Raw genomic sequence first — 72089 nt, 5'->3', positions numbered from 1 at the left:
ACTAATGTCATTTAATTTAAATTATTTTACTAGAGTCCTTTAAAATTTACTAGTCTCTGTGTATATAATTAAGAATAAAGAAACGAAAGAAATAATTACTAACATTATTTTCATCATTTGTTCGTAAATCTTTCAGAACTTTTCTTGTGCGAGGACTTGCCATATTGAATGATATATAATTACAATATATTTGTTGGTTTTTTTTTTTTTTAAATGTGTCCAAGTTATTTCTTAGTGTTAGTCTTATTTGGATTCTAATTTCTTGTGTGACAGTTACTTGTACTTCAACTTTGGACTTCACAAAATCATAAGCTCTTCTATGATATGACAAAACAAACAGAAGACAAAAAAGGAAAAAGATCTTTTTTATTTCAAGTCAGTTCTGGTTGTCTAGTTAATAATTTAATATTGATTTAAATTAAATTAATGTTAAGTTAGTGTTTCTATTGAAGTAGTAAGTTAGTTAGTAGAATAAAAAATTAAAAATAATGATCTTCCACTTTAACTTTATTAACTTAAAAAGTCTCAGAAAAAAAATGGCACTCTCCACCTCACTGGACAAGATGGAGTTCGTCTGATCGACTGGCTCGATCACTCGATTGACAGGAGACAGCTGATGACACGAAGAAAAAAAACAAAAAGGCAACAGTATGTTTCCTTGTCGGTTTGCTATGTAAGAAGGTAAGGATCGACAAAAAATTGAGCAATATTTTAACGCCTAACATTAAAAAGTAACAAAGACAGGAAAATGAACAATCTCAATTTGTAGAGGAGGATGGGAACTTGCAGCAAGAGAAATGATGGTGACGACGAGACACGACCGGCCATTCAATTCAACTCAGAACGAGTCCATGCATTGTATACACTTGGTGTAAAATGAATCGGAGACGTGGTTGTTTATTGAAATTTAGTAAGTAAGATGCTTTGAATTTTAACTGATTTTTAGACAGAAACCCTAAGCCAGAAATGTACACTAAGAATTGGTATAGAATAAAGATCTGTCTGGAATAGGTCTAGAAAACATGCAGAAATTACACAATAAAATGGTTAAAAATAATGAAAATTCATAATCCTTCACCCGGATGTTTGACTTATTTTATTCGTTTCTCAATTTAGGAATTGAAATCAAGTTGACCTGAACGTTGATTCAGAAATAACTGTTGAAGTACCAATAAATTTTAGAACTGCCGTTGCGTAAAATTGGTAAAAAAAAGTTTAAGAATATTACAGTTTTAGAAAGTTGAAAAAATTCTGTAGTAGCCTTAGCCTTACTTATATAGAACGTTTTAATATAACCACTAGGTACAGGGTCGATCCTGGTGTGGAGGGAGGCGAAATAATGCACCGCACATGAAAAAAGTCACAATTGGAATTGGAACACTTAATTTTCAACTTTATAAATTTGACAATTTAAATGCTAACCATGGATATATCCATGATACTAACGCCTGTGACGCGATTATCAAAAGCATTTACTGTTAATTTAGATTTTTAATTGCGGCATTAAATATATTTATTTAGGGAATTAATTGATACAAATTTCAGTTTAAAGGCCTTTTTTATATCAGGCACTTTTGTAGAAATAATCATCTTCAATCAATCAATTAGCTTGTAAAGCGCTATTCCCGCTATGTTCAACGGCGCTCCACAATGAATTTTACAAACATATGGGTCTTGAGATCCGCTACTTCTAAGATGTTCCCATTGAATTATATAATTCCATGGATGTTCCCTTCTCATTATTATTATTATTAACATTTTTTTTCTTTTGACGATCGATTAGGAACTAAATGCCTTTTCGAACTAATACGTTTTCATTATTTGAAAAAACTGACAATACTATCCATTCATATATATAATATATATTCAAATATATATATATATCCATTCATATATATATATATATATACATATATATAAAATCCAATATATTTGAAACTGCAGTCTATGTAAAAACTACAAATAAAAGAATTTGCCTTAATGGAAAAAGTGAATGCATTGAGCAATTTAAAATTAGGACAACAAGAGCATTTATCAACCGCGCCTTCACCAATTCATCATCAACCGAAAAACGTGATGCGGAATTGAAAAGAATTACGAAACTCTTAGTAAACAATGGATACTGCACAGTAATGTTTGAGGATATAATTGAAAATAAATTACAACAACTCAGCAACCCACAATATAATAATCCATACACTGACATCATCTTTTAATATAGGAATTATATGAACACCAACTGCAAAACGAACAAATCCGTCTTAAAAACAAATCATCTATAAAAATGTCAAACCAACTAACCCTTTTGACAAAATTAAACTACGAATTTGTTATAGGAATGCAAAGACATCAAACCTTGTCATGAACAACAGCTGCAATCCTCAGTGAGCTATAAACTTTTGTACTTCACATGAGATAATTTTTAATCAAAATCCATTCTATCAAAGTTTTACCGTTTTTATATTTTTTTTACAAATATTTTTTCCTGTTTTTTTTTGATAAACCTAAACTCTTAAAAACCAGCCCCTTTTCAATATCTGCTCTATATAATGAGTAAACCAAATGCCAACGATGTAAGTTTTGTGGTGGTGATTTGAGCATCAAAAATGAAAAACTCACAAAGTGTTGTTTAATAATCTAAACGTAATTTAAATTCAACTTTAATGCTTCCACGCGACCTACTTAATTTTGAAAATAGTCAATGTTTATAAGTATTGAATACATTCTTCCGTGGACACTCATTAACACGCGACAACGATTCTATCTTTACAATTTCACATCATAAGCAATACATGTCACTAATTTGACGATAAAGACAGGCACGAAACACCTGCTGAGTTTCATTTAAAAGTGGATCGTGTTCAATTGTGGTGATATAATCCCAACAAACATTATGTATCATATCATATTTAATCCCAACAGACATGATATATGATAACCAATTACACCTATCATATATAATTAAACATTTTGTTTCATCATATCAAAGAAAACAGACTCTATGAAATGAAATGATCTGGAAACCAAAAGTAATTGTTTTTGTGGCGTTCAGCAGTCCCTTTTAAAAACCACATCTTCATATAACACCAAACAACATTTTCAATCTAATAGATTTATAATGAACTTAAAAACCTGTTATGTATAATAATATAATCAATTCAACAGATATCATACATGACACATATTTGATACCAAATTATGAAAATCTACATGCTGGATACCAAACAACGAAAGACTTCATATATGATAGAATGGATCGTGTTCAAATGTGATTTTATTTAGGTCTTAAAACGACAATAGAGATCAATGGCATCTATTGTTTTTGCCGATTTTCACAATTCTTAGCACTAACTTAGGCCATCTCTTAAAAATCCAACGTTTCCAACTCAGTCTGTGATGCCATCCATTAAAGCCTTGGCTTGTTTATCCAATTCTATATACCAGGAGTGGGCCAACTGCAGCCCGCGAAGCTATTTTATGTGACCCGCGAAGCCTTGTTTGCCAAACGTTAGGAACAAAAAAAAAACCACAAATCTGAAATCTTAAAAAAATTCTCCCCAGGGTTGAAAAAAATTTGCTATTTAAGTACATAATCATATCAAGGGTAAAATAGTTCCCAATGCAGCCCTTACAGCAAAAAGTTTGCCAAAAGTTTCAAGCACTTTATTTATGTAAATTCAACCCACATACACTTTTCATCGTTTGTTGCTTGATGATGTTACACCGATTTTAATTTATTATCAATATTCTTTTTAATCGTGTAATAAATCTTTGCATCGTTATATTAACATAAATAATATCGCTCTTCTAAAGCGCTTAATTCATATATATATATATATATATATATAAATATATATATATATATATATATATATATATATATATATATATATACGTAAGAGCAGGTTTCCGTGAAGATGTGCGTTATTGAAAAATATCACGAGAGATGTTAAATAAATCATTGCTCATTATTCTTACATTAGCTTATTTATGTGTATGCTTATATATATATATATATATACATATATATACATACATATATATATACACACAAAATAATTATATACATACATATACAATAATTGTCCTGTATATATGCATATATGTGTGTATATATAATGAGTAAGCGTGTGAACGAAGGCATTTTAGAAAGCGTGCGGCGAGAGTTGCCCGAGTAAGCGACGATAATTAACTGTACAGAGGGGGTTGATTGGTCACACGGCTCTTCCCCGCCTCAACAAATACGATGCAGTTTTGTTTCTGGCAATTTTGTTTATTAGTAATTTCTGCTGAAATCATGTTTGGAAGTGGTTATAATAACAGCAATAGTAATAAAAATACTACTACTACTAATAAAAATAATAATGTATCACTCTTCAATTTGGCGTTTTCGTCGTCATCATCAGCTCTTAACAACATCTCATTCACGTCAGAAATTTCTGAGGTTGCTCCTCTCAAAACAAGTTTCTTTCAGACAAAAACTGGTGAGTACCGTACCATATCATTTGTATTGCCTTGTAACTTCTGTGTATTGTTTCATCAATTTTTTTAATCGTATTGTATGCGAATGAACCAATGCAATAATTTCATAACACCAAGCCATATTTAAGAGCTTTCAAAATAATATTACAACTTGCATCAAAAATTTAAAATGTCTATTCAAAGTTTCAATATTAATGCAATGTTTATTAACGTGTAAATTATGAACATTAATCATTCCTCTTCATCTTTGTCCCGTCTGTTGCACATTGAACTATCAATTGTCATTAACAAGTCAAACAACAACACTGTCCATTGAACCACCTGTTCGATCAGTTCAGTACGGACGACGAACGAACACATTGTTCTTGCGACGTTCACGTTTCATAATCGTGAGAAAGATTGGGCACAACGAAATTCGGTATACGGTCGCACTGTGTTTTTGCATTGTGTTTCACAGAGTAACATTTTATTCATGTTGTCGAATTGTGTTGCACAACCTTATGGTACTTTTCAAAGATGCACGCTGTACTACCTACAAATGAATAGAGACGATTGTCAATGTTCATTGGATCATATAGAATAAATTTTTGAAAATTAAACAGAAATGTGCGCGTAAACACATTTGAGTGCACTTCACTGGTCTGTCTGCATACATTAAAATAATAACTTGCAGTCGGCAACGTTGAGAACATTCGAATGAAAGTCATACTTTAAACGTAACATCGAATAAAAAACATTAACAAATATTTTCATTTCCTATTCATTTATGTTATTTGATTGCTTTTAAAAATTTCAACGTGAAATATGAGGATTACTTTGCATAAAATATTTTTCTGGTTGCCATTAATGTATTCTTGTGTATATGTGAGTGTGTGTGTAAGTGTGTGCGTGCACGCGTGTTTGTATGGTTGTACGAACTGGTTTTATTGATGTTAGTTGTGCGTGCGAATGGGATTGTGTTTGTTAATGGTCTTTCTGTGAAATGGGATAGCGCCTAACATTACGAATTGTTTTAATTCAACGGAAATTAACAAGGTTTATTTACAAGTTAGTTTTATGTAATGTTTTTATATGAAAATAGTACCTGATTTGTAGTCCTTTTGTGATGTTACATTTAGTCGTTCCAAAATATTGCAATATTGCATGCAATACAACCACACCCACACATAAATTAAATAATGAAAGCTTTCAAGTTTTTGAATAATTAAATCATTTTGGGTTAAATTGAAGATTGGACACGAGTGACAGGCTTGTAGCTTATTTTTAAACGACATTCACAACTATTTTTTTGAACATTTAATTGAAACACAACCATCATTGCAATGATGCTAAAAGTTTTGGACATATTTTGGACTTAGGGCATATGCATTCAACACCCAGAACAGACCTCCGTCTTAGTCATCATCCTATTTGCGCCAAGTTCATCATCACGCTTCTTGTCATGTTTAATAATGGTAGATGCTTGTTAACGCAACAGTTTCAGTATGATGAATGTCTTACATTACATGGCTGCATCTGTCTGAATCGTTGTATTGCCACCATTTGTTAAGAGCTCCAACGTCACATTGTTCTCGCTGCAAATGTTACAATAAATGTTCAGTTTTGATTGACGCGCATTGTTGCTATTGAAAATAAATCATTCGATTCACATTTGATCAGTTCGTTCAATTGCTTTTAACAAAAGCAACAAAAACAATGACAAAGATAGTTGTGATAAGAACGATAGCCTTTGTAGTTATAATCTACTTATTTATATCAATAGCCACAGAATGATACATATCTATCGCCACGTGCGATGAGCCGACGCTGGGTATATCTGATACATTACATTAACTCTAACACGAACGATCATCTTCATTATCTTGCAATAAATCATGGGCCTTCTTCAGAAGACAATTTCGAGTTGACACTTCCTTCTTGAGATTCATTGAAGTTTCAATTGTGCTGAAGTTGTGATTGAAGATTGCGAAGGAGTGAGTGAGCGAGTAAGAGTGAGTGAGTAAAATGAGTGATTGAGTGAATGAATGAGTGAGTGAGTGAGTCAAATGAGTGAGTGAGTGAGTTAGTGAGTGTGTGAGTGAGTGAGTAAGTGAGTGAGTGAGTGAGTGAGTGAGTGAGTGAGTGGGTGAGTGATTACTTGAATAAGATTGTTTTTGTTGTTTTATGTCTGGTTTATTAAACTTATCCATTACAAAATTGTTGAATAAAACGAATTTATAAATTAAATTTATTTTAATTTGAAAAAAACGAAATGAGAATCTTAATACATCTGTCTTGCCAACTGGTTGAACTGACGACGATGAAATATGATGACGAGTCATGAAATTGTCTAGTTAGATCAATTCAATGTTTTTAAACAATGAGCGAGTTTCAATGAGCGGCAGTTTTAATGAGCTGTTAAATTTTGAGCTTGAGAAGTAAATTATGTCTATGTTGGTTTAGTCATTTCTATATAATGTTTAATAATGGAGCCGGTTGCAAGGTTTGCTAATAAACCCTCAATTCATGGAATAACAATAAGAATGATATTGTCGTTTTGTATAGCGTGTGAGATGCATTATTATTAATACAACAAACACACAGTGTATGTAGACATGTGTGAATCAACACATTACACACTTTTGCATGTGATAGGCAGGGATCACTCCATATTTGAACCCGCACAATGCATCAACACTGCCGGGCACCTAAACCATTCCACCACCACGCCCCACTTCACTGTGTTTAAACTCTTATTATTCTTGCTGTAGTCTTATAACGTTATTTGTCAGCTAATACACAAATCGATTTTATAATTTGGTTTCACTGTTGTTTATTCGTTGAAAGTCTTATTAATTAATTAATTAATTAATTTGTTTATTAATTCAAATGTATCTTTACTGCATTAGACTGATGTAGTTATTTATTATAACTCATAATCATATTTCTGTTTTCGTCTTGCTATTTTGTTCCATTTTCATAGCTCCAAATAAGCATCGTATTATCTCCAAAACAACATGAATTAATAACAAATGGTTCAATAAATGTTCGAAGATTTTACATATGTTAAATAATCAACTAATTTAAGTATTTATTTATTAATTTATTTATTTACTTGTTTGTATGAAAAAATCAAATATAAATATTTTGACAAATGATGATGAATGCGAGCGTATGCTAAGCAGGGGATGTCAACGGTGCGTTTAATGATATTCTGTGCACGACGATGCAATGACGATGTACGTTCAATGATATTCAACTTAATTTGAATTTAAAATAAAAATGAAATCAGCTTGAAGATTGGAAAAGTTTGACGATGATAACAACAGTAATTATTTTTATTTCCCAAGCGATAAATCAATGATCAAAACTACAAATAATCCAAAATAGAAACTATTCAGCCATTCGAAGCAATTGCCATTTATTGTTTGTTGAATAAAACTAAATTTATTTTGTCCTATACGCCCAGGTCCTATACTAGTTTCACTTTTGTTTTTAAGCGATTTTACGATGATCAATGAGCACATTTCTGTTTGTTCCGATATATTGTTAATTCTATGGGATTTTAATATCTGTGTTGAAAGGCTGAATGACAAAAACGCTGTTGTTTTAGTGGATGTTTGTGAAGCATTTCAAGTTTGTAATCGAGTCGTTGGTGCCACTCCTATTTCTAGTGGTACACTTGATCTTGTTGTTTGGTCAGCTGATATCCAATTCAGTGAATGCACGGTTTTCCTTAGAGGTGAGGACTCCGATTACAGTTTCATTACAATTATTCTCCCGTTACTTATTGTGTTCTACAAATTTATAAACGAATGGATGGTAAACTGTTTGCTCATCTTTCCTCCCAATCATGTATCAGCGGCCCGTTCACAGAAAGTGATCCTGATGCTGTTTTGGATCTGTTCGTTAAGAATTTGCAATCAATAATCGATGTCGTGGCCCCGTTGCACTTTCTTAATTCTAACAGTTCACATGCCGACCTCTTGTTTGACAACGAACGCGGGAATATGAAAAGGCTCTGTCGTAAACTGGAGAGAGTGTATCGACATAGTACTAGAGAAACGGATAAAATTACTTGGAAGAAAGCTCTTTTGTGCAAAAGCTCTCTTTTCATTGAAAAAAAAGAAACTGTATTGGGAAAATCATATTCACACTAATAAGTTTCGACCAAAAATGACCAAACTATTTAGAAAACATTTAGCTGATGATTCTTTATGTAGCTCAACTGATTTCACGTCGTCAAAACTTGCATCATTCTTTAAAGACAAAATAAAAAAGTTCAGACTACTAGTCTTACATTTTCTCATTGTAGATCAGGTCTTGAAGAATTTTGCGAGTATTTTATGCTCAAGTGATTAGGTTAAAAAAATTGTTCTTGGTTCGCATACAAAATCGTTTTCACACGTTCTTGTTCAAACAATAATTTTTAAGCTGTATGTTGGTTTATTCATCCGTTCCTGAAATTTTTTTAATAATTTGTGTTTGAGCACTGTTCGTTTTCCTAAGCCATTAAAGTATGCCGTTATAATTCCGTTGTTAAAAAAACCATTCCTTGACTTATTATCGTCCAATTTCCAATGTTTTGTTTTTATCAAAAATAATTGTACGTGTTGGCTCCAAGCAATATTTAAATAATTTAGTTAAGTTCGATTTATTGCCAGTTTATCAGTCTGGATACAGACAATATCATTCCACGGAGACTGCTCTGATTTGCGGAACATCTGAACAATTTGCAACTCTGGATGCTCCGAGCGTCTCACCGTTTGCGCTATTGCACATCTTTCAACTGCGTCAATCAGTCCTTGCTGATTGAAAAGTTAAAGGGTCGTTTTCGTGTTTCTGGAGTGGTTGCGACGTGGTTTGAATTGTATTTGCTTGGTAGAACACAACAGAATCTCTGAACGGTACATTGTCTGATGTCAAGGTGGTTTCATCCGGTGTTCTTCAATGCTCTGTTTTGGAGCTTTGTTGTTTTTGCTCTACACAGCTGGTATGTTAAATATCTTTTAAAAATATGAATTTAAATACCACGCTTTTGCTGACGATGTTCAATTCAAAACATTAAAAAATTTTGTCAACAGATGTGTCTGCTGTGTTGAAGATTTTAATAAATAGATGAAAAACAACAGACTTAAGCTAAATGAGAATAGCTTCTGTTTTTCGAAACCTGGCAACAATTGCAAAGGATTAGTGTCAACTCTATTGATATATCTAGATCAGCTATCGAGTTTTGTTCATTTGTCAATAATTTGGGAATCAAGTTTGATCAAAATATGTCTTTGGATCATCAAGTCAAAAAGTTGAATAAGGAATGTTTGTTTCAAACTCAGACGGATCAGAAATTTTCTTGATGAGGATACATAAAATGTCTAGTTCATGCGTTCATTCATTTTAAGCTAGACTACTTACTAGACAATTCGGAACTTTCAACAAAATAATATGCCAACTACAGTCAATTCAAAATTGAGCAGCTAAAATAGTTACTGTTGACTGTATTAGTCATAGTCTATTGAACCTGCATTGGCTGACTGTTCGGCAAAGAATCAAATTCAAAATTGCATTGCCATCATGGTATTCAAATGTTTGAACGGTCTCAGTCCGAGTTAACTGTCTGACAAGTGTTTGTTCAAGATTGAACCTGTTCAACGTTCTCAGTTACGCTCAGATTGTCAGGATCTTCTTATGATGCCAAGAACTAAAGTGGTTGTAGGAAAGAGGAATTTTTCTTTCGCTGGTCCAACAGTTTGAAATAATTTACTACGCCACTTTAACTCTTCAACAATTTCGTAAAGTACTAAAACCTCATCTTTTTACGAATTATACTACATGACCTTAGCAGCGTCTTTGAGAAGTTTTAAATGGCAAAAGAATTATAAATTCTCTAATAATATTGTGTTGTTACCATTAATAGCTATTATGTTAATTCTGTTTATTTTAGGGTTTATTTCTGTTCATCTGTTTGTTTAGTTAAAACACTTTAACAAGTATTTATATACTTTTTGTGCTAATAAAAGAAACTTATGTATACACACACACGCATCGATATAATATTAAGAGAAACAAAGTCCACAATTGTGAGCCATCCGACAAGCGCTTCTTTCTTTCCAGTGCCAATGATGTTGATCGTGTTGTTATAATTTGATCATTGTAGTATTTCAAAAGATCTCCAACATGCTGCCAACAATTTTGTTCAGTGTAAAGTAACGAAAGATTGAACATGTCTGTTGCCAGCAAACATTTTGCCATGTGTGTTTTAAAAAGTGTACAAATAAGGAGAGATTAAAGGTTTCAACAAGTAATGTCTTGCAGCAGGTTTACTATTGAATACCTAGCTTTAGTGACAGTGTCTAACATGTTTCTATGATAAATTTAATGGGCTGTTTTAGGGGGTACTAGTTCGCACTGGGAACAGTCATCTGATCTGATTAGAATTGTTACTTGCAGCGTGCTATAACCTATGAAACGTTTGTTTTACGTTTGACCCTTTTCTATCACAATTATTCATTTTTTGTATTTAACTTATTGTTCAATTAACGGTATAATTTTATTAACTATTTTAATATAATGCGTTTTGTTTAATACAATAAATATATATAAAATATACAAAATTCAGATTTAAATTAGCAGCAAAACCTAACATTTTTATACACCGCCGCAAATTTTTAGACATAAATGAATTTACCTCAGAAAAAATAAATACCCTGCATATGTGGGAAAGAAATTCAAATTAGTATTATGTACTTAACTATCTGCATGCATGCGAGCGTCTGTTGACACAACAATGACAATGATAATAATTCATTTACTTGCAGAGAATTTGCATTCACTTGCCTAACTATGTATGATTAAACGAAGCGGTTAGATGGTGATCACATTTTGTAGATCGTTTAGCGTGCTTTACTCAAACTTTATGAGATGGTGTCACGGAATTGTTTTTATTGCTTTCATTGTTATGTTCTAATTAAACATATGCTGCCACTTCATCAGACATAAAAATGTTTTCATTCAACTAAGCACCTCTATTTCTTTTCATTAGATTTTAGCGTTTGTATAATGTTGTTTGAAAAACTCTAAACATGCTGTAATTATCCCGCTTGCTCTTGAATATGGTTTTAATTTCATGAGTTTTTCATAAAACCCCGTCACAAATTTCTTTCATAAGTTTTTAAATAGTGAAAAGAATTAATTAAACGTTTCGTCCTTCTTCACGTTAAGTTCTTTACGAATGCAATTGGTTCACGAACCGCTTAACAAATTAATTTTTGAAAAAAAAAATACATTATATTAAAATTGACAATAAATATGAAAACAACCGAATGAAATAAAATTCAATAAAACTGGTCTAACTCTTTGTGAAACCCTTTTCTCAAAAAAGGTTTTTTTAGAAAAAAAGCAGTCACTTTTTCACTCACTCACTCACTCACTCACTCACTCACTCACTCACTCACTCACTCACTCACTCACTCACTCACTCACTCACTCACTCACTCACTCACTTCACTATGATTTCATGTAACGTTTTTTTTAATTGCCGGCAATCGTGATTTTCATAAGTTTTAAACATTTCTACTCGTTGACAAAATAAATGTTTCATTAAAATTAATTGAAATCTAATCATTTGAGATTCTTTGATATCAGTCATTGCTAACTCGTTCAGTTTGCAGAGGAAGCAGTTTTGGTTTGGCCCACCCAGAGAAGACAGTGGACAGATACGAGCAGTACAAACTCATGTACTCCAACTGCACGCACGTCGATGGAAATTTGGAGATTGTCTTCCTGGACAGCGAGGAAGCGTACGATTTGGAATTTTTAAAGGTCGTTCAAGAAGTCAGTGGATACGTCCTGATTGTCGGAAACTATGCCGATTACATGCCACTAAGAAATTTGAAGGTTATTAGAGGTCGAACCTTGTTCGAGCATGAAAACAGTTTCTATGCTTTGTATGTGGCCCTCAATTACGATCCTGATGAAAAGAGTGCAGGTTTGAAAGAGCTCCAGCTGGCTTCTCTGCAAGGTATTCAAGATTTCTTAAATTTTTCAAATCCACTTTTTTAGCGATATTTTGCTGAATTTTCAGAAATTTTGAAGGGAAATGTTTTCATATTCCACAACAACCAACTGTGCTACGAAGACACGATCGACTGGTCTGATGTCTTCATGGATGCCACGCAGAAAGTTCATTTAGAAAGAAGAGATAATGGCCATCCACAGAGAATATGTTTGTTATTTTTTTTGACTTAAAATCTATTTTGCTATTTTTAAAATGCTTGATTGTCGGAAACAAAAAAATTTTTTTCAGATGAATACCAAATTGGATTTTTAGAAATAATTATTTATACTTTAAAAGTAATTACAGACTGAAATTAAAGCAGTAAAATTTTTAAAATCTTCATTTTTTGAAAGTTAACTGCGGTTTCGTCAATTGCTGATAATAAATCGAACTGTCAGAGTTGTAACTTTAATGAAATAAATTTTCTGAAAGTTGTTATTAATTATTTCCAAACAATGTTTGCGTAGGCGAGAAGTGTCATGCTAACTGCGTGTACGGAAATAGAAGTTACTGCTGGGGCGAGGGACCTGACATGTGCCAAAAATGTTTGTAGTTGTTATTCTGGTGAATCGTCATTTATTTGAAATTAACATGAGTTTTAAAAATTGTGAAATAAACATTGAAGTGCGGAAGCAAATGTGCAGCCCACAGTGCGAAGAGAGATGTTTTGGAATTCTCGCCAACGAGTGCTGCCACAGTGAATGTTCTGGCGGGTGTACCGGACCAACGAGACGAGACTGCTGGGTAGGTAACTCTTTGACGATCATAAAATAATTATTTTGATAGCATTTTGTTGAAATGCTATTGACGTTTGTAAAATTTATTTCAAATTCTGTGATTTTAAAGTTTTCTTTGTTAATAAAATATATTTGATGGTTAAGTCTTCGAATCCGTTATATTCAAAAGTGATTGAATATGTTGTACAATTTTTATAATGAAAGGCTTACATATATGATAATTGTCGAGTGTTTTTCACATAAATTTTTTTCTCCAAAAATGTCATAAATATACTTCTTAATTGAAGTTTACAACAAATGTCAATTAATCAAAAACCATCCAGTCGTGCAAGAACTTCGAGAACGATAGATCGTGTGAAAGTCACTGCCCAGCCGAGCACATTTACAGCCTATCTCAGTTCAAACAAGTTCCAAATCCCAACGCCAAATATGCTCTAGGAAATATTTGCGTCGCAAGATGTCCCTGTATGTTGCTTCCTTCGCCCGCATGTCAATGTGTTTGCGATAGTGCTAAATCAACTAAAAGATTTCATGTATATGCTTCGGGAATGGGCGAGCGATTTAATTGAAGAATGAATGAATGGAAAAACTAAATTAATGAAAATGAATAACATAGTATCGTTTCAAAAAAAATTTCAAAGCACATCTCATGGTCGACGAGGGCTCATGCGTGAAGGAGTGCAGTCCTGGCAAGCATGCTGGCAAGCACGGCAGATGCATGGATTGTGATGGGCCATGCCCCAAAAGTGAGTCCTTGATGTGCACGGCATAATATACATGACCTATCATTCGGGGGATTAAATGTTGTTAAATTTAATTTTTGTTAGCTATAATTTAGAAATTTATTTATTTTAATCTTTTTAAAAATATCCAAATTAGCTTGCAAAGTGGATTTGGAGAATGATTTTGTGCATTCAGGCAATATAAAAATGTTTGAAAGTTGTACTGTCGTTCAAGGGAGAATTAAAATTCTGGACTCTACGTTTCTGGGGTTAGTGAAGAACAGACCTCATAGAAATAAAAATGTTATTGTATTAATAGATTTTGTTTAACTGTGTAACATTTCCATTTGATTTAGTAATAAATTTACTAAATAATAAAACCCTCTGGACATAAATTAAACCCGCTCGAAACATTTTAGCGACTCTTATAATGACATTGGGCCGCTATCAGTAGACCAACTGTCTGTTTTTGAAACCGTTCGAGAAGTGACAGAATTCGTTCAGGTGCAGGCAAACAATCAGCAGTTCAAAACTTTGAAATTTTTGAAAAATTTAAAAATTATTCACGGAAGGAGATTAGACAGGTTTATTTGTTTTTTTTATTGCCATCTTATCAAATAACTTGGTCCTTCATGAAATCGTTGCAGAGGCAAAGCATCGTTGCAAATCTGGCAAACTAGTCTAGAGTCATTAGGTTTGATATCATATAATTGTGATTTACATATGCAATTTAATTTGTGGCTTAAAAAATTATAATTTAGAAAAATGGATGTAAAATTATTTATTTCATAAGGCTTAACTTCTCTGAAGCACGTTAGAAATGGGCATATTTTCATCAGCAACAATTCCAAGTTGTGTCTCGCGGATGGTCTCAACTGGACTCGTCTTCTCTCTCATCCGTCCCAGCAGCATGTTATCGTCACGAACAACGCAGCCCAGCAGTTATGTGGTTAGACTGACTCGCAACAGTGTTGCGCTTTATTATTGTTATTTTTAAATCAATAAAAATATTCATGAAATCTAATTTGTTTTATTTTATTTGTTTTAAAACTTCTAAAAAAAACTTCAAAGTGAATTTCATAAAATTTTGAATTGTTATTAGTTCATTCCCAACCATCATTATTGTTGTTAATTATTCGAACGCGTTAAAACTAACATACACATCAAACTGAAGATCTGAATGGGCACGTGTGCAGCAAGAAATGCAGCGACGATGGCTGCTGGGACGCCGGCGATCATCAATGCCTCTCCTGCAGGTTCGTGTCGCTGAACCACAGGCGATGTTTGACGTCGTGTCAGCAGGAACCTCTTTTGTACCAGTCTGCGCCACAACTCTGCAACAGATGCCATCTTCAGTGCAAGGACGGTTGCAGCGGATCGGTTCGTTTATTTTTTATTGCTTCCGTTGAAAAATGCAATTTGGAACATTTGCAACTTGCTGATTTGCATTTATGGTATTTTTTGCAATAATTTTTCATTGAATATGATCAAGTACAAGTTTGTATAAAGCGTTAATTCTGTTAATAATATTTAACTAATTGATCAATGTGATGGGAAAATGAACTGATTGATGGAATTTGTAATATTGAATGAAAAATAACTTGAAAACATCACGCAGTCGAATGATGAATGCACGAGTTGTCTGTCGTTTAAAGACGGACCGTACTGTGTTGCGTCCTGCCCTCCCTCCAAATATCCAGATGTCAGGGGAGTTTGTCAGCGCTGCCACCAAAACTGCGACATCGAATTCGGATGCATGGGTTAGTCAAGATATGACAATTAGGGGAAACATTTGACGTGATCGCATTGCAGAGAGCTAGCAAAGAGATAAAAATAACTCAGTGCTTTTATTTACTTTTAAATATCCAATTGTTTTCAAAGTCCTCACGTTAATATATTGCACTGCGTCTTTTGAAGGTCCGACAAGTTCTATGAGTGGAGAGGGGTGCAACTTATGTCAGCAGATTTTGGCTGACAACCATGACGACATCAACCGTAGAAACATTTACACAAAAACATCTCCCTTGAAGAGGTAGGAGCTACGGTTCTGTAAATTTTTTAGTTTATTCATAATTTTTAAAATAAGACAAAAATAAAATTATTTAATAAATTGTTCAAGTCGTATAATTTCCATCATCATGCCATTGACAGAGCCAGCAGCTACACATGCATGTCACTCGATTCTCAATGCCCGTCAGGATACTTCAAAACATTCATCCACGTCAGTCCTTCCAATCATTCCAGCAATCCTGATAGAAGTTTCAAGTCAAAAGCATCGTCGCATTTGTCGCTGCCTGTTGGTTTTTTAAATTTCATTTTATGACCTCACACCTCACCATGTCTTTAATTTTCAAATCAATCTTACCTATAATTGTTTTTTAAATAAATCTTTCATATATATGTAAATTTTACACAAATTTTATGTATTTATTATGTTAGTATAAATTTATGTATTAATGTTTGTGTTTGTGTAGGTGTATGTATGTGTGTTATAATTATATAGTTTTATATAATTTTATAAAAACGTTTTCACGATTTTATTTGGTTGGCAAGCTACAAGCGACCTGAGCATGTGGGCTGAATTTTTAAATTTAATCCTTTCATGTTCGTAATCGTTTTGAAATATTTATTAATGTTTTTTTAAAACAATCACTCAGCAAAAATTAAAATGTTTTAATATACGTGGTCCCAATGAAAACATCAGGCCTGCGTGAAATGCCATCCGATGTGTATCGAATGTTCAGGACCAGGTGCCTCCATGTGCACTGAATGCAGACATTACGTGCAAGACGGAAAATGTGTGGCGCTATGTTCACAAGATTATTTCATTGAACCATCGTCTCCTACGAAAACATCTGTTTTGGCGCCAACTACGACCGAATTAAAAAATGCTTTAGAGTCCAATTCGTATTCAACATCATTTAACGAGCTGATTAAATCCGCACTCAAGTGTACGAAATGCGAATCTAAATGTCTTGAATGCTATGGAAGTTCTGACAATTGCACGAGATGCAAGCACTACAAGTTAATGCTCAATGGAGAAGATGACGAGGATTTCGATGGACCAGTTAGTTCCAGTTCTGCTCGTTTACTCTGCCAGCATAATTAAACGAATGTTGTTCTGTTGTTATGAGGAAATGGCATCATATTAATCAACTAATAATTTATCATTAATGAAAAATTTGTTAAAAATAATCCTGCAAACATAATTTTAAATGTCGTAGTTCACGTGCGTCGAGGACTGTCCTTTCTGGAGTCCACACAAAACCACAAGAAGAGTAGGAAGCAACGAAAATAACGAATTCAACAAAAGTCGTGACAGAGACAAAACGATTGTGGAGATGAACGATGACGTTTTGGAAGCAGTCTGCTCCAAATACATCCACCTGGATTCACATACGTTCAGGTTTTTCAAAATTTTAAAACATTTTCATCTACCAAATAGATTCATTTCGATTTGTCTGCATTCAAACTATTCTGTTCTGCAGTTGGAGAGAAAAGTGTCTGACGGCAATTGTGTTCATATTGCTTCTGTCTGTTATGATGGTCATAGCGATGATGGTTATAAGGCAGAGAACAAAAATGAAAAAATTACAAAAGGAACAGATTGGGAAATGCGCAATTGAGATGGTGGTGGGTCGCTCTTTTATTCCATTTTTAACATCGTGTTCACAAAAGTAACCTTAGATTTCACATTTTAAAACTGCCAAATAAAAAATATAATCAAAATATTGCGCGGTAACAACTTTCATAAATTAAATTGGACCAGCCCTTGGCTCCGTCTCACATTCAACCAGACATGTCCACAGTCAGGTTCATCAGACAATCCGAACTAAGTATTGGTGGTGTTATTGGTTCTGGAGCATTTGGAACAGTTTATCAGGTCTTTAAATTGAAATTAATTTTTGCTTTTCAAGATATGTAATTACAATACATGAATAAATATAAGAGGAGCTTTCTATTTTAACCAATTTTAGGGTGTATGGTCTCCAGAAAACTATAATGTTAAGATTCCAGTCGCTATAAAAGTATTGATTGAGCACCACGTTAGAAGCGGTGGCAAGGAGTTGTTGGACGAAGCTCGCATCATGGCTTCAGTCAAGAACGAATATTGCATGCACATTTTGTGCGTCTGTTTGTCACCCCACATCATGCTCGTCACGGATCTAGTCAGGTACGGCTGCATGTTAGACTTCGTCAGGAAGCACAAGGATTGCATTGGGTCTGCCGATCTCATCCTGTGGTCCCTGCAAATAGCAACGGTTCATTTTGTTATAAAAATTGGAAATTGTTTTTATCGTTAGACCATTTCTGTTAAATTAAATTTTTTTTAACTTACATCTGCTCAACTATTTTTCAAATTAGTGCTTCCAAAATCACCATAGGAATTGCAAGTTTATCTTTTGCAACGTGCTCTGTGACATTTATGAAAAATGTTACAAATGGAAAGCAGGTTCAATTATGGCTCCATAAATTTAATAGTCCCAAGCAAGTCAAAGCAATTTCTTTGTTTCATATTTTTATTTTAAGAGTGTCACATTTCTTCACTACATTCTCTTTGGTTTGAATAAATAGAAACATCATTCATTCACTCCAGTGTCAGTCCACGTTCATAGATGTGAAAAATATTTTCATAATCACAAATGCAATAATTAGAGCAAGAAGTTAAAGTACCTTATATAGCTCATGACGACCTATTTTAAAAACATCGCAAAAGTAATATCAATAACATGTGGCATTGTACAAGTAAAAAATAACATGAGTTGTAATTATTGTAAATTTGTTAATCGAATATCAAAAGAATTTTAAAGAATTTTATGTAAATGTTGAGAAAAACTTTGCAAGTTTAGACATTACAAAAAATAAAATTTTGACCAAAGCGTAAATTTGAAAAAAAAACTTTCATATAAAATGATTGAAAAAAATGCAAATTTGTCTTAGTTTGTTATGCAAATAAGCAATCTCAAGCATGAATATTGTTGAGTATTTAGGGAGTGCAGTAAAATATAACATGGTGTTTAAAAAACCCTATTCGTTTGATGGTTAACTTAATTTTATGGGTTATTTTTCTTGTTCATTGTGCAGCTTTTGCAAACGCTACTAAGCGTTTCGGCTAAAAATGTTACGAATCCACACTTAAAAATCTATTCTTTGTGTGATCTCCATGAAATACTCACAAGAAGTAATGTAGACTTTGAGAGGCCACATCTGCCTAATGTGCAATAACCACGACATAAAACGTGGAACTGCAACCATCATCAATTACTTTAAAATTAGTTTGTCTTTCTCAGGCACAAATTGCTCTTCATGAATTTTTATCATACCCAGTGGCGGATCTAGACAACTTTTGACGGGGGGGGAATTTCGAAAATGTTTTAATTTTGACGGGACCAAAATTTGTGATGGTGTTGCTGACGACCTTTTTTTGTTTTTTTTGGTAGATTTTATACATTAAACGATCTTATTTCTGACTTTTATTAAAAAAAACTTACATAACGGTCGGCAGTGTTCTCCCGGCCCTTCCTAAATCCGCCACATCATTCTTTTTTACATTATAAAACCATTTTTTTAGAATTTTTCTTTAGCACTGTTTCTGCCAAGTCCCGCTGACTAGCAGCGTTATCCAAATTTTATTTTTCATTTATTCTAATTCCTAAAAAACTCAATTTTGTCAATATCCAAGTTTGAGCAAGTTCTTTTTTCAGATAACCTAGAATAGAATACTTTCTTGAAATTGAATTGTTAATCAAATGTTTCCAGGATAAGTTTTTATTTTGTTAACAAAATTTATTTTAAATTGTAATTGCTAAGCTATTATGGGCAACAAACTATTTTTTGTTAAATAGGGAATGTTGTATTTGTCAGAAAAAGGTATTGTTCACAGAGATCTGGCCGCCAGGAACGTACTAGGTAAAAGATTATTCGTCTGAATATTGTTTGAAAACTATGACTGACGTGTAAATACCTTGGAAATTTTTTTAATCGTGACAACTTTTTCTGCAAACTATATATTTTAATTAATTTTTGTTATTAATTATAATTCACGTTATAAATTAATTTGAGATAATTTATAGTATTAGTTAATTTATGATTTTAATTAATTAAGTTTTATATTTGTAGATGATTTTTATTCTGTTCTTAATAATCTTCTAAAAATTTATAAAAATTTATAAACAATTTACTTCCAGTTTTTAAAACAAAATTTGGCAAAGAAATGATTTACTTACATTTTTAAACAACTTTGTCATGCGACTCAACAAATTTTTACAAATTTCTGTAGTTCAGTCGATGAAACTAGTGAAGATAACAGATTTTGGATTGGCTAAACTAATGGATGATTTGAACAAAACGTCTCATCAACAGTTAAAAAGTCATATAAAAGTATGGTGATTTTTCAAAATTTATTATTTTGGCAGTCTGATATTAGTATCATTTCAACTAATAACTGCAAAAAGAGCTTTAAATCAAAGCCAACTCCAAAAAATCCATTCAAAAACAACTCCGAGTTAGCTTAGTCACATTTACGTGTACACATTTTTCACGCCCCAAAAGCTCAACGCAATTTTTTGTTGCCTTTTATGACGTCTTCAAGTTGAAAAAATATTTTTATTTTATTTTTTATTTTTTCAAGAAATAAAAATCAAGAGAGCTTTAACTCTAGCTCTTAGTGGAGAATTCAAAGCCATTTTGTCTTTTTCGCATGCCTTATTTTACCGAAACTGACTTGATCATTTGAAGAAAATGATCAGGAAAGCCATGAAGATAAAGTTGGAATATATAAAAACGTAGTTTAAAAATTGGAAAAAAGATTTTAAAAGGTTTTCTCTGCTAAAACTGCTGATGCGTCTATTTACAAGATATTTTAACATATTGATATGTTTTTTGTCTTGTTATTTTGTCTATTTGTAATTTTTCATTAGATTGGTAACTTTTGGTGCTCAACTTTTGATTTTTAAAGTTTGGTAAATAGATGAAAAATCGATTTACAATAGATGCAATTGTATTAGTCAGGTATAATTCAATGCAGTCACTCCAAATTTGGAGAACATTTTTTTGTAGACGAAATTGAAATAACGTCCAGGAAGAGTAATTTATTGTTATTGATTTTTAGAAGTTAATTTTATTTTAGAAATTATTTAAGTTTCTAGCAATTGATCACAATACCACAACTGTCGTACGCAAAGTGGTTTTATGGTGGGTTTTTCTGAATCTTTCAGATGTTCTGCATGCAAATTCACAAACACGCCTAATGAAGAGCACGCAGTACTATTTGCCAGCCAGTACGTTGTCTGTTGGGTTGTACAACCTGTTCTCTAGACTGTACAATTGCTTGTGCAGAAAATACTTCACCTAATTATTCACATACACAAATCAACTTTTAAAACTTTACATGATAGATTATAATTTATTAAAAATCTAGATTAAATGGTAGCAAAACTCTCTATAAATGTTTGTTATAGCTCTATAACATTCAAACAGAAAAAAATTAATTTAATCTTAATTCTAATTTAGTCACATTCACATAATGGTTTAACCATCAAAAATATTGGTCTACTTAAAATAAATTACGCAGATGCCGATCAAATGGCTTGCCTTCGAAAGCATATCGCTACAGAAATTTACCCACCAAAGTGACGTTTGGAGTTATGGTCAGTTTCTGAGTTTTAACAATTTTATTTGATATCCACCAATCAGGCAAGTAGTTTTTGTAACCAATATTTGACATGTACGCAGGAGTAACAATCTGGGAACTGTTGACATTTGGCGAACGTCCGTACGACAACATTAACGTCAACGACTTGTTTTCAGCGCTTATGAAAGGTGAAAGATTGAAGAAACCCGATGTTTGTGGGATTCAGTTGTATTTGCTTCTACTGACATGTTAGTGGCTACAATGTTTTAATTTCTGATCACACGCATAAGACGCTAAATTAAATAAATTGGTATTACCTACATTATTTTAAGTTGATTCTGTTAAAATTAAAACAAGGCTGGTTAATAGACCCGTCTGAACGACCAACATTTTTGACGTTGCGGCAGCGATTGAGTGAGATGCATCAGAATCCACAAGAATATATTTCATTGCCGGTTGGTCTTTAGCAAATATTTTTTAGAAAATTGATATTTCTTGAATGTTTCGAGTTATTTATATTTATTGTAATATATTTATAAAATAATTAATTTGAAACTTCAACAAGCCGGAAGGGAACCTTCAGGAACTCGTGAATCTTGATGAGGGCTACAGATCAATGAAACCGAGCACGCAGGAGGAGGATGACGATGATGTTCCTGTTCGCGGCAATCATCCAGATCACCAACACGAGCAGGAACAACAAAATGAACTACGCCAGGTTATAATCAAACAGCCAAATTTCCGAATTCAACTTCGCTCACACGAGTATTCAAACACAAAGTTCAACTTCAAGTCTTCGATAAATTTAAGTTCAAGTTACACATCCACATCTGCCCATAATCTACAACACAGTTCCAGTTTTCCATATTACAACACTGATGTTTTTGATGATCCTATCAATGGGGTTCAAAATAAAATGTGCGCTAATCATGTTGATGGAAAATGTCATAGTGAAGTTGGTTATGAATCATTAAACTCAATTTTTTCTTCCTCTGAATGGTCGAAGGTCTGCACAAAAGTAGTAGAATCTCATCAGCACGACGACGAATGTTTCATTGCTGACGATCAAATAAACAATGCTGCCCGTGCTCATCGCACGGTACATAGCATGCAGTACGATGGCAACATTGAAATCAGAAACTCGATGACAGCGGAATATAACACATGGATAAGAAAATATGAAACTGTTTATTACAATGACGTTTCGACGATATATAACAGAGACTTTCTGAAGGAATCGTGCCTTACCGAAACAACAGTTTGACCTATCTTTTGCAAATTTATTGCAATTATTGTAATATTTGAGATTTTAAACTTTAGCGAAAGAGCGAATGAAGTTTGTTTGCCTTGAATATAATTACTAGCTCGGTTTTTTTTATTGCGCATCTGTTTAAATATGATTGACCTCCTTTATAGTTGTTTCTATAGATTTCACGTTTCTTTCTTAGCATTAATACATTTTTTCTATAAGGTGTGTTTGAAATGTTTTGCGCGGTAGATTGGTGAAGCGCTTTTACTGATATGTTCTTCAGAGGCGCTTATTAAATACTTGCTTTGTGCTCAGTATTCTATGTATCAGTCACGTGTGTTCACATGTTTATCTTCTTATAAACTTTTTTAAGAAAGGGCAAACCAATTTTTATTTTTTATGTATTATATCCTAATTTTTGAAAAAATTATGTATGTATGTATATATATATATATATATATGTGTGTGTGTGTGTGTGTGTGTGTGTGTGTGTGTGTGTGTGTGTGTGTGTGTGTGTGTGTGTGTGTGTGTGTGTGTGTGTATTGTGCAATTTTTTGATTGCAGTCAGGGCAGCAAATGTTTCTAGTACAAAATGAATAATCTGTTCATCCATTTTACATGTTAAACTTTTTCATCATGCTCATGTTGGATATTGATATATAATATTGGATTTAAAACGATTGACGTATTTTTAAGGTGCTCAATTCAACTGAAGATTTTATAAATCGTGAACTGGTACGACTCATAGTAGAGAAAATATGCTTCGACGGCTTAATAATGGGAGTTTTCACACTAAATGTAAATTTAAATTAAATTTGTTTTAGAGATAATGATTTAGCAGTTGACATTATGTAAACAAGTTAAAAATATCATACATTAAAAAGTTAAAAACTATCAATTCAATGAAAACAAATTCGCAAACACCAGAAAACTCGTTTGAAATGTATTGAAATGTTTTAAATTTAGTGCGAAACATGGCGGCTAAGAAGCATCAGACTGATCAAGTTTTTAAAAAACATTTCTGCAATTTGCAGATTTGTCAGAGCAAAAATACCACGCATAAATTGGATATATCGAACGTATGCACTCTACAAAGCTAGCTTTTTGGTGTGCTTCTTTGTGCTTAAGAACATGTTACATGATCAACATGATCAACAAGAGTTACATATCAATAAGAGTTACTACTCATCAAGCAGTTACTGGCAACAAACTGCCTGCATGTTGATTTCATTTTTTCAAGTAAATAAATAAGCGTAAGCAAAATTCCGACAGATATTATCTGTAGTTTTCGTTTATGCCGAAACGTACAACCAAAAAGCAATGCTGAAGAGTTGATGAAGCTGATGAAAATAACTTTTTTTGAGTGACGTATTTAGACTTCTAAGCGACATAAAACTTGAAAACTCTATTTAAAAAAACTGAATGTGATCAGACTCATTTCAATGATCATTCGTTGGATGTAAATCAAACATATCAGAGATCAGTGTTTCCAAATGTTTTTGCCATGCTCCCAAACCACTTGAAAACATTTCTATCCTATCTTACAAATTTATGTAACATGTAACATGTGTATTTTATTTTTTTACTTTTCTGATTTTTATTGCAAGTAAAATGGAAATTGTAAGAAAAATTTCTTGTTTGAACCTGCTTCTCTTATTGAGAATTAACATGATCAAGTATTATGTGAATTATTAGTTTTTATTGTACCAACATTTTCATTTAGTTATCAATTGCATGTATTTAAATCTCAAAAAACAGTTATTTTTTAATAACACAGCAGTTCAGTTCATTTTAAAATTTGTATTCAACATTTTTTATTGACATCATAAGCAATCAAGAAGTTTATAAAAAAACTTTTGCTGATTACCTTAACTAAATGCAAAAGTTCAATAATTTGTCAATATTAGCAATAAACAAATATGCAATTTATAAACAGAATAACAGCTTATACAAATAAAATTAAAACTGCTTTTTAATTAAAAAAATCAAATCAAAATTCAAATTTAAACTAATAAAAAAAGTTCAAAGTCAAAGGCACCTAATACCAAAATTCAGTCAAACTCGACAATATTTTTAAGCATACTTTCTTTAACAAAATTTTTAAAAGAATTAATTGGCATATCTCTGACTTCAACACTGACAATTTTATCCCACAGCTTAATTCATCTAGCTAACCAATTCCTATCATTTGTCACAGTCCGACTTTAAACAGGGCAGAGCATACCTTTCTGTTTTGTTGATGAGGTTAAATATTCAACAGTTGATCTCCAAAATAAGTTGCCATATATAAAGTAAGGGTAAAAAAGGCTGTACTTTTGCAGTATTATTGTGTTTGAAGTTAATTTGTCGCGTAGTTTTTACATAATGCCAATAACTGCCAAGAATTTATTAACTATCGTATGTATATGTAGTGTAGTGTCCAATTTAAGTTACTCAGGATAACAATTCCAAGAAATTTCGTTGACCTAACGCTAACCCGAGGCAAAATGGTGTCACCAATTATCAGAGGTAAATTTATAAATGCTTTATTTATAGTTTTTATTTTATGGCCAAATATTATATAATAAGATTTTTTTAGATTTAAAACCAATTTATTTATTTTAAGTAATCATAATATTTAATAAGATGTTCGTTCATTTCGCAAAACAAAGCCACCGGATCATTACCGGATGATAACAATATATCGGTGTTACCAGCAAAAATGTACCGTTATACAACGATCAGTCAGCAAAAAAAATATCATTCACGAACTGTATAAACAACAATGGACCTAAAATCGACACTTGTGGAAAATCCAGTTTTGATAACGGACAATGACGATTCAACACTTTCAACAGATACAAATAATATAGTCCAAACTATTCCAAAGAAATGCCCATGAATCCGTAATTAGGCAATTTTGATACCAGGATTTCATGGTAAATAACATCAAAAGCCTTTTTTAAGTCAACAAAAATTCTTAACGTAAACAGTTTGGACTAAAATTTGTTTAGCAGTCATCGATACAAATCTGCAATTGCTCTTTCTGGTGATGTTTTAGGTATAAAACCATATTGACTTTCATTTAATTAAAAACTTCCACATTCTTATTAACATGAGTTTTTCTAAATTTTGAAAATATATGTAATAAGGAAATGGGTCTATAATTTTCAAAGAATTTCGGGTCACCACTTTTGAAGATGGATAAGACTTTGGCTGTTTTAACTTTATTGGGAAAGGTTCCAATTCTTATAGATTTATTGAATAATGTAGAGAGCGGTAAGGCAGTATAATAGTGTTACGACCTGCACCTCTAATTCGTATGCTATCGTATCGCGCGAGTTCACAATTTCTAAGAGACCTTTTTAGAACGGGAACAGCTTTTATTGTACAATGAACAACAGTAATCAGACGTTAATTTTTCTTGTTCTCTTTGCAATCGATGACAAATCTTCTCTATACGCTATATCAACCTTTGACACTGTAGATCGATTCTTTGAAGGAATGGTAGAATATCGGATAAGAGCTATCACTGAAATCGGAGAAGTCGTCGAATCGCCTTGTCTAATTCCGAGAGCCAATTTCTTGTTCGTACAGGAATCTGAATACCTGTCCAAATATTAATTAATTTACGAGCGCAAATAATTTATAAACTGATAAACAATGCCTGGATATCGTCGACCTATTTTTTTTCTTTGCTCTATTGTTTGCTGTATTGTCTTTGTTTTATTATTTTCCGGTCTTTCGTCCGCCATCTTAATTTACCAACTTTAATGTCGACCCCAGGCACTTTGCTCGGATTATCACATTATCCTCCCCTTAAACTGTTTGGTCCCCAAACAGGTCGTTCCTATACGTGATAATCTTTTTATTCTGCTGTTTCTGGGTCGCCTTGTAAGGAGCCAACCGATTCAGGTGTACGATTTTCAGCTTTGCTCGAGGTTTACCGTGTTCTTAGATTCGGTACACCACATCGTTGATTTTGGTGATGATCCTGTACGGTCCTTCCCAATACTTCTGAAACTTCGGACAGCGCCCCTTTTTGCGTTTCGGGTTGTATAGCCATACCAAGTTGTCACTTTGGAATCCGGCTTTCTCCCCTTTGACGTTGTACCTCTCCAAAACCTTTTCCGTATTTTGCTTTATCTTAGTCTATGCATTCCTGTGGATGTAATCCATCTGTTTGCAGTGTTCTTCCACGTACTTGGTTACTGGCAGCGGGTCTAGAGGGAAATACTGTACTTGATGTCTGCAGGTGTCCGTATGGTGTCCCCGAATAGAATCTTTGAGAGTCTCGTTGGTCGTGGCGTGAACGACACTTCGGTATGCCATTAGAAACAAGGGGGTGTGCTTGTCCCAATCCCGTTGGTTGTCGTCGACTACTTTGGCTAAATGCTGTATGATGGTCTGGTTGAACCGTTCAACCATCCCGTCAGATTGTGGGTGAAGTGGTGTCGTTCTTGTTTTGTTAAATTCAAGGATCCGGCACATTTCTCCCACTATCTGGAATTCAAAGTTCCTACCTTGGTCCGAATGTAGTTCTAAATGAACCCCGAATTGAGTAACCCAGTTAGCTATGATTTCTTTCGCTATCGTCTGGGCCTCCTAGTTGGGTATCGGATAGACTGCTGGCCACTTGCTGAAATAATCTGCTATGACGAGCGTATATCGGTTACCATTCTCTGATACTGGGTAGAGGCCTGCAATGTCCACTGCAATCCGTTCAAATAGTGCTCCCACGTTGTAAACTTGGAACGGGCTTCTGGCTTTGTTTTTGGGTCCTTTAACCGCAGCACAGGTGGTGCAATGCCTGCACCATGCTTTCACGTCTTGTCGTGCGCGAACCCAATAGAACTTTGTCCCTATCGGTCCAAGGTTTTAATGATTCCCAGATGTCCTCCAGTCAGCCCTTTATGCATTTTTTTAATAACGTCGTCTGTCTTGCTTCGGGGTATTATTGTCTGCATCGTATATTTTGTTCCGTCGGCCGTGGTTGTTTCCTTTGCGGTGCAGCCTTCTTACGGTGATTATTCTGTTTTTGAGGACTTGTGTTTTTATAGCCAGTCTGTGCTCCGCAAGGCCGGCTCCTCTAGTTTTTCGACGTTTTGGCCGTCGGCGCTTTATCGGCTGGTTCATTTTTGCTTTTGCTTCCTTTATTGCCTCCAAAATTGCCCTTTTTCTGTAGTTGTTGACAATATCTTCGAATGTGCCATTTTTTCCACAGTTCCAACACTTCAGAGTGGAGCAGGTACCCGGGGCCGTTTCCATCTTTTGACAATCCACTTCCTCATGAATTTGCCTTATTCATTGAGTCCTTTCTCAGCATCATTTTTGCCGATTTCAGCGTCGTATATCTTTTAAAGGTACCTTGTAGGGTCTCCTCTTTTGAGATCGCCAACTCGTATTTGATCTCTGGGTTCCGTATTGCTTGGATGAATGCTTTGGCCGCTAGCTTGTCCCTGAATTCTGGGGTTTCGGTCGGGTAAGCTAACAGCGTCAACCTTTCTACGTCCTGGGCCAGTTGTTGTGCAGTCTCCCCGGATTTCTGAACTCGGTGCTCTAGTTGCGTCGAAAAAAAATCTTCTGTGTAGCTATTGCCAAAACGTCGTGTCAGTGCAGCTGTTAACGACTCGAAATTGTCCTTGTCCTTGGCTGGTATTGCTTGCAGCACCTCCAGTGCCGATCCTCGAAGTGTTAGTACCAATGCGGTGGCCCGTTCTTTGTCGTCTCATGAATAACTAAGTGCCGCTGCCTCAAACTGGGTTCGATAGCTTTCCCAAGGGATTATGCCATCGAATGTCGGCGCTTTCAGCGTTTTTGCAGATACGTGATTGGGTGTCCCGTTTTTGTTTTTATCTGCCAGCTCTTGAGATATTTTGTCTAATTCTTGTTTGTGTCTTCTTTCCAGTTCGTCGACTCTTTCGTTTAGCGTTGTTGTCTGTAACTCGATTCTGTCGAGTTCCTTTTTTATTTCTTCTGTCTTCCGTGACTGCTGTTCTATTTTATTGTTAATTTCCTCAAATTATTCAGGCCATCGGACGTCGGCAACCATCCGATTAGCCATTTCCAGATTAATTTGTTTAGTTAAGTCTGGTTCATATGAAGGGACGTTTATTAGATATCGACTCGTTTCTTAACGGCATACAAACAAAAATAGGCAAATGATCAGCTTTTTCTTCGCAGATGATGCCTTTTAAAAAATTATTATAGTCATTTGAGAAAATGTTGTCAATGACAGAAGAACACGTACCTGTGTTTCTAGTAGGTCTATTGATTAAACATTAAAGGATGTAAATCAAAGCCTGCCACGCGTGGCGGAATTGTTTATAGCTATGTTAATATTAAAGTCACCGATTATATATCGTTTATTTCAAAGGTGATTGAGAGAATTGTTGCCAAGGAGCTGTTGACACCCGACAAAATGGCGCCGTCAAAACCGCACCGAAAAAATCGCGCACGACAAAATAACGTAAAAAACAAAAAACCGACGAAAGAGCGCAACATAGCATTGTTGGTGAAATTTTGAAGAAAAGATTATTTTTTTATGAATAGGTTTGCAAAACGTAAATCTTAACAAGTTCATTTGATATTAGCTAGTTTTTTGAAATAAATTAAAAAAAAAACAAGAATAAAACATAGCAAAACCAAATGATTAACGCTTTTATTTTATTAAACTAATTCGTAAGATATTTTAAAAAGTCAAACTATATGCAATGTGACGTAAATATTCCATTCGTGATATGGAGTAATAAGTTGGCAATATTGTTGTTAGACGTTTGTCCAGTTTGCGATCGCGAACATTCCTAAATGTCAGTGGAAATCACTTAGCTCTTCAAATGTTGCGATGACTTGACGCAACAGTAGAACAAAGGAAAGAGCTAGCAATATGTTATAGCTATACGTTTGTCCAGTTTGCGATCGCGAACATTCCTAAATGTCAGTGGAAATCACTTAGCTCTTCAAATGTTGCGATGACTTGACGCAACAGTAGAACAAAGGAAAGAGCTAGCAACATGTTATAGCTATACGTTTGTCCAGTTTGCGATCGCGAACATTCCTAAATGTCAGTGGAAATCATGGTGTCACTTGGCGATTTTGTTTTTCATGACCCCGACCAGTACATTTATCTTCCAAGTATTCGTACACTTTTTAACAACTTCTGGACAAGCTTCACTTAGCTCTTCAAATGTTGCGATGACTTGACGCAACAGTAGAACAAAGGAAAGAGCTAGCAATATTTTTACAAATAAACAAATAATTGTATGTTTTCATGTTGCAGTAGTGAGATTTCTTCTTGCACTTTACGCCCGAGGCATTGACCAAGGTAGAATAAACAACCATATAATTTAAGGGCTGGAGATACGGTGCTTATTGCATTCTCACTAACACTAACCTTTTCAAAATCCCAAAATCCATTATAACATATCCACTATAATCAATAGATTAGGTTAATGGTTTTTGAAATGCCATTTTTACGATTATGTTCCAAAGTTTAAAAAATAATAATTAACAACAATTAATCTAATGATTTTGTTTCAGTGCATTTAAATATAACAATTTAAAATATAAAATTGACATTTGATAAGTGATGATTTTTGAATTTGTTTTAATGCACAATTTTGTCGTTCGTTATTATGTCGGCGATATTTTGTTACCGCTATTTTGTCCGGAAATTTTGGCGCCGTTTTACGTCATTTTGTTGGCGCTATTTTGACGGGTCCTCTCCCAAACCTACCTCTGACTACAATGGTGGATTTAAACGGGTGCCAAAATTTAAAATTGTTTACATTTTGAAACTTACCTTTTTTGCTTATCTCGCCAATTTATGGCCAAATTTGTTCTTAAAACGGCATTTTCCTCTCTAAAAAATTAGTTTCACTGAAATTCAATAAAAACATTGCTCACCAGTGGAAGCAATTACTCGCCCCCCCCCCTAGATTCGCCATTGTCTAATTACACCTATGATTAATATTATTCGAAATTAATATAACCATCAGATGATGAGGCTTAGGTCACCCTTGTCTGCTATATGCGAATTCTTTGGCATTTTAAATTGTCTTTTATAGAGAGTATAATGTGCCAAACCAAATCTTGTAGAGAGTTGATCTCAATTAAAGTTGTTACTTAGTTTAATTAAGTAAAGGCTCGTATTAAATGTTTGCATGGACAACGGATGAAACACACGCACATTTACACACGCACATACACACACACTCACACACACACTTTTATACAAACAACTTCTAATAGCAGTCACATTTCACATTTGAATTATGTCTACTTGAAAGTGTAGCTCTTGTCTTGATTATTATCAACTGGTGATATAATATAATTCCTAATATTATCGTTATTTTCATTATTATTGTTATTATTATTAGTGTTATTAATTTTATTATTGTAAAATTACAAATTTGTTCAGCAGAGTGAACACAATTATAAATATTGAATTCGTCTTTGTTACCCTTTAAAATCCTGAAAATGAACAAAGCCAAATCGTAAGAAGAAAAACGTCCTAATTTACTAGATAGAACGCCGAATAATTAACGTGCACGCAACGGAATCGAATGGAGAGAATAATAGTTGAACTACAAAAAGAGCGCATACACTAATTCATGTTAATAGTTTCCGTGTGGATATAAAAAAGAATAGTAAATAAATATACGCACATGTATGCAAGCACGTAAGAATGTATAAGTATATCAACTTTCACACACACGCACACACATGCACATAATATATATTCATAATATAAATAATATATATGTATATATATATAGCATACATATTTACAATACATATATATATATATATATATCAGTAAATTTCGCTAACAAATTTTCATTTAAGCATATTTCATTAAACGCAATGCTTATATTATTGTTATTTAATTTTTTATTAAGATTTTCTATTTTTCTTATTAGTTTTTTATAATTATAATTAAATTAAATTAATTAAATTTAATTAATTAATTAAATATAATTAATATATATAGTATATATATATAAATATATACTTATATATATATATATACATATATGCAAGTATACAAATAACAAATAAATTGTCGCCGGGATCGACAACACAACAATGTGTCTGCAATCGAGTTGAATACCTCCACTCAATCCTTCCATCCATCCATGTCTCGTGCACTGCTATCATGTTTAGGTTTTAACCGATATTTACATACAGAATGGCTTTTCGAAATGTTTGAATGGTTTCTTAAGATATACTGAAGCAGCAATGTTTTGGATAATTAATTTATTTGATAGTTTGATGTTGGTCGGTTGAAATTAGTTAACTATTTTTGATTATTTTTGAAATTTTGTATATAAATTATGTAATTGTAAATAAAATTTAATGAAAATTTAAAATTAATAATAATAATAACAATTTGATTAATTTAGTTTAAATATAACAAAAATGACTCAAATAAATTTAGATGAAAACTCCAACAACAATAATAAAACTAATAATAAATCAAATAACGATACAGCAGAGACACATATGCAAACAGATAGAGTAGGCAGTTGACTTATTTAATGGGCAATCAACACATCACCAGTGGGACTGTTATCAGTTAATTTAATAGCGTTGATAAGTAACAAACAAACAAACAAACAAACATGGATACACTTTCTTCTCCGTTTCACGAGACCAACGACGGATTGAAAGATTTGAAACAAAAAAGACAAAATGATCAAATGATGTTGTATATTTTCATTTTGTCAATGCTCTTGCTTTCGTTTTTCCTTGGATATTTCCAATTCTCTCTCTTCTGGATTTTCATCATTGGACTGCTGACGCTCTTTGTTTGGAACAGAAGAGCGTTGGACCTGACGGAGAGATTCATTTGGGAGCAAGAAACTCTGCTACATAGAAAGAGAGCTCTGAGGCAGAATGAAACTTGTGAATGGCTCAATTTTTTAATCAACCGATGGTAAATCATTTTTGGCTTATTTAATTAATTGTTAATTTGATAGTATATTATTATTATTATGTAAAAAATTATTTTGTTTATTCATCCTTTTTAAAGGTTTGTAAATTTTAAAATTAAAATTACTTAAAATTATTTTGTTTATTCATCCTTTTTAAAGGTTTGTTTTTGGTGTAAATAATTTTTCGGATATTGTCAAAAGAAATATTGACTCGTTCCTCATCAATGTGCAGCCTTATTTTCTGAGTGAGTTGAGAACAACCAAGTTAACAACTTTTTGCATGAACAATTAATAATAATGTTAATCATATAGTTTAACATTTTGTTAACTTTAATAAAAATATATCAACATAATTAATATTAATTAATAATATAACCGTTTGTTAATCCATCTATGTTGTATATAAATTTTTTCAATTTATTGATCACTGGAGCTGAATAGACTACTTCAAAGTATTTAAACTTTTCAGGTAGCTTGGAGTTCAAAAACTTGAAAATTGACAGCCAAACACCCAGCATCCAATCCATTCACGCTTTTGAAGTTGAAGAAGGAAAGCAGAAAACGATAAGCTGGAGCAACATAATGACGCCACCACCTGGCCTCAAGATGGTTCAGAAGCATCAGCTGGTCCTCGAGGTTCGTATGGAGATTTCAGCCGACCAGTTCATGGAGCTCACTGCTAAACTCAGTGGCAAATGGTTATTTAATTGGCATTGTCTTTTTGTTTTTAATTGGTCTAAATACCATTTAAATATGTAAAAAATAAATGTCAAAATTTTAAACATTATATTTGTATACAGTCTATGTTATTGAATGTAGCTTTCGTTAGTTATCTCTCGATTTTTCTATTTAATAATTGTTCGTACATTCTACTGTTCGTTCGGGAGGAATTTAAGGTGAGTTCCATAACGCCATAATTAATTCAGCATCATGTGCCATATGTTTTGTCAACAATATCACATTTATTAAAATTTTTCAACGGGACTTTCACTTTATGGCATCAATTATTTATTAATTTCTCTCTTAAAACTTATGCAACTTCTTTGACCGTAAACGTTGTCTTGTAATTAATGAATGTAATGTAACATTGTAAATGTTGGTCGGTGTGTTAGTGTCATTGCGCGGTGTCCTGGTTCAAATACTGCCTGTCTGAAATTCTAAGACTTATCAAGCGCTATACGCGTGTGAGGCGGTGCTTACGCGTGCACACATAGAGGTAGGTCGTCGTGTGCGGATAGTTCAGCCTCCGTGGCACGAAGGTTCAATAACTAATGAAGAATATCAAGTAAGCAGTTCTAATTTTGTCATTGCAGGATGTTAAATTAATAATCGTCGTTGTTTGTCATTACTGTTCTTTTTATTATTTTACTAAACTCAATTGCACTACAGTAACAATATAACAGTTGATAGTCGATCACAAGCTTGAAGGAGCTTTTAAATTTTTAACGAACACCAGAGTTTTAAGTGGTACTGCGTGAAAGTTTTTTTGAAGTGCTGCGTGTTGCCGAGTGAAGGTTTCTTACTGTTTCTAGCTGCATTTGAAATATTGAACTCGTTGCTATTAAGTGATCTTTAAATATAAATAGTTGTTAAATTTTGTAAAGTTTGAATAATTCAATGTTTCACTTTGTAACCCATTTGAAAATGTACATAGACAAGTAGAGCAGTCGTTTAAAAACTATCATTAGCCGTGTAAAATTAAACATTTAAACCGTTTATTCAAAAAAATGCAAAAAATTTAAAAATCTTGTTTGATGTGCCCACATTAAAAAAACTTTTTTTTTTATCTCAATTTTACTTTTCGGCCTATAGGGTAGAAAATTTTTTGTCACATTCTGATGATATTTTGTTGCTATTTCGTCGACTATTAAATATTCACATTGCTACCCTTGCGATTATTCATCACACGAATCTATAGTATATATTAAATCGAATGTTTGGTATTAATATTATTTCAATAATGTTTCATTGCCTTCAATATAAGAATGTACCCATCTGTAAAGTTCTAACTTTCATTTATTTTTCAAAACTCTTGTTTTCACTTTAAATAAATATAAACATCCACAAATAGCACAATTTATATAATTGTTATCTCTCAAAATCTCTCCGTTTTCAACGTTGCTTTCGTCATATTCACACCTCACCACCCACAATCAACAGCCAGAACACTTTACTTTCGTCGTTCCATCGTCTGGGGCGTCGTGATTTTCTGTCAATTAATAAATCTTAGCATTATCTGCAACACGAGCACCGTTGTGTTGTGTTGATGGTAGTTTTTTTTCTTAGAAACGTTGATTGCTCTCAATCGGATGAAGTCATTTGCATAATTGATCCGTTCTGATGACAACCTGAATCGATTATTCTGTTCAACATTGCGGAGATGTTTTTCATGTGTCGGTAGTTATATTTGGTTACAACGTGAAAGATTGTTGTAGTAGAAGTGACGGCAATAATAGATTAATAAGATTAATCATTGTTGTAGTGATACTTGCAGTGATAATTGTTTGCAGAGTAGTTTCGATACTTACTGCAACGTGAATAGACTTAACAAAAATATCGTCATAGATCATGACATATAACAATAGATACATCCATTTTATGATTTGAACTATCCCTGAATTTATTTGTTTACAAAACGTGCCTGCTCAAATTTTTATAAATTCGTGCAAACTCAGATTCCTAAGATGGCATGTTTCTATGATCTTGCTGCTTTGTTTATTAATTTATCAGATAGTACGTTAAATTGACATAAAACTTCTTTTCCATTTCTATTCGTTTATTTTTTCAACGAACGATGTGATTTTAATTTTATATTCATGTGCTGGTAGTTATATTTAGTTACAATTTAAATTCAATTTGTAATATCGTCACTGTCGTCTTCATTCATCATTCACATAACCACAATAAAGTCAGCAGCACTATCATTGATTTATTTCGTTGAACGACTGAAATTCAGTGGTAACATGTATTCAGTAACTGAATGCATTCCAACTATTCACTCGATCACAAAACAGGTTAGGGTTGTCATTTGATTTGTTGATAGAGAAAATGAACGTGAAGGCCCTGGTCCAGGTGAACATTCATCTGGACAGAGATGTTCCATTCCCCCACGTGGCCTCCATCACTTCATGTTTCGTCGACAAGTAGTCCCTTCATGTTATTGTTCACATTTTGTTGGGGTTTTGAAATGTTTGTTGTCATTTCAAAATTTGTTTTGGTTGGTGTTTTAATTGAGGTTTTACTAATAGTTGATATTGGAGTTACTCATATTTATTGACATTGTTGTTGTTGGCGTTGTGGTACATCCTGTTGCTGTTGGCGTTGTTGTACATCTGGTTGTTGTTGTTGTTGTTGTTGTACATCCTTTTATTGTTGTTGTTGCTATTAATGTTGTTGTCGCCGTTAGATTGCGCTCAATTGTTTTTTTGTTTTTTTTTTATGGTCGCTGTTTGATAAGCAACGAACGTTACAAAACTTCCTGCATATTTGTCACAAGTTGTATATGACCCCTACTAACAGTTGTTAAGAGTGGTTTTTGTCCGAGGAATTGTTAAGTGTAGGAGTGTAAATGTATTAAAAGCTTTTTATAGGTTGTGAGTGTTCATCCTTCCACGCCATACAAACAATATGCGCGCAGTGCATTAACAAGAGACAAGCAACCTACAAGCAAATTACAAACGATATTCAAACAATAAAATACAACAGGCCTGAAGTTTGGTTCAACATTCGCGTACTAAGGTACATTCAAATAATGGAGATCCCTCTTTTAAAACTCTGGTTACATAATTTGATCATAAACGCCCTCACTGAAGCTCTCGTTGACCCTGGCAAAGTGGAGATCACGTTCAACAATAGAGGACTGATGGGTCCCGTCCTCGATAAACAGCCTTTCAAAAAACTTGGTACTATAAATCTTCATTCACTCATTTATAACTCTTGCTGCTTGACTTGAAACATTTGAAGATTTACTTTTCGCTTGACATATTTATAGAATTAAATAGATATTTATAAAATTGGTTATTGAAATTTGGTTTTTCATTTTCACGATCCTATTAAAGCCAGGGGTCTTATAACGGTGACGATTGCAGGACAATATAAGCCCTCCACAGGTGCTCTTCTACAAATCGTTTTAATTTCTCTCAATTTTCGCACTTTTCTTAAACAATGTGTTTATTTTTATTATTTTTAAGTTCATTTGAACAGAACAGCATTTCAGTTGATTTAACTTAACAAATTACTGCTAATGGATTGGTATTCATCGTATTGTGCGGCATATATGTACATTCGGTTCAATGTTTTAACTTCCCACTATTAAATCATAATGCAGATGTGAAAAACAAGACTCCCTCCAACTCGCTAGGTTAGTGGCAATGCAATAAATCGTTAAACATTTATTATTCATATATTCGTTTATATTTATTTATTTTCTTACATTTCAGTTTTAATTTTTGAATTTGTGATCAGAACTGTTCAACGACACAAGATATTGCACGGTTGCAATTGACGACCAGCAATCGTCGTCATCCCCACTCGTGTCTGGATCATCACCATTCACTCATTCTGCCACCTTTCTTGTGTACAATCTCTCCACCGAACAGGTTGTGCAGAACTTAAAAAATATTTTCGTTGTTTCAAGTTCGTTTTTCCACTACGATTTGTATGAAGGGTTGTTACATCTACATCAGATCGGTGTTATCATTGATGTTTCATTGAAAGTTGATGTGCTTGTATAGTCATACTTTATTCATCGCAACCTCAATTCACTCAAAATTCTTTTATACGTTTCATTAACCTGTTGTTATCACAACTGCCTCAATAACTCCTCACCATTCCAGCTGAAGATCAGACTGAAGAGCAAGGTCCTGCTCACCAACCAGTCACTCGCCCACATCGTTCTGCCCCTCAACAACTACGCACTTCAACAAAAACCTGAGTACGTTGTTTCATGTTTTAGTACTTTCATATTGGAAGAACTTTTCTGGGTAGGTTAGAAATTTCGTGCTAGATTCTACAATCCTTAGATTGTGTGGATTGTTATTGTAGTGAATTACTTCTACGTTATTGTTGAGTATTTCTTTGGTGATTTTTGTGTTTTGTTTCTCTTTCAGGTGATTTTATGTTGTTCCTGACTGAACATGCATTGTAAGCTTTTTTGATAATTTAGTTGTTGTCATTCCGATGTATTTAGAGTTTTGGTGCCTTCATTTACCAATTTTGCATTTTTATGAGTACACTAGGTGACTACGGTTTATTATCGATTCCGGTTTGCTTATGCAGTTGTTTTTCATAATTTGAGATGAAGTTTTATGGTTGGTGTAATAGACTCTAAGTTTAACGGTTTCTAGGTCCATTAGTTGACTTAACAGTTTCTAATAATTCTATTCATAAGTTCCTCATCCTATTTAAACGCTGTCGACATGTAATTCTTGTAGTAATAAACTAAATATGAAATTACAATATATTAATGGAAACAAAGAGAAATTGAAATTAATAAAAAATAAAATACTATAACGATAGAATTTAATGAAAATTGTATACGTAATGGCCTTGTACCTAATTATATATATATATATATATATATATATATATATATATATTATTTATTTGTTAGAAATATTTATTCTTTTTTATATAGGATAGATATATATTTATGCACACAAGCAACTTTGAGAAAGTTATAAAATGGGCTTTACAAATAATCTAATAATTATCATCATCATCATCATCATATATCTAGAATAATATGCAGGCATGCGTGTATGAGTATGGTATATACAAATATGTATTCAGTGTGCAGCTCAGATAGTCTGGGGCTGTTGTGGTTTGGACCTCAGTTTATTTTTTCGTGATACAATTGACTTTATCGATGTTATTGATATTATTCTCATTGCTACTGACGAAAAGCTCGATACAGGTCTAATGGTACTACTTATAATTATCATGCTTGTTTTTGTGTTGCACGATTTTTTCTTGTAAATTTACATGTGCGCATTATTGTGCTGTGAACAAAGATATAAATTGGCTAACTCAATAGAAAAATGGATGAACGTAATTAATATGTTTCTTCATAGCTTATTAAAAATATTTTTCATCTACACCACATTAATTAATTATTACTTTAATGTTGACACATTTTGTTTTTATGGGCTTTTAATAACACGTGAAAAAAAATTAATTTAAAAAATTTGTTAGTTGTCAGCTATTTTATGGAGTCTTTAAATAAGTTTGAATACTTCAAGTTGTCTGAATTATCGTATAATTACTCATTTATCGCTTGTTCACTCGTTCATTCCTTAATTCACTTATTGAGTTTGCAAATCACTTTTTTAAATTTTGTTTTAAAAATTTATTGCTGAAACTTCACATTATAATTAAATTTACTTATTGATTTATTTGTTGTTTATTTAAAGTTTTAAATAGATTTTTTTAGCGTCCATTTACATTTGGTTTAATGAAATTATAACAACAAGAGCTGCATTATCTTTATAATTTAGCCAATATGATTGAAGTTTATACTAAAATAATGAACTATGGACAGAGTGGAGACGACCGTGGACGAGGTGTTGGAACGAACCGACGAAGTTCTCAAGATGAACATCAGCATGAAGTACACGGCCCTGCAAGATATCGATCAAATCATTCAGAAGGGAGCTCTCTTCATTCCAGATTCCCTCAAACTCACAAGTTAGTTTTATCTCCTGGTTAATGATTGATTTTGTTATGTGGGATTTTAGTACGTCATTGTGTTGACAGGATATAATGGGATTTTGTGCGGCGAGTTGCGTGTGATTGGGCTGATGTGTGTGACAGTTCATTGTTTGATGCTTAACTGTGGATGAACAATCTGCGGTTGTTTGTTTTGCCTCTGCTCATAAGTGAAATTACTATAAATAGACATAATTTATTTAGAACGACAAGTTGGCTTATAGGTTGGCAGAGTCATGTCTCGAGAAGTTAATACGCACAGACCTGGTTCGAATGTTGTGTAAAAATGAATGACTGTTAGGTGTTTTACGCGTGCAGAGGCAATCCTAGACCTTCGGTCGCCACGTGCAAATAAATGTATTACCACCATTCTACAGCAGCAAATTGACGATAGAAAACCATTAAATAACTTGGGAGGCAAAGGAAAATAACTTCTCGCACTGACTTCAGTTTAGGTGTTAAATTTTAGTGTATTTAAAATGAACGTTCTTGTCAACTGAATATTTCAAGACTTAAAAGATTTTCAACATTTAATCAATAAAAGTCGATTGTATTGCCAAAAATATTTACAAAATTAAAATAAAACACTCCTGAAAAAAGTGAAACAGAACATAAAAAGATAAAATAAATCGTTAGCCCATTCGCTTATAGGTTAGCTTGCATGATTTTACTAAGAGCAGGGCTGAGCCTAGCGATGGACAGCGTAACAAATTATTCACTACAGATAGGTTTATGTAAATAAACTATGAGTATGACTATGAGACAGATTATGAATATAAGAGTTTGATGATTGAGAATGATGACAAATTTACTATTTACATGTCGTTGATGATAAAAATTATAAGATGGACGATGATAAGGAAGTTAAATGACGAGTATGATGAAGAAGAAGATGGTGATGACGATGTAGTAATTTTAATAAAAGAAACAGGAGTCCTGAACATCTGCATCCATGGAGCATCTGACCTACCTGGACTGGATAGAGATGGCAAGTCCGATCCTTACTGCATGCTCTACAGCAATGGAAAAAAGGTTTGTAAACGTTTTGTGATGTGGATGATATTTGATGATGTAACAACATCAATGTCAGCAATCATATCAGTGATGATTGCAAACGTTGACAATGTAATGAAGAAAATCTTTCAATTGGCGTTTTATTGAAAATTTCAAAAATAAAAATTTGCAAGAGAGTAGTAAAATGTTAATGCAAGAAGCTGAACTGTTAATTGTTATCAATACAACTGCCGAAATATCTAGGTGTTGATAAAAATCAGCAGTTTGAAAATATTGTTGACGTTCACAAGTTCATGTTTGGTCTTTATAGGTCTATTGATTTGAATGAATACAAATTCATAAAACTTCATCGTGTTGAAAGTTGATTCAAAAAATATGTATGTATAAATATGTTATAAATGCTTTTCTAGTGCAATGATTGTTTTGAAACTGAGGGGGGCTGGTGACAGTTTCAACGGATAAGAAACTTTTTTTAACTCAATTATTAGAATTACATTTTTTGCAACCGGTATCTTTTTGTTTTAACAATTTTTTTTAAATTGTTTGATTTATCTTTGTTGTTCACGTTATCCGATTAAAAGCATTTTCAATTCCAAAAAATATCTGACAATTTTTTTCAATTCTTCCAGCTTTGTATAAATGATTGAACTAGAAAATTTAACTGTTAAAGCACATGGCTTGTTCAAAAACATTTTTCACATCTGGAGCACGCATCTAATGGATTTCCACCATTCATTTTTGACAGTATTTAAATCACTAACTCCATCGTTCGGTACACACTTATTTTTTGTTAAAAATTTCTGCGCTATACAACTCATTAAACTGTATACAAAATTCAAAAAAGTTGATTGCTATGTTGGCGTTCAATTACTTATTTACATTTAGTTGATATTAATATTCTCACCGAAATAAAATAGGAACAAAAATAAACATCAAAAAGTTATTTATTGAGTCTTAACATCTAAAATAACATTATGGTTTCTGTCATTATTTATGACGCGCATCAGACAGACAGGCAGACGCACACACAAACACACACACACATACCATACACACACACACACACACACACACACACACATACCACAAACACACATATACGAGCCAAGCTGCATCCCAATAACAAATCTGAAATTACAAGACTCTTCTGACGCTTTCTCCTACCTTCCGTAACACTTCCGTTATAAACGATTTGACCTCCCGTGTTACGTAAAAGTAATTATAAATAAAAAACACAATTTATTATTATATATTTACATTTTCTGAATTTAACAGATTTTGATTTTATTCGTCATACTAATGAGTAAGTATATTGTAATGTAACAACCAGGAAATTTTTTACCATGTCATTTTTTAATGTAAGTTTGGCAAATTGCAACTGTATCAGTCAGTCTAAGTTGTTGTTATATTTGTTATCTTCGCTATTTGTCATTGGTTGTAAACCTTTTCATGCCATAAAGGATTGTCAAAATCTACTGTAGAGGACCTGTGAATAGGGAGGTTAATGGAGAGGTTTGAAGCGAAGTCGTAAAAGTGATTTATGTAATTACTTGAATTATTTTAGTGTTTCTATAATTTGAAATAAACGTTCAACAAAGTTTGCGTTTAAAGCAATTGCGTTCATATATCGGAAATCTTGAACCTACGGAATAACGAACACTTGATGATCATTGGAAGCTACAGAATTGCTGTTAGAAATATAGAGGTCCTTGAAGTTATAACATCGGTGTTGGTAGTAACGAGCGTCAAAGTTTACAATAATGATTTTTTTCGTCGCAAGATTTATTCAGTTCTCACACACTCAGTACAATACAAAATTTCAAAGAATTTTCAAGGAAGTTTGTGTTAATTCAAAATAAGTGGAAGATAGATGAGAAATGAAGATGTATCTGAATGAATGTGGACTTACGGATTTAGAACGAATGAAATAATTTAGATGTTTGGATATTCAAGAAATTTATCGATATTATATATATATATATTTATATTTAAATGCCAAAATATATTATTAAATTATTCAGATTATTAAAACTATCAGCCAATCATTCAGTGAATTTTTACATGAAATGATATAAACAATAAACAAATGTGGGAATAATTAAGAAGAAATTCGTGACCAACACCAACACCAGATCCTCTGCACGCACTACATTCCACACACGAAGAATCCAAAATGGGAGGCTTACACGCAATTCATCGTTGAGGATATCAGCAAGGTTGAATTGTTGATTGCTTATTATTGATGTTTCGTTTGACATGTGATGCACAGCCATAACCTTGATCTTGACGATATCGTTAATTTACTTAACTGAGGTTGAGACTTATGTTTTTTTTAAGGTCGCTTTTGAAAGAGTTCATTGACAGGTTACAAACCAAATGCTGCTTCTGCTGTTTTTCTTGTTCGCTTCTCTAGAGTTTGAAATTATGCTTACAAACAAAAGCGTCTGTATGTGAAGACACATTTGTTTCGCAAAGCTTTGAAATAATGTTGTTAGATTTGTTAATAATTTTTTTATTCTGCTTCGAATTTTAAGACTTTCTTGTTCTTGCGATGGATAGATTGTTTGCATATAAAATACCAATTGTTTTTTAGACTAAACAAAAGCTTGCTACAATGATAAAACAAAATAAATTACGTGCATGTGCAGGTAGTGTTATCCTTCGTGGTTTATGACTGGGACGGACCATCGGCCCATGATGACGACTTCCTCGGCTCCACACACATCGTCATGTCACTGGTCCGTATTCATTTTCTTCTTCATAATATATTCGTTCGTGTCCATTATTATGATTTTGTTTGTGTTGGTGATGTATTGTTTCACGTAGATGATGATGTTGATGAAGTGTTGCTTCGTGTTGTCGGTGATGATAGAGATGCTTCTGAAGGTCAAATCATAAATCCAGTCTTCCAATCCATCCTACATCATTAATTAATTTCTCCGTCAAACAAACAATTCCAACCTAAACAAACATCACCTGTTTCATACACAATTTTAATTACCTCTCTCTTTCTCTCTCTCCATTTATCTCTCTCTCTCTTTCTCTCTCTCTCTCTCTATATATATATATATATATATATATTCTATAGCACGGTAATTTGTGAAAATTCTCTTTTCAAACGTCATTTGGTCAGAAAAATCTTATAAAAGTTTTGAATTGACAGTATCAAATTTAATAATATAAATATATATATATGTGTGTGTGTGTGTACTGTACATGTGTACAGTACATGCGTACATACATATCATACATAAAATGAAATGATCAAAGTTAAAGGTTAAAAAGAATAAACGTTTCTCTCTCTCTCTTTTGCGTTTGCTTCAGAAGTTTTAACGACAAACAAACATACACAGCGTATATGAATACGCGTGCAAATCACGCATCATACACATTGCATATGATAGGCGGGGATCTCTTTGTATTTGAACCCAGTCATTGCAAAAGCAAGACCAGGCGCCTTTATCCATTGAGCCATCAGGCCCCCATCACATCACACAAAGTGTTAGAATTTCGCGATTTGCTGCCGTATCATTAGTGTTTTAAGGGTAGGTTTAATTTCGTACGAGTCAGGAAACATTTTTTCGATTTTGAACGATTTTGTAGCTGAACGATTCGCTCCAAAAACATTTCATTTCATCGTTACCGCTAGATTTTAAATAGTTGCGAAGTTTTATCGATGGTGATTCCGCGTAATGTTGGAGAAAACTTACGTTCACTTCACCCAATTTGAAAAAAGCAACAAGCTTTCAGACAAACAACTGCTGATTTGTAACTACAGCCATGTTACAATCTTAATATAAATACAAGGGAAGTAATTTTACGTTTAAATGTACAAACGCTTTTCAACCTTTTCATGTTTTGCTTAAATATTTATTCATTGATATATTTGATAATAATTTTGTCGATTTAAAAAATAATTTCATAACAACTGTTTAACACTTTTTTATAAAACCTTCTTCTTAATTATCATATTAAAAATTTTGTGACTACCAAGACTCTGTGCTTGAGACCCATCTCAACTATTTTTTTCTACATGCTCATGAATATTGCAATGGGCAAACGTATCTACAAAATTGTGTGTGTAAAATTTTTATGTTATCTCAAAATTTGCTTAAAAAGATAATTGAAATGATAAATCAATCAATTAACTTATAAAGCGCTACTTCCGCGATGTTCAACAGCGCTCCTCAATGAATTTTGCTAACAGATGGGTAATTGATGGAGAAGTAGTCAGAGAAGTAGGTAGAGAGCTCTAGAGAAAAGGGCCAGAAAAAGCAAAAGCAGATTTAGCAAAAAGTGTTTAGCACGAGTTATGAAGAAGTTAGAACAAGAAGACGATCGTAAACCGGGGCGTTTAGTTTCAATTAATTTATCTGATATGTACTTAGGAAATAATTTAGATTGAGACTTATACATGAATCAATCAATCAATCAATCAATCAATCAATTAGCTTATAAAGCGCTATTTCCGCGATGTTCAACAGCGCTCCTCAATGAATTTTGAAAACAGATGGGTCTTGAGATCCGCTCTGAACTTCGCAAGTGATGGAGAAATAGTTAGAGAAGTAGGTAGAGAGTTCCAGAGAAAAGGACCAGAAAAAGCAAAAGCAGATTTGGCAAAAGAGTGTTTAACACGAGTTAAGAAAAAGCGAGAAAAAGAAGACGATCGTAAACCGGGGCGTTTAGGTTCAATTAATATATCTGATAAGTACTTAGGAAATAATTTAGATTGAGACTTATACATGAACGTGCAAATTTTAAAAATTATTCTATATTTTATAGGTAGCCAGTGCAAGAGAACAAGATATGGAGATATATGAGAAAAGAAAGGGGCACGAGCAACTAGACGAGCAGCAGAGTTAAAAGCTTTACTTAAAGGATAGAGTATAGAGTCAGGAAGACCATAGTAGAGCGAGTTACAATAATCAATCCTAGATAAGACTAACGAAGTAACAAGAAGGAGAAGAGTAGGATCATCAAGAAAAGGCAAAAGTTTTTTTATTCTACGTAGATGAAAGTAAGAACTTCTAGCAACACTATTAATCTGAGAAGAGAGAGACATAGTAGAATCAAAGATAAAACCTAGACTACGAAACTTATGAGAGACATCAAGAGTTTTAGAATCAGGTAAGATAATAGGAGGAATAGTAATTGAGTGTTTAGATTTATTAAAACAAATTAATTCAAACTTAGAAGGATTAAGTTTAAGACACATAGAATCAGACCAAGCGATAATCGAAGAAAGACATAGAGATAAATTATGAAGAACACTATTGAGATTAGATGGAGGAAAAGAAGTATAAATATAAGAATCATCAGCATATAGTTGACTAGAGAAAGAAAAGTTATTAATAATACGAGGTAGTTCAGAAGTATAGAGTATAAATAGAAGAGGGCCAAGGATAGAACCCTGAGGTACCCCGAAAGTAAGAGTAGAGGAGTTGGAAGTAGAATTATTGAGACAAACAGAAGAAAAACGATTACAGAGATAAGAAGAAAACCAAGATAGACAAGAATCAGTAATATTAAAAGAAAGATGCAGCAGTCTCAAGAGAATAGTATGGTCAACAGTATCAAAAGCTGAAGAAAAGTCAAGAGCAAGAAGAAGAGTAAGATTACTATTGTCACTAGAGAGAAGGATATCATTGTGTATTTTAAGTAAAGAAGTTTCAGTACTGTGAGCAGGTCTGAAACCAGATTGAGATACAGGTAGCAAAGAGTTAAAGTCTAAATAGGATGAGAGTTGATTAAAAACAACTTTTTCTATTATTTTAGAGATGAAAGTAATATTAGTTACAGGTCTATAATTAGATAAAGAGGTAGGATCTAGGGATGTGTTTTTAAGAATAGGAATAACAATAGAATTCTTATAAGAAGTAGGAAATTTAGAGGTGGAAAGAGATAAATTAACTAATTTGAGAATGATAGGATAAAATATTGATGAGAATTCTTTAAGTAAATTGGAAGGAAGTAGATCTAGAGAACAGGTTGTAGACGACATAGAATTAATAATTTTAGTTAGTTCTAAAAGATTTATTAGAGTAAATACAGAGAAAGATTCAGTAGTAAGTTTAGTAAAGTTATGAGAAGGAAAATTAGAATTAGATGTTCTTAAAGAAGTAATTTTATTTACAAAAAAGTCATGAAACTGTTGAGCGGAGAAAGATGAGTGAGAAGATTTTTATGTAGAAGTTTAGATAGAACAGACCACCTATTTTTAGATGTTGAAGCAGATGTTATAGAATTTCTAAGAAAAGTAGAGTGTTTAGAGAATAGTAGATATTTATAATTAATCAATTCAGATTCATAGATAGAATAAAGAGAGTTAGATGGATTTAACCTATAGGCTTTCTCCAGTCTTCTAAGACTTTTCTTGGCTACTACACAAGCATAATCAAACCAAGGAGCCTTACGAGAATAGAGCCTATAAGTAAAAGATTTAAGAGGAATAAGCTTATCAAGAATAGAAGTAATGTAGATATTAAAAGCACAGACAAAATCATCAACATCAGAAAATAAGGTGGTATCAAAAATAGGTTCAGTAAGAGATTGAAGAAAAATATCTTTATTAAGAGAAGACCAGCATCTTTTAGAAATAGACATAGATGAATTTGAAGGAAGAAAATCTAATGAAAAAACAGATTCAATAAGAAGGTGATCAGAGTAAGAAACAGAGCTAGCAGAGATATTAATAGGCTTAGAAAAAGATGAAGCTATTATAAAATCAATAGTGTTACCAGAAGTATGGGTAGGAAAAGAACAATATTGAGTTAAGTTAAAAAGAGACAAAATATCATTAAACCTACAAGTGTAAGAACATGATAAATTATTGAAGTGCAAGTTACAATCACCAGAAATGTAGAAAGGAATAGAAAAAGAGTAGAGAGATTCAGCGAGTGAGTAGAATTCATCTAAAAATAAAGTGAGAGAAGAAGAAGGAGGGCGATAGATTACAGCAATATAGAAAGATAGAAAAGAAGACTTAAGAGATACAGCAAGACATTCAAAAGAAGAAAAGTGAAAGGAAGTATTAATGGAAGCAGTAAATAGAGATTTATAAAACAGACAGATACCTCCATAAGAAGAATGAGAAGATGATAGAAGATTTTTTGGAGGTCTAGAGAGTTCAAGGAAGCTGTAACCATCAGGAGTAGCAAGAATAAGAGAGGGAGAGTTAGAGTCCTCGTGCCAAGTTTCAGTAAGAGTAAAAAAATCAGGTAAGGAGGAAGAGCGATTTTTTATTAATTGATCTTATGTTAATATTAAACAGTGAAAATGTAGAGGTAGGTTGAATATTGGTATTTTTAAATCTAGTTATATTATTTAAACTAATAGAATTAGAATTATTATTCTTATCATTAGTATTAATTACATTAGGATTAGAGTGGGATTTAATAAAATTATTATTATTCATATTATACTTGCTAATAACATTATTATTATTAATATAATTATGGTTACTAACTATATTTATTTTTTTGTTAGAGTCAGATTTATTATTTTTATTGTTATTATTAGACCTAAGATTAAAGTAAAAAATTCGCCGCCGAACTACTCTCGTCGGAGACAAAGGAGTGTTAGAAAGGCTTAAGAGAAAGTCTCTAGAATAAGACATAATAATATTTTCAAGTTAAGGAAAAGATGTTGAAAGATATAGAAAAAAATAGTCATAGTAAAAAAAAGAGAACTCACTTGTTCAGAAGCAGAAAACAAGAATCCACCCAAATTAAAAAACCACCGAGAAAACGTGCCGCCATCACGCTAAAAGTAAAAAAGTGCAAATTTTAAAAAATATTCTATAATTTATATGTAGCCAGTGCAAGAGAACAAGATGTGGAGATATATGAGAAAAGAAAGGGGCACGAGCAACTAGACGAGCAACAGAGTTAAAAGCTTTACTTAAAGTTTAGAGTGTAGAATCAGGAAGACCGTAGTAGAGGGAGTTACAGTAATCAATCCTAAATATGACTAACGAAGTAACAACAAGAAGAAGAGTAGAATCATCAAGTAAGAGTAAAAGTATTTTTATTCTACGTAGATCAAAGTAAGAACTTCTAGCAACACTATTAATCTGAGAAGAAAGAATAATACTAGAATCGAAGGTAAAGCCTAGACTACGAAACTTGTGAGAAACATCAATAGTTTTAGAATCAGGTAAGATAATAGGAGGAATAGTAATAGAGTGTTTAGATTTATTAAAACAAATTTATTCAAATTTAGAAGGATTAAGTTTAAGACACATAGAGTTAGACCAAGCGATTATTGAAGAAAGACATAAAAATAGATTCGATGGTGGAAAAGAAGTATAAATATAAGAATCATCAGCATATTGTTGACAAGTGAAAGAAAAGTTATTAATAATACAAGGTAGTTCAGAAGTTTAGAGTATAAATAAAGAGGTTCGGGGATAGAACCCTGTGGTACCCCGAAAGTAAGAATAGAGGAGTTAGAAGTAGAATTATTGAGAACAACAGAAGAAAAACGATTACAGAAATAAGAAGAAAACCAAGATAGACAAGAATCAGTAATATTAAAAAAACAGCCTCAAGAGAATGCCAGAAAGAATCGTTTTCAAACTAGCTCGTCTATTCATAGATTGTCTTGAGGTGACGCACCAACTCATCTGAGGGAACAACTAGTTAGTTTCAAAAATTGCAAATCGGAGTCGACTGAGATCCTGCGATAGTGGTGATCTTGTGCTTCCTATATTCAATTCGTCTCGTTTTGGAAGAGAAGATTTTCTGTTTCGTCTGCAAAAATCTGGAACTCACTACCTGTAAATTTGAAATAATTCAACAACATAAGCCGACATGTTTTCAAGAAACGTTTGAAACATCATTTGTTTTGACACTCTCGAGTAAAGCTAGCGCTTCTGAAGTTATTCAAGATGGGCGCTCCACAAATCCTTAGATACGTATACAGAATAGTATGATCAACAGTATCAAAAGAGGAGAAAAAGTCAAGAGAAAGAAGAAGAGTAAGATTACTATTGTCACAAGAGAGAAGGATATCGTTATGTATTTTGAGTAGAGAAGTTTCAGTGCTGTGAGCAGGTCTGAAACCAGATAGAGATACAGGTAGCCAAGATTTAGAGTTTAAATAAGATGAAAATTGATTATAAACTACTTTTTCTATTATTTTAGAGATGAAAGTAATATTAGGAACAGGTTTATAATTAGATAAAGGGGTAGGATCTAAGGATGAGTTTTCAAGAATAGGAACAATAGAACTTTTATAAGAAGTAGGAAATTTGGATGTGGAAAAAGATAAATTAATTAATTTGAGAATGATAAGATAAAATATTGAAAAAAATTTTTAAAGTAAATTAGAAAGATATAGATCTAGAGAACAGGTTGTAGACGACATAGAATTAATAATTTTAGTAAGTTCTAGAAGGTTTATTGGAGTAAATACAGAAAAAGATTCAGTAGTAAGTTATGCAAAGTTATGAGGATAAAAATGAAACTCTTGAGCAGAAAAAGATGAGTGAGAGGATTTCTTATGAAGAAGTTTAAATAGAACAGACCACCTATTATTAGATGTTGAAGCAGATGTTATAAAATTTCTAAAAAAAAGTAGAGTGTTTAGAAAATAGTAGATATTTATAATAAATTAATTCAGATTTATAGATAGAATAAAGAGAGTTAGATAGATTTAACCTATAGGCTTTCTCAAGTCTTCTAACACATTTCTTAGCTAATACACAAGCATAGTCAAACCAAGGAGCCTTCAAACAATAAATCAATCAATCAATTAGATTATGAAGCGCTATTTTCGCGATGTTCAACAGCGCTCCTCAATGAATTTTGAAAACAGATGGGTCTTGAGATCCGCTCTGAACTTCGCAAGTGATGGAGAAGTAGTCAGAGAAGTAGGTAGAGAGTTTCAGAGAAAAGGACTAGAAAAAGCAAAAGCAGATTTGGCAAAAGAGTGTTTAACACGAGTTAAGAAAAAGCGAGAAGAAGAAGACGATCGTAAACCGGGGCGTTTAGGTTCAATTAATATATCTGATAAATGCTTAGGAAATAATTTAGATTGAGACTTATACATGAACGTGCAAATTTAAAAATTATTATATATTTTATAGGTAGCCAGTGCAAGAGAACAAAATATATGAGAAAAGAATATGGGCACGAGCAACTAGACGAGCAGCAGAGTTAAAAGCTTTACTTAAAGGATAGAGTATAGAGTCAGGAAGACCATAGTAGAGGGAGTTACAGTAATCAATCCTAAATATGACTAACGAAGTAACAAGAAGAAGAAGAGTAGAATTTTATTTTATTTTTATTCTACGTAGATCAAAGTAAGAACTTCTAGCAACACTATTAATCTGAGAAGAAAGAATAATACTAGAATCGAAGGAAAAGCCTAGACTACGAAACTTGTGAGAAACATCAATAGTTTTAGAATCAGGTAAGATAATAGGAGGAATAGTAATAGAGTGTTTAGATTTATTAAAACAAATTAATTCAAACTTAGAAGGATTAAGTTTAATACACATAGAGTCAGACAAAGCGATAATTGAAGAAAGACATAGAGATAGATTACGAAGAACACTATTGAGATTAGATGGAGGAAAAGAAGTATAAATGTAAGAATCATCAGCATATAGTTGACTAGAGAAAGAAAAGTTATTAATAATACGAGGTAGTTCAGAAGTATAGAGTATAAATAGAAGAAGGCCAAAGATAGAACCCTGAGGTACTCCGAAAGTAAGAGTAAAGGAGTTAGAAGTAGAATTATTGAGGAGAACAGAAGAAAAACGATTACAGAGATAAGAAGAAAACCAAGATAGACAAGAATCAGTAATATTAAAAGAAAGATGCAGCAGTCTCAAGAGAATAGTATGGTCAACAGTACCAAAAGCCGAAAAAAAAGTCAAGAGCAAGAAGAAGAGTAAGATTACTATTGTCATTAGAGAGAAGGATATCATTGTGTATTTTGAGTAAAGAAGTTTCAGTACTATGAGCAGGTCTGAAACCAGATTGAGATACAGGTAGCAAGGAGTTAAAGTCTAAATAGGATGACAGTTGATTAAAAACTACTTTTTCTATTATTTTAGAAATGAAAGTAATATTAGTTACAGGTCTATAATTAGATAAAGAGGTAGGATCTAGGGATGAGTTTTTAAGAATAGGAATAACAATAGAATTCTTATAAGAAGTAGGAAATTTAGAGATGGAAAGAGATAAATTAACTAATTTAAGAATGATTGGATAATTTATTGAAGAAAATTCTTTAAGTAAATTAGAAGAATCTAGAAAACAGGTTGTAGACGACATAGAATTAATAATTTTAGTTAGTTCTAAAAGATTTATTGGAGTAAATACAGAAAAAGATTCAGTAGTAAGTTTAGTAGTTATGAGAAGAAAAATTAGAATTAGATGTTCTTAAAGAAGAAATTTTATTTACAAAAAATCATGAAACTGTTGAGCAGAAAAAGATGAGTGAGAGGATTTTTAGTTTAGATAGAACAGACCATCTATTTTTACATGTTGAAACAGATGTTATAGAATTTCTAAAAAAAGTAGAGTGTTTAGAGAATAGTAAATATTTATAATTAATCAATTCAGATTCATAGATAGAATAAAGAGAGTTAGATGGATTTAACCTATAGGCTTTCTCCAGTCTTCTAACACTTTTCTTGGCTACTGCACAAGCATAATCAAACCAAGGAGCCTTACGAGAATAAAGCCTATAAGTAAAAGATTTAAGAGGAATAAGCTTATCAAGAATAGAAGTAATGTAGATATTAAAAGCATAGACAAAATCATCAACATCAGAAAATAAGGTAGTATAAAAAATAGTTTCAGTAAGAGATTGAAGAAAAATATCTTCATTAAGAAAAGACCAGCATCTTTTAGAAATAGACATAGATGAATTAGAAAGAAGAAAATCTAAAAAAAAATACAGATTCAATAAGGAGGTGATCAGTATGATGAACAGAGCTAGCAGAGATATTAACAGGCTTAGAAAAAGATGAAACTATAATAAAATCAATAGTGTTACCAGAAGTATGAGTAGGAAAAGAACAATAGTGAGTTAAGTTAAAAAGAGACAAAGTATCATTAAATTTACGAGTGTAAGAACAAGACAAGTTATTGATGAGTAAGTTGAAGTCACCAGAGATATAGAAAGGAATAGAAAATTAGTATAGAGATTCAACGAGTGATTAAAATTCATCTAAAAATATAGAGAAGAAGAAGGTCGATAGATTACAGCAATATAAAAAGATAGAGAAGAAGACTTAAGAGATACAACAAGACATTCAAAAGAAGAATAATAAAAGGAAGTATTAATGGAAGCATAAATAGAAATTTATAAAATAGATAGACACTCCCATAAGAAGAATGAGAAGACGAGAGAAGATCTTTTGAAGGTCTAGAGAGTCCAAGAAAGCTGTAACCATCAGGAGTAGCAAGAATAAGAGAGGGAGAGTTAGAGTCCTCGTGCCAAGTTTCAGTAAGACTAAAAAAATCAGGTAAGGAGGAAGAGATTATTTGATGAATATAGAGCAAATTTTTATTAATTGATCTTATTTTAATATTAAATAATGAAAATGTGGAGGTAGGTTGGATATTGGTACTTTTAAATCTAGTTATATTATTTAAATTAATAAAATTATTGGAGTGGGATTTAATAAAGTTTTTATACTTGCTATTATTATTATTACTATAATTATTGTTACTAACTATATTTATTTTTTTGTTAGAGTTAGATTTCTTGTTTTTATTATTTTTATTAGCCCTATGATTAAAGTTAAAAGTTCGTCACCGAACTACTCTCGTCGGAGACAAAAGAGTATTAGAGAGGCTTAAGAGAAAGTCTCTAGAATATACATAATAATATTTACAAGTTATAGAAAAGGATATAGAAAAAGAAGAGAACTCACTTGTTCTGAAGCAAAAAACAAGAAACCACTTAAATTACAAAACAACCGAGAAAACGTGCAGCCATCACGCTAAACATAAACAATAATTATTCAAAGTCAAGCTAGACAACAACAATGTTTATAAGTTCTATATCTTTTTATTCACTCACTTCGTTAAACTTTGATCAGTCTCGTTAGCCAGCCAAACTAATATTGAACAACTTCATCCCTGTTTGTATTCCTCAAATTCTTCCACCACCGCGACCCGTTCATCATGGCCACCACATTATTCATCGTCACAACAAAATGCTAACAGACAGAAAACCTCATCATCCATCAATGTTTCCCACTTAATTCCTCACTCCTGTCCGTGCCGAAGGAAGCGTCTGTAACATCATGTGGGAAGAAAGGTTGCATCATCCTCTCAGTTGTCTTCATCCCCGTTGAAGAGGTGGCTGTGGTCGAGGAGAGGACATCTTTCTGTTAGTGCTGCTTGTGATTCAAACTGCTGTGTTGCCGCGTGGTCCATCGTTAGGTATATTATGGTAAAAGACGCCAGTTTCTGCGTTGCAGTGACTGGGTTCGAACGCCAGCAGATCCTTGATTTGAGTCTATTATCATGTGTTTTTAGTACTTCTGAAACTATTTGAGAAAGAATTAATATTATTGTAAATGATGGCAACTTGGTGGAATATCTAACGATTTTAATATTTAAAATTTTTTTGGTTGATCAATTAATGACGCATTTATATTCGCTTTGGAGGAAATATTAGTGATAAATATTTTTATTACGCAGCGGTTCAAAGCAGTCCTTCTCTGTGGGTTTGTGATTTTTTTATTATCTTCGCTTCCATTTCTTTCATCTTAACCATTTTATTTCGACAAATTCTTTTTTGAATTTCAAGGGCATTCCTTCAAAAAAATTAGTAACAGCGGGTGAATTCTTATCACGCATTACCCTAAATTTGAATCCTTTAGGGATCAATAAGCAAAGGTTTACAAATGTCGCAAGTTTCATCGAGTTACGTAAATATTAACGTAGGCCTCACTCCAAGAAATAAAGTTTACCCATCCATGAACTAGAATAGATAGATAACCTAAGCCAGCCCACCAATCATTGTTATTTATGTTTTTATTGATATCTTACTAATAAATATAATTAATAATAAAAAAAAATAATAAAACATAATTAATACTTGCTAATAATGATCTGTGAAACAAATAGGATAATAATGTTAAAGAGTATAAACAATAATAATGTTTCGTGGAGTTTTATAATTTGATTAAAATTTGCAATTCGTGTTAATAAATTGAGAATTATATGAGATCAGATATGCATTTTTGTATTAAATTGACATTGTTCGCTATGATGATTTGTTTCGTTGACATATTAACAGTTTGACAGTACTACACCATTAAAACTGGCTGCTGAAGGTTTGCTCGAGCTGAACATCATCCAGGCAACGTCACTGCTTGCCAAGGATAGGAATGGTTGTTAATGTTCCTCTTGTGTGATGCACGATGTTTCATTTATTTTCATTTCTGCTCATTGTGTTATTGCTTCTAGAAAATTTGGTAATAATGCTAATTTCTGTTGCGTTAATATATGATTATATGATGATTGTTCCATGAGTGCCAAAGGACTCCAAGCCAGCAACAAAGTGAGTCGGTGACAACAAAAAATGCCGCCCATTTCAAATATCGAACGAAATATTTACAACTTTTATATAGCGCTACATTCTAAAAGTAATTTGAAACAAATAAAATTGAGTAGCCGACATAAACATAGATATGATATATAATAATAAATTATTTAACTATTTAGTGTATATGCAAAAATTTTGGCATTTGTCACAAGAACAAAATTTGTAAGAAAAAACATCATCCGTCTTGTGACTATAACGGTTTGTGGACCTACCCGTTTTTGTAAAAAAATTATGCAACAATTGTTAGCATCCAAATTTAGCTATGATAATATAATGAATTAGCAATTTTTAAAATCAAAATCTATAAAAGTAAAATTTCACCCGATTAGATAAAAACAAAAATATACACTAAGTGGTGCTAGCTACACTTGAACGAAGACCTAACCTAACTTCCTTGAACACTCTCCTGTAAGGTCTGAGTGATCCATTCTGCGATGTCATGGTTGGAAAAACCAAAAAATACACCAGTAACGTTAAGAAGAAAACGTTGAATCCAGTCTGGAATGAAAAGTGTACGATCGAACTGCCGAGAGATGAGGAACTACTGGAGATTGTTGGTGTTTTTTCTCTTTTGCACGATGATATTCAAGTTTGCAAGTGTTTGTCTTTGCTTTGCTAAATTTGTTAACAAACAGAAGACTTTTTCTTCAAATCTCATTTAAAAAACTGTTGCTGTTGCTTATCATTTCAAGGTTCTAACGTTTTCTCTATTACGCTTATATCAACTTCATGTTTGTTTGCATATAAATTTATTTGTTTGTTATTTGCTTGTCTGTCTGTCTGTCTGTCTATACTCTAACTAACTCTAACAACGCTGCATATCCGTAGCCAAAGTGGAAGCAGCCTTAATGTTGAAACCTCCCTCCCATACAACGGATATTTTTGTTGGGATTAAAGTTGAATTTAACATAATCTGTATATAAATTTTTTAAATTTTGGTTTCAGACTGTTTCAGTCATTTTACAATAACGATATCTCAGCAAATATAAAAAAACACATGATTTAATATGAAACTCATGATAAAAATGTAAAATAAGATAAAAGTTTTTGATTTAAAAAATCCAAACCCTCTCCCTCTCCTCCGCAATAGATTTCTGGCTACGTTATTATTTATAATGATTTATAATTTGTTGATGCGTGAATGTATGATAATTTCGTGCTTTATAAATCCGTAGTGTGGTGAACTATATTGCACATATATATTGATATTATGTGATTTGGCACGCAGTCAGTCTGGGACCACGACGTTTTCTCACGCAACGATTTCATTGGCTGTCTCTCTCTGAGTCGCAAACAACTTATAGATCATAGTAATGATCCTCAGGTTAGTTCTGCTGAGAGTGATGATAACTGCCCGTTGTTTCATGATGAAATTTATTATTTCTCTATTGATTCTTTGTCATTTTTTCGTTTTACACGATAAATAAATAATTGCGTTATTCAGTTCGATGGTTGGTTCAAGTTAGAAAAAGTTTCTCAGGGGTCAATTCAATTAAAGATTCGTGTGTTTGTGAACGAGATGCCAGCTGCAGAACCCAACATGACTTCATCAGCTTCTCAACCATCAGCACTTCATTCAAATGATTTACTTGCGTCACCACTTTCCAGCCACCGACAGCTTTCATCAAAATTTTACAATGCTGACGCCACAGTGGGTCCTTGCTTTTTTGTTTAATTCTTTCTATTGTATTTTTCAACAAAATTTTGCACTTAGCATTTACCAAAAGTAAAAGTACAATGAGGAAACATTAGTATAAATATGAAATTGTTTACATTCAAAGAATTAGCGGATAACTTGTTTGATTGTTTGAGAACTGCAAATGTGGGACTATTGGCTCAATAATAAAATCTTTTATAAATAATAATTCTTGCTTACATATTCTAGAAGCGTTCTAGTTGAAAAATAAAAAAAAACACGATAAACAAGAATGTACTAAGGGTCGTCATCATTTTTAAGTCTTATAATCATTATAATCAATGAAAGACTGACATTATTATATTGCAAAATGCTTTCTTGCAAGTCACTCTGAAAATTCTCTTTTTAAATATGGTTTTAAAAATGATTTCCATAACGAATGATTTGAAGGTTTAGGTGCCAAATTTCTTTATTTTACAAATAATGTTATATTGATTAATGTTCTCCACCATATTATATTGGTTGTTGTTACACTGCTGTTTATCAGATTATAAAATATTGAAGGTACGCATAACCTCTAATTGGTTTTATCATTATTGTATATTTTCAGAATTATAAGTGAACGAGCAATATGAAACATAAGTTGACGTTGAATGTTACTAATATGTCGATTGAGTTGAATCTCACTCATTTACACTTCTGTCTCGTTCTTGTTCTTCCGGCAATCAACTGGTAACTGACCAGACATGTATCAAACTTCAACTGCAAAATTATTTTCCTTTCTCTTCTACTGGGTAGTTTTAGCCAAGCTCTTTTATACTAACTATTCTTGAGTTATACTTATATTAAATGTATGGCATACGTATATGTATAACTTAACATAACTGAATATGGAGATACATTGAATGTGCGATATATGTTATATAAAAATATGTTGCCAATTAATTTTTATATCGCAAACACAGAGTAGTGACGAGAACAGTCCTGGAGCCAACCATCTTTCAAACTATCAGCAAGTTATTATATTCTCATTGATTAATTTGTTTCAATGATTTTTATATTGTATATTTTAAATGCTAACAAAACGTTGCTGTTTTAGCGTGCACGGCTGCAAACACGCAGAATGAAATTGTCTTCAATGATGTATCATTTTCTGATGTGAAAACATTTTATAGATAAATTATAGTTATTGCGTAGACTTTCTTACTGGGTTCAATTTTTATGCTCCTATGCAAAAGATTTTGATTGGTTCACTAAAATTAGTGAACGTTGAGGTGAAAATGTATGAACCATTTATGCAACAGGTTAATGCTCTCTTAGCTAGCCAGCATCGTGGTTCTCCGAGCGCCAAATGTCGACTACAGAACCAAATTAATTCCCGACTGAAACCATTAAATAACGGATCGATCAGAAGTTTGATGAACGATTCCAGCAGTTTTCGAAGAGAGCACTTGAGGGGAAGTATGAAGAAGGTGGCCGCCTTGTTAGTACTGTTGTTGTGATGAAAAGATTGGTTTTCCATTTCCTTAATTATTTCACTTTTCATAATTTGAGATCATTATAGTCTGCCATAATTCAGATGTGTTTACGTCTGTAGCAGGATTTTCTGGATAGACTTGATTGAGTATTTGCTACGGTTCTGCATATGTTATCCATCTGACTAGAATCAACTATAAAAATACATCATTGAATTATAACCATAAATTGTTTTTTGTTTTATTTGTTGGGGTGACTCGTGTCATCATGAACAAGACTGAGATTTAATTTCATCAACTTGCTATCACACACACACACTTTTTTAAGTTTTCAGTTATCATCCACATTGATTTTATGACATTTATTTTTCTGTTATTCAATCAATTGTTACTCATCTATCTATACTCTCATGCATTTCTCAGACTTCTTGTTTTAAATTCTACCAATATAATAACTACGCACACATGCATTCGCAACAGGTTATCAAAGGCTAAAAGCTCCAAGGAAGGTATTTGTGTGTGTGTGTTTGCTTGTGTGTATGTAGTCCATTAATAAAATGGCTTATGAGCATTCATTGTAATATTTAAAGATGATGATAAAGAACAATTTAATGGGTCGAGCTAATCTGAATCAAATGACTGCTAGCAAATAAGTGAAACTTTCTTTCTTTCAGAGCAGAGTCGAGTAAAAATTTATGTTTAAGAGGGTGATTTGGTTGACTGGTTGATTAGCTTAGGGAAAGGATTTGTGCAATGTTGTATTAAATGCTGAAGATGTGGTTGATGAACCGTTTCAAATGGGCTACGATGCTGGTGCTGTCGATAGCGAAATTGCTGCCAGGGATATTATAACGATTCAGTAAAATTGTAACATGATCTAGCTCAAAACTGAATTTAAAATAAAGAACGAGGAAAATGAAAAACTTTCGTACTTATTTTGCGTCAATGTATAGCATTCATTATTGTTTTTGTTAGCCTCAAAAGCTTGGTATGAGGGTTAAAATATTTTTCCCTTCTGATGTGTTACAGAACTGCCTACTATATCAAGTAGTCTGTACAAAGGCATCACTTTTGAAATATATCTAATTGAGGGTCTGCCTTCCGTTTCACAACATCTGCAATGTGTCGTCAAACTCAAAAGGTCAAACTTATTCGAATTAATTTTTTATCAATTTACTAACCATTGGATGCATTTACAATGACAAGTTATTTTTATTATTTTTATTGCTGCTTTATGTTTTCACTTTTAACATTGAACGACCAAAATCTAAAACAAAGAATTGAACACAATTTGTTTTTAAAATATCCAGTGTCCAAGGTGGACAAAGGAAAAAACTGTTGGCGAAATCATCCCAGTTTATTCCTTCTGATCCTATGGTTATGAACTTCAAATTTACGGTTAGTTTTGTTCCAATACATTTAATGTATATCTGGGAAATGAAAAACGTACATAAAATGAAATTATGGTATACATTCAAGTATTCAACAAGCAAATCTTGTGCATGCAGGTAGATGAGCGTTGTGGGGAGAAGAAGGAGTCCCTTCTCTTCATATCTATTAAGTCGGGCTTTTTCAGCCATTTGGCCAAAGTTGATTTTCCTCTTGAAGCAATATTACCTGGTAAGAAAACTTATTCAGTTTCAAATGATTTATGATTCTGTCGTCGCTCTTTTTTCCTAATATTTTCAATAAATTGTTCGATAAAATTGAATAAGAAATCATTTATTTCAGCTAAACCGGAACACAAGCAGTCCACTCTGATTACAGTAGACAACATCCAGATACACGTCAATTGTTCTTACCAAGAAATACTCGATGGAAACGATATGTCATATAAAAGAAGTAGGAAGAAATCTCAGTGAGGTGGCGACCAGAGTATTTGGGCGACACTTTGACCAAAATTTGTACCTTTGTTCTTTATTAGTCACTTTAAAACATTTTCGACTTTGCATTACAAATTGTCATGTTAAATCTATTCGTACTTCTATGCATACTTATTTTAAACTAGCTGTATCGTTTCTCTATATTAGTGTAAAGTTTCATGTTTTTCAACATTTTTCCCACTTTAGTTAATTTCGTTCGTGTTATATTGGCGAAAATGAAACATAAATGCTTTTATAATATCACAGATGTTTTGCATTTTTTGCTTGATGTTAAAAATTCTTGTAGATGCAAAACTGTAGCCATTTTTTGTCTTGAGTGGAAAATGTTTGTGAACTGCTGACGACCACCTTCAAGTGCATTCTTTATTATTTTTATAATTTAACAATGTTCTTGTCTGGTGAGCATTTTAGAACTGCACTTTAGAAATTCCATTTTCATTCCATTTTATAGATTTTTATGGCTGAGCTGCTTAATCGATCAAATTGTTACTTTTTAAAGATTTTTATATTTAAAAAGAAATTAATATAATAAGAGTATTTCGCAATTTAAAAAAAATGCCAAAGCTATGTATAGCTTGAGTTTAATAGACTTTTTGAAGGTAATTTACTTTAGTGTTAGTTTTAAACATTGGATATAGGAAAACATGTATATTTTTTATTTATCGTCTTGCTCTATCCCAAGGGCCTACCATGTATTCATTAAATACAAACAGCACGCACCTTTTGTTTAAAATCAATAAATAAAATTGTTTAAATATACTTGAACTAATGTGATATTGATAAAATCGGTACATAGTTACTGTGATGAAAAAATAGTGCTATTAAAGTATTTGTGTGCATCAACACTACTGAAAAGAACCACGGCTAACTTTAGAATGGTGCCTTACCGTGTTGTACTCAACGTTGAGGACATTAAAATTGTGGCGCACCTAAATGATTCAACGTCTGTCTCAGCATTGGGCGAGAATCAAGTCAGTATTTGTGGTGTGGAATTATTTTTTCACTGAACTTTCGATAGGGTTCCTGTCTGATTTGCATCGGTGCATGAACTCTCTGGTCAGTTGTGAACATTTGTGTCGGATGCTAGTTCATGTGATTTATTGCGCTACAATATTAATTCCACTCAGTTCTGTCGTTTAATTTACATTTTTAGTGCAAATTTTTATAAATTATAAAAATAATGACAATTTGTTAAAAACATTTACAATAAAAAATATTGTTCTGATATTATGACAGTTGTAAGAATTTTTATTAAGATAATCATGCTTCAAATCACGATACAAATAAATATTAATAATACTATGTTGTCTATAAATAACTGGTGAAACCGTTTAAATGAAACTGTTTGTGAAGTAATTTCAACGTTCATTTATAACTTCAACTGTGACGGAAGACTTTCAAGCTGGCATTTCTTCAACAATTATTTTAAACACCAAACAACCGACAATATGACGTCGAGATCGCGATACTGTGGCATGAAGATCATCCCATTAGGACGTTAAGCTCATGAAAATATTAATATTATCACAGCACGTCATCTAGATCATGACGGTTGTGACATCAAGGACATTCCATTATAATATCATGAGGACAACCTAATGACGTCAAAAACACCACACTATAGCATCAAGATCACCACAACATGACATCAAGACCACCGAATGTGACGTCGAGATAACCAACTTATGACATCAAGACCACTACCTCGACACGCTCAAACACTAACAGAAGGACATCTTCGGAACGTCGTCACCTCAGGAAGAGAGTGCAGAATGCAATGGCGACGTTGACGAGGATGAGAGCGGTCCCGAACATGATGGTGCCCGTGTAGGTAACGTCTCGGATGAATTTGTTGCTGGTCAGGTGGGGGAGGAGGAGATTGTACGTGGCCTGCGTGATCCACTGACCGTCCAATGCGTAACACGGGATGACGTTCATGATGGCCAGTGCTCCTGATAGTGATATCAAGTACCTGTGGACAACATTTCATTTCTCGCTTATATGCCTTACTCAGAACTTTGATTATATATATATATATATATATATATATATATATATATATAATTCTGTTAACACGCCATGATACCGGATATATATATATATATATATATATATATATATATATATCCGGTATCATGGCGTGTAAACAGAATTTAACGATTAACGAAGTTTTATGCTACTTATCAAATAATTACGAGTTTATGAATAATGATATATTTATTAACAATGCGTCCGACTTCTACAGCTCGGAAGAAATCTCGGCTGCCCTCAAACTGATCAAACACGACGTCAGTCTCCTAAAGATTGATGTTAATTTCGATATACCACGTGGTTCTAAAAAGAAAGACAAAAGAGACAAACTACGCGAAACCATTCGCTATTTAGGGCTAGTCTGCGAAAAAAATTTATCAACAGAGCTTCCTACCTATGTTAGCTCTAACTTACGGGTACCTAATAATGACTCTATTCTTAAATTTAACTTCAATGAAATCAAAAGCGACATATGCAATATGCTGCACAATCAGCAACTTTATCTATGCAGCATGCTGAACGCAGCCCCTCGAGTTCATAAAAGTGAACTTAATAATACCAACAACATCAACGTAAACAATGTTAAAAGCTACTCGGTAGCAGCAGGACAAAAACACGCTTCGTACAGCTCGGATGCATCATCTCCTAAGATCGTTCATCCGGCTTCGTCCGAAATCAGCACACCACAATCTGATGAAATCTTGAAGCAGGGAACCCAATCGCTGGTGGATCTCAACGTTGTAGCTGCTCCTGCTCGTTCTTCACTTTCAATTCCTAACAATAACATCAATAAAAACAACTCTAATTCCAGTGGCCACGAGGGCTCTTGGAGCACTGTTACTTCAAAAAAAAAAAGAGAAAATACTCTCCAATTACTGTAGGTTCCAAACAACCTGGGTCCTTCAAGTTATCTGAAGCTCCTTTGCCTCCCAAAAAAATTGTTTTTGGGGTAGGTAAATTGAAAAGCTGCGTCAAAGAAGAGATTCTAGAACATCTGGAAACTATTGGACTGACCGCAGCAGAATGCGTACCAGTCTTTAAATTCTCTCCCACTCGTACTCAACCTTCAACCGTGATCCATCAACAAAATTCCGCATAACTATTTTTAAACATCAGGAGATGATTTTTACCAATCCTAAAAATTGGCCTATTGGCGTGGAAATTCACCCTTGGTGGTTTCATGCTCGACCACAGCACACGATAAAACCCACTACAACTTCACTGCCAAATCATCATCCTGTCGACCTACCAAATGTTAATACACCATCGCTGGTCAATTCACATCGGCATGTAGAAAACACAGTTGAGGTAGCTTCCATTTTAACTTCTTCGGAAGAATCCACTCAGCCAGTCACGATGGGCCCTTCCCAGCTGGTCGAACCACATAAACAACAAGCCTCATCGACGATGGGTTCTCCCTCCGATGTCAATTCTGCGACATCAATAAATCACGACAATGGCTGTTAACAATACTTATTCCACAATCAATTCTATCCAACAACATCCTTAACCATCAAACAACGACGAAGATGATCAACACTTTAACGCATACAACACCCACATCGACCCCACAAAGAACCTCCTAGATTCATTCACCAGACAGTCATCCTACTACACCACAAGAGATCTACTCAACATTCTAGAAGCCAAGTACATCAACAATCATGATCACCCTCTACCTCTACTTCACTTAAACGGCAGAAGTCTTTTAAATAAAATTTCTGACATTTTAATTTTAAATAAATTTTTATCTTATTTTTTCCATTATTATTATATCAGAGACATGGCTGAATGACGAAACCGCTAAACTAGTTCGTATGAATGATTACAATTTTGTTTTTAAAAATAGGTCTGACAGAATAGGTGGTGGAGTCGGAATCTTCATCAGATCAGGCATTGAATTTTCTATGATAAACAATTTGCTTCTGAACGATACCATTATTGACCTTCTTGGTGTCAATTTAAAATTAAACAACACACAAGTAAATATTTTAGCAGTATATAGAACCCCCAACACTGACCCTAATATCTTAATCCAAAAGCTCGAACTTATTTTACCCACATTCAAGCCACACATAAAGAGCTACTTAATTGGCGACTTTAACCTTGACTTCAATAAACTCAACAGTGACCACGTCGTTGCTGACTTCTCTAACCTACTATCATCATACAACTTCTTACCTCTTATAACCTCCTCTACTCGCACCTCAACTTCTTCTTGCTCACTCATCGACAATATCTTTACTAACAACCTAACTCCTCACTTATCTGGAATAATACTGTCTGACATATCTGACCATTTCCCTATATTCGCCATCGCTTCCAAATCAGAAAACTCAAACCATGCCCCTATTAAGCACTTCAGAAACCTAACTGAAGAATCTATAAACAACATCAACAATTTCTTATCGAACCACAACTGGAATTCTTTGACTTCTCTAAAAAATGTAAACGACTGCTGCTCTGTTTTAAATACTATCCTAACTCACTCTCTAGACACTTTTGCCCCCCTCCGTCCTGTCAAAAACAAAAAATGCTGAATCAATGACAACATTCTAAGCCTTGCAAAAAAGAAAAACAAACTATACATCATAAGCCTTAAATATCCAACCACCCGCAACATTGCCACCTACAAAAGCTTCAGAAACAAGTTCACATCTATTAAACGAAAACTGAACGAGACTACTTCTCTAACAAACTTGAAGACGCACATAACAATGTTGGACAAAAATGGAACACTATCAAAGAAATTCTGAACAAGCAACCTCTAAACTCATCAATCACCAAACTAACTATCAACAACCAAGCAATTGAAAATAAACAAGAAATTTGTGACCTTCTCAGTACCCACTTTGCAAACATCGCTAGCCAACTACTCTCAAACCAACCTCCCAGCTATGGTAGTCCTACAGATTTTATGAGCCCATCCACACCCCATTCCATTTGTCTATATCCTGTTACTGAACAAGAAATTTTAACTACTGTTAATATCTTGAAAAACAAAAAGAGCTATGCAGACGATGGACTCAACATGTTCCTTATCAAAAGCATAATTTTCTCTATCATATCACACTTAATCATATCTTCAACTTATCACTAAGCACTGGAATCTTTCCTGACTCATTTAAAATATCCAAAATCATACCGGTATTCAAGAAAGGAAACAAAGATGACATTAACAACTACAGACCCATCTCCATTCTTTCCCTGCTGTCAAAAATTCTTGAAAAACTTTTCTTTAAAAGACTCTCTAATTTCTTCTGCTCCAACAATACTATCTGCAACAACCAATACGAATTCAGACCCAACCACTCAACTGAGCTTTCTATTCTTGACTTCACTCAGCATATACTAAATGAAATGAATAACAAAAATCTTTCTATTGGCATATTCCCGGACTTATCCAAAGCCTTCGATGTCATCGATCGCAAAATACTCCTATCCAAACTACATCATTACGGAGTAAGAGGCACAGCTCACAACTGGATGAGAAGCTATCTTTCATCACGGACACAATATGTTTCCATGGACAACATCAATTCAAAGCACGCTCCTATTCATCACGGGGTACCACAAGGATCCATACTAGGACCCCTTCTATTTTCTATCTACATAAATGGCCTCTGCAACATTTCGCCTTCAACCAAATGCGTACTGTTCGCAGACGACACCAACCTTCTTTTTACTTCCAACAACCTACCAGATTGCTCTGAACTTATCAATCTTGAAATCCAAAAATACTCTAACTGGTTATCCAATAACAAACTAATCATAAATTATTCGAAATGTGCATACATTATTTTTGGCCCAAAAATACTCACCAACCAAGCTCCTAACCTAAACCAATTAATTAATGGCGTTCCTATAAACCGCACCCTGTCAACCAAATTTCTAGGAATCACCATCACAGAAAATCTTTCATGGAATTCTCACCTACAAACTACCTCAGACAAAATTAACAAACTCACAGGCATCTTCTACAAAATCAAATATAAACTCTCTCTTTCTGCCCTTCACACGCTTTATTACACATTCATATACCCTTATCTAACCTACTGCATCACACTATGGGGAAATAGTCCAAAAAGCCACCTGAATAACCTAATACTCTCCCAAAAAAGATCAATACGTTTAATTTTTAACCTCAAACCCGATTCCCATACTAAACCCTTCTTCCTAGCAAAAAAATTTTACCACTTAACTTCATCTGTCTTTACTACTCTGCTTTATTCGTTTTTAAATTTATCAACAATCTTCTCCCACCTCACTTTATCAACTTCTACACATTAAGTAACTCCGTCTAATTTACAACCACTAGACACTTCTCTTCTCTCTTCTATATCTACAAAACTCGCCTCAAATTAATCCTGACAAGCATAAAAATAGCAGGTCCTAAAATTTGGACAGAACTTGTACCTCCCCATCTAAGAGCCATCATAAACCTACAACATTTCAAGTCAAAATTCCGTGCTTTTTTATTGACACTGGATCTCGACTCCACCACCTAATACTATATTAAGTATACGTTAGAACAAATGATGCGGATGAATGGTCTTTATGAATGGTTAAACATTTATGTGTTTATATACGTACTGAGCGAACATTTACATAGTTATATGTCTATATATGTATGACACGAACATTTACTTATTTATCTTCAATTATCTTTCTGCTTCAGTTATTTTTATTATTTTATTCCATTAACTATTCATATATCTACATGCGGTGGCCACCACAAGACAAACAGTCTTATTCGGTCTCCACATATTCAACTTCATAACTTTTATTCACTTATTTGATATGTTGTTAATTAAGAATAAAAACTTTGAAAAAATATATATATATGTTGGTAATAGACCATAATTTTTACAATATTCGGTAGAATTAATAGAATATATATATATATATATATGTGTGTGTGTGTGTGTATATGTGTGTGTGGTGTGTGTGTGTGTGTGTGTGTGTGGTTTGCGTGCGTGATCAACAACACCAACACCTGATGATGCAGCAACGAATAATGAAGACAAACTTGCAGAATGTTTCCAAGATGTATGGGAGGTGGAGCGGGAGGTAGTTCCACTTGGGCTGGTAATCACTCACAGACACTTCGAATGATTGTGTGAAATTGTTTACATATACATCATAGCTCAAAGGTTAAAAAAATCAAAGGTGTCTTACAACCTTCATAAGTTCAGAGAAATCAACAACACGCACAAACATCCTATATGAATGTGTGCTAAACGACGTATCACATCACATGAAACGTGTGGTAGGTGGGGAGTTTTTGTCATATTCGAACCCGGTCACTGCAAAAAAGCACCAAGCGACCTTGACCACTGGGCCATCTCGCCGTTCAAGTATAATAAAAACTCCACAAATTCAAAAATTATTTAACATGTAAAATAGAAATTATGCCGACAGGTTATTTTTGATGGAGCAACGCACATGAGTAGAAGAGGTCGTAAGGGTGGCCGAGGAAGAGGAGTGGTTGTTTGTTGTTGGCATCATCGTAAATCACCTTAACCAGCCACGTGACGTTATCAACGTGCGGATGAATGCAAATGGCACTCATTCTTTTCAAATGATTCCGAGTAACATTTTTTGACCCAGCAAAGTTAATATTAATATGATTTATGTCGTTGTCATCGTCCGAATTAAAATTTCTGTCACCGAAGTGTTTATCATCATGGCTGGAAGTGCGACATTCCTCATCCTGTTGACATCTTCTGCCTTCCACTACGTTCCTTGCTCTCAGGCATCCGAACTGATAATTGATTCATTTTAACAGATGCATGCTTGCATTCATTATCAGAAATACAAAATTAAGTAATTTGAAAACATGGAAATGATGAAAGTGTTCAAACCTTATTGTTGGAATGATTGTGGCGAAAACACAACAAGCCATCAGAATTATCTCTACAGCAATCTGCATTACAATTGCATCGATCAAAATTAATGAACTGTTCACCAATGTTATTCAAATGTTTGTCTTAGATAAAAAATGAAGCTTACAAACCTTCCAACTGGTCAGCATCAGTTTTGTTTGAAACATTAACAATGAAATCATGAAAGATTTCTTTCTGAACACAATATCCAGACATAGTTGATTTTGTAACAGTGGTAATGCAATTCATCCATTGGTTCATGTTCATGACATGACAATCATCCAGCTGAACTATGACGTCACTAACTTGAACACCACTGACACCTGATATCGGAGAGTCCTGCAGGCAGAGTAGTGTCGATAACTTCTATCAACCCTGGGGCCACAATAATTGAAACAGCAGAAAAAAACAAACTTTTGGAAATTCTCATTTCTTAAATAATTCAACTCCTGCAAACAACCCCATTAAGAAAATTGTGTACCTCACAAAATTCTATAAAAAGAACATATCAGCCAAGAAGATGCATGCACTCCAAAACATTCACTTATATCCATGCACTCGAAACATGCATCCAACATAACTTAACATATCCAAACATACACTACACAAAATATATTACACTACGAAGACACAAACTGAGATATGTTTCATGCTATTTTTCACCACAAGTTAGCTAAAACAATATTAATCATGAAAAAGCCACATCAGAGCATTAATTCAACACAACAGAGCATTAATTCAGCACAACATACAACCAAGCCACAACTTGTAGAGCACCAACAACTCATCAAACAGATGAACCTACCGAATTCACGCGAGTCACCAGAACACCCCGTCCTGAATAATAGAAGAGAGATATGAATGTTGGGAAGCATATGAGGAAGGCAACTGCCAGCAAAACGATGACGATGTTGTGCCAGACGCCAGCACAGTAAATCCTCAGCTGCCTCATGGCTGAAATGGACTGCACATGGTGAGGACAGACATCCACGTACGCACCTGGATACAAGAGCAGAAGGAATATGCCGAATCCATTCACCCGTATGTCTTCTCTGCAGGAGAATTTGAATAGGCACTATTAAAAAAAAAAAAATTTGACAAAGCAATTGTTTATTCAAAAGAAATCAGATTAAACTGCCCTTTTTGATATCAAACAAGAAACATGGGATTATTTGTTGAAGGTGAGATGCCTGATGAGATGGGTGGAGCCAGGAAACAATTTAGAAAAAAATGAACCTTATCACTAGATTTCAAATATCTTTATTTCAAATATTTTTATTTCCAATATTTTGATTTTAAATATTTGGTAACTTTACAAATAACATAAAAACTAGTTTGCTCTAATACACTGACAAATATTGTTTACTGCTTTTTCTGATTACTCCACCTCATTGGTTTCCTGTTCATTTTGTTCATCACATTGTAAACATTTTCTGTAAATCTTTTAAATGCCAGATAGTAAATTCCAGTTCAAGATGGTGGGAGAACATTTTTATTAGAACCAGAGGTTAGAGTTCTTTGCTACATGTTTAAGAAATCAAACAGCTAACCAACCAAACAAACAACCAACCAACTAATCAGCCAACCAACCAATGTCTCAAAAGTTACAAGTTAAACTCCAGCCTCCAGCGAGTGATTTTGTTTTACATAAATAACAAACTTATAAAGCATTTCATACTAGAAAAACAACTAATGATATTACAAGTTCAATAATATCGAAAATAATTTTGTTGATTTGTAGCATGTTAAAACTTCTAACCCCACAGCTGCAAGGGCGTGTCCTACCTCGTGCAGAACACCACAAACAAGCAGGGTGATCAAGTAGAACCACACCTGGTTCATTGGCAGATTAATTCCTGGCATCTGAAAATTATTTTAAAAAAATGTTAAATAATCCCTATACAGTATACACTATCAGAGTAAATGTTGAATTACAAAAATATGAATTTAGTTTTACTAAAATGAAAGAACTAAGACTTAATTTATTTTAAAAAAGATAATTGTTAAGTTGATCGTCAATCTAAACTGACCACAGGAGTGAGGATTTGTTGCTCAACTGAATAACCAGTGAAGGTGTTGAAAATTATCATCAGCAACAAAAACATTGACATAATGAGGAGCACCAGGGAAAATACAACACCAATACTGAACCAGATTTTAAAGAAAGTTGACTGTTTTGAGCCAATCTTTATGAAAAAGCGATTGAAGTATGTTGTAAACCACCCAATCTGAAAATTTTAAAATAATATAAAAATATTAATTTTCAAGTATTTCAATCTATAAGAAGTAAATTCAAAAACTACCTGTGCTGTTGATATTGTAACACCATGTTTGCCCAGAAATTCAGCATATTTTAAACCATATCTTGAAGCCTATTTTACACATATTTTCAAAAAAGTTAATTAAAAAATTAGAAATAAGTGAATTGAAAAATTACTGAAAAAAATCACCTTAACAACAGCATCTAAGATGTACATGGCCATCCAAAATACAGCGAAGAACAAGAGAAATGCATTTTGTAGCATCGTGATGTAGCGAAGGTAATTCAATGTGAATTATTGCTGAGTATTGTGATATTAGTTAATAAATGTAATAAAATGAAATGTATTGGCGATGTATGTTATGTGTTGTTGATAAATGTAATGTGATAATATTTAATTAAATATTAAATGTACCATATATTTTATAGTGTGATGAAATATACTGTAATGTTTTGTGGTGTGATGTAATCAAATGTGTTGTATACTATATAAAATAAATAATAAAAATAATAAATTAAAATGCAATAGAATGAGGTTTCAGGTTGAAACCGCTAAGTAAAGAAAAGTGGTAATGTTATCATGTCATTGATTAAAGGTAAATCAATGTCTCAAAATATGAATATGTACTTGTATGTTTTTAATAAATAATTACTATTATCAATTATAATTATGCGATGTGTAATATAGTTGTTTCTTACTGTGATGTAATCGTAATGTAATGTAAGTAACGTGATGTACGTATACAGGCGAAGTTTAATAATTTACAACATGTGTGTGTGTGTTTGTAATTTGACATAACTTGACGCAACTTGATGTCACGTAACGCGACTGTAAACAACTAGCGAGTAAAACGACCTCGCGTATCGAACATGTGAACGGCAAACCAAAGTTAAAAAACAATCATTACCTGTTTTGTGAGCGAAGATAGCAAACTATGGATGACTATTGGTATGCTAACTTAATTTATTATACATCACATTCTATTCTATGTACGTTCTTTTCTGCTTAATATAAAATGCAAACATGTCTAGAGTTTAAAATTTTTACTTCATCTTTACTTATTTTTTTATGTTTTTAATAGTTTCTCAGTGTTAGACATTTCACTATACGAGTAGCCGGAGTCGGAATTTTTCACTCGGATATTTTTTACCTGACAACAAAGAATGGACATCCAAAGATGGATGACAACAGCAAACGTCAGTAGTATGCCGCCAATACTACCAATGTTTTAGACATAGATATAAAAAACTACCAGATAGGTCACTAATTTAATATCGTGGCTATTATTTCATTTCGTTTTCCGGAGTACGGATTTATCTTTAACGCATTATCTTAATGAATCGTAGTACCCTACAGTTGTTGTTGCATTCCAGTTTTCCAATAATTTTTAACTTTTAATTTTTTGAGTGTTAAATTAATCTATTTATATTTAATTTCCCATTGTAGTAAAATTTATGTTAAGTTTGTATCTATTGTACGATTTAGTAATGTGTAACCGTAATCATATAATTAACGATGATACTCTACGCAATAATCTCACTTGAATATTACTACATTTTTCATGAAGTTTTTATCGAAAAATATTTTTTTATATTTATTGCTTACAAGTCCATCCTTCTTGATTTTTTAAATAGTTTTCAGAGTTTAAGATAAAAATCTTTAGCAACAAACAAATATATACGAATCATAAAAAATTATCATATTAAAAAGTTTAATTAGGACTTTTGAACAACAATGAAAAATTAAATTAAATATATACGGACTATTTTTGTTCCAACAATCAATTTATATTGCAAGTTTATAATAAAATTTTTTAACAACAAAGTTTTTAAAAACATGGTAGATGAAACCCT

At 33.0% G+C, this 72089-nt stretch overlaps 8 protein-coding genes across 8 annotated transcripts in view; 5 read left to right on the top strand and 3 right to left on the bottom strand.

Annotated features, from left to right (window-relative positions):
• HELRODRAFT_107242 (hypothetical protein) overlaps positions 1-841 on the bottom strand; it is a 5876-nt gene extending 5035 nt beyond the window's left edge. Inside the window, exons 1-2 of the mRNA XM_009024928.1 lie at positions 551-841; positions 104-390 (exon numbers count right to left, since the gene is read on the bottom strand). Of these exons, the coding sequence (XP_009023176.1) occupies positions 104-163 (60 nt within the window). The 5' untranslated portion in view covers positions 164-390; positions 551-841. The remainder of the gene's footprint in view (positions 1-103; positions 391-550) is intronic.
• Positions 842-19822: 18981 nt separating this feature from the next.
• HELRODRAFT_189052 (hypothetical protein) lies at positions 19823-23668 on the top strand (the record flags this gene model as incomplete). Its single annotated transcript, XM_009024927.1, has 6 exons — positions 19823-19883; positions 20254-20354; positions 21547-21622; positions 21708-21854; positions 22179-22864; positions 23552-23668. 6 exons carry the CDS (start codon positions 19823-19825, stop codon positions 23666-23668), a joined length of 1188 nt encoding a protein of 395 aa, XP_009023175.1.
• A 2573-nt stretch (positions 23669-26241) lies between these two features.
• On the bottom strand, positions 26242-30828 carry HELRODRAFT_162835 (hypothetical protein; the record flags this gene model as incomplete). Its single annotated transcript, XM_009024926.1, has 6 exons — positions 26242-26443; positions 27937-28102; positions 28202-28519; positions 28574-28752; positions 30636-30695; positions 30794-30828. 6 exons carry the CDS (start codon positions 30826-30828, stop codon positions 26242-26244), a joined length of 960 nt encoding a protein of 319 aa, XP_009023174.1.
• Positions 30829-32457: 1629 nt separating this feature from the next.
• HELRODRAFT_162834 (hypothetical protein) lies at positions 32458-38575 on the top strand (the record flags this gene model as incomplete). The annotated part of the gene is made up of 9 exons (XM_009024925.1): positions 32458-32771; positions 32929-33014; positions 33239-33467; positions 35784-35912; positions 36475-36671; positions 37097-37129; positions 37234-37367; positions 37605-37751; positions 38507-38575. 9 exons carry the CDS (start codon positions 32458-32460, stop codon positions 38573-38575), a joined length of 1338 nt encoding a protein of 445 aa, XP_009023173.1.
• A 724-nt stretch (positions 38576-39299) lies between these two features.
• On the top strand, positions 39300-45752 carry HELRODRAFT_162833 (hypothetical protein; the record flags this gene model as incomplete). The annotated part of the gene is made up of 7 exons (XM_009024924.1): positions 39300-39453; positions 40406-40506; positions 42621-42704; positions 43137-43226; positions 44646-44726; positions 44973-45174; positions 45682-45752. The coding sequence occupies 7 exons, from the start codon at positions 39300-39302 to the stop codon at positions 45750-45752; spliced, it is 783 nt and encodes a 260-aa protein (XP_009023172.1).
• A 3288-nt stretch (positions 45753-49040) lies between these two features.
• On the top strand, positions 49041-50649 carry HELRODRAFT_162832 (hypothetical protein; the record flags this gene model as incomplete). The annotated part of the gene is made up of 3 exons (XM_009024923.1): positions 49041-49094; positions 50279-50480; positions 50576-50649. 3 exons carry the CDS (start codon positions 49041-49043, stop codon positions 50647-50649), a joined length of 330 nt encoding a protein of 109 aa, XP_009023171.1.
• Positions 50650-55504: 4855 nt separating this feature from the next.
• On the top strand, positions 55505-60038 carry HELRODRAFT_162831 (hypothetical protein; the record flags this gene model as incomplete). Its single annotated transcript, XM_009024922.1, has 10 exons — positions 55505-55618; positions 56294-56389; positions 56510-56716; positions 57667-57717; positions 58006-58184; positions 58657-58685; positions 59206-59317; positions 59487-59574; positions 59685-59796; positions 59908-60038. 10 exons carry the CDS (start codon positions 55505-55507, stop codon positions 60036-60038), a joined length of 1119 nt encoding a protein of 372 aa, XP_009023170.1.
• HELRODRAFT_107238 (hypothetical protein) lies at positions 59963-71133 on the bottom strand. Its single transcript, XM_009024921.1, has 11 exons — positions 70935-71133; positions 70426-70536; positions 70279-70347; positions 70006-70203; positions 69735-69838; positions 68781-69027; positions 68107-68314; positions 67955-68016; positions 67536-67854; positions 67120-67195; positions 59963-62031 (listed from the first exon to the last, which is right to left on the bottom strand). Exons 2-11 carry the CDS (start codon positions 70498-70500, stop codon positions 61809-61811), a joined length of 1581 nt encoding a protein of 526 aa, XP_009023169.1. The 5' UTR covers positions 70501-70536; positions 70935-71133; the 3' UTR covers positions 59963-61808.
• Between the last annotated feature and the right edge of the window lie 956 nt (positions 71134-72089).

Source organism: Helobdella robusta, assembly GCF_000326865.2.
Source record: "Helobdella robusta unplaced genomic scaffold HELROscaffold_4, whole genome shotgun sequence".
In the NCBI taxonomy this organism is placed as follows: domain Eukaryota; kingdom Metazoa; phylum Annelida; class Clitellata; order Rhynchobdellida; family Glossiphoniidae; genus Helobdella; species Helobdella robusta.
Note: the sequence above shows the minus strand (reverse complement) of the source record. Positions and strands in the feature narration are given on the sequence as shown.

Bases quoted from the DNA above. Each gene is read 5' to 3' on its own strand.
- HELRODRAFT_107238 (XM_009024921.1), bottom strand. From the start codon at position 70,500: ATGCTACAAAATGCATTTCTCTTGTTCTTCGCTGTATTTTGGATGGCC. The intron at 70,204-70,278 runs GTAGTTTTTGAA...TAAAATTTTCAG, and splicing joins TTACAATATCAACAGCACAG to ATTGGGTGGTTTACAACATA. The intron at 67,855-67,954 runs GTTTGAACACTT...ATCAATTATCAG, and splicing joins ACAATCATTCCAACAATAAG to TTCGGATGCCTGAGAGCAAG.